The sequence below is a fragment of the Mustela lutreola genome, chromosome 1 (genome assembly GCF_030435805.1).
Source record: "Mustela lutreola isolate mMusLut2 chromosome 1, mMusLut2.pri, whole genome shotgun sequence".
NCBI lineage: Eukaryota > Metazoa > Chordata > Mammalia > Carnivora > Mustelidae > Mustela > Mustela lutreola.
Window position 1 is genome coordinate 223,432,032 of NC_081290.1, and position 72,089 is coordinate 223,504,120.

Genomic DNA, 72,089 nt, shown 5'->3' on the forward strand with positions numbered 1-72,089 from the left:
AGTGGAAGGTAGCCATTTAACCTACTGATCCACCCAGGTGCCCCAGCTGTTATGGATTGAATTGCATGCCTTTAAAAAAGATATATTAAAGTCCTAATGCCCAGAACGTCAAAATGTGATTTATCTGAAATAGAGTAGAAGTAATCAAGTTAAAATGATATTGTTAGTGTGGGCCCAATACAACATAACTGGTGTCTTACCAAGGGAAATTTGAACAGACAGGCATACAAACGGAGAACCCCACGTGAACATGAACATGAAGACAGAGACTGTGGTGATACATCTATAAGCCAGAGAATGCCAAAGATGCCAGCAACCCACCAGAGAGCAGGAGAGAGACCTGGAACAGATTCTTCCCCACAGCCCTTAGAAGGAACTAGTCCTGTTGACACTTTGAACTGTAAGACCATAAATTTTCATTGTTTAGGCCATTCAGTTTGTGATTTCTTTGTTATAGCAGTTCTAGGAATCAAATATATCTGCTATTATCACTATACTCAGAGATGTAACAGAAAATGTTTGTACGATGAGAAAATTGGAATTTTCATCAGAGAAACAAAAGCTATCAAAGAATCAGAGAGAACAACTGAAAAATACAGTATCTGAAACAAAATGAAATCACTGGATGGGATTAACAAAAAAAATGGAGGTGGCAAAAATTCAGTGAATTTGAAGCTGTAATAATAAAAAAAATCCAATTTGAGGAGCATAGCAAACTGTACTGAAAAAATGAATTAACAAAGCATTAGGAATAGTTAGGACATGTCCCAGCTTAAATATAAATAGGAGCTCTAGAAAGAGAGGAGAGAATGGGACAGAAACAATGTCTAAAGAAAGAACAGCTGATAACTCCCTATTTTTGATGAAAGGCATACAAGAAACTCAGTGAATCTGTCATGGTAAATAATTAAAAAAAAAAAAACCCTAGTCACATCATGTACAAACTGATGAAAATAAAATATAAGAATGTTTTGAAAACAGCCAGAAGAAAAGAATGACACAGTGCATACAGGGGAACAGTGAATCAGATGATGACTGACTGCTCATCAGAATCAATGAGTGCCACAAGATAGTGGAAAACTATCCATAAATGACTGAGAGAAAGAAAATAATAAAAGTCTTCCTAGAATATTTCATTGATAATATTCCTAAGAATGAAGCCAATAAATAAAATTTCAGATAAAAGAAAGCTAAGAGAAGTTACTGCACTAAAGGCACTAAAAGAGGTGTTAGAAGAATTTCTTCAGACTGAGGGAAAATTATGGTAGATGGAAACACATGTCTTTAGGAAGGGACCAAGGGAATCAGAAATGGTAAACAGGTAAATAAAGACTATTTTTAATTTCTTGATGTGTAATTGCATAAAAAGCTGACAACATTGTATTGATGATATATGAAATATTTAACAATAAATACAAAAGCTATAACATAAAAGATAAAGAGGTTGTAAATTGAACTATATGTTAGAAGTTTTCTACATTTGATATAAAATGATACAAAATTAAGTGGACTGTGAATAATTAGGGATGTATAATATAATCTCTATAGCAGCCATCATAAAATAATGCAAAGAAGTATAGATAAAGTCAATAGACATTAAAAAAAAATTAACTGCAAAATAAAGTAGCACTTGTGGTGAGCATAGCATAATATATAGAGAAATTGAATTACTATGTTGTATACCTGAAACTAATGTAACGTTGTGTGTTAGCTCTACCCAAATAAAAAAAAAAATTAAAATAATACAGCAAAGTAGTAATCATGGAACAACAACACAACAACAAAGAAAACAGTAAATAAATAGAAAACCATGTGTAAATCAAATCATATCAAAATATATTGAGTAATAACGGACTAAGCAGTCCAAAAAAAAAAAAATAGCAGAGATCATCAGTGAATAAAAAAGCAAAACCCAATTATATGCTATCCAAAAAAAATGCATTTTAAACACAAAGATATAATAGGTTAAAGTAAATAGAAGAGAAAGGATATACCTTGAAAACAGAAGTTTAAGAAGGCTGAAGTGGCTATGTTATCACATACAATAGACTCTTTTTTTTTTTTAAATTTTTTATTTTTTATAATCATATATTTTTTATATACATATATTTTTATCCCCAGGTCTGTGAATCACCAGGTTTACACACTTCACAGCACTCACCAAATCACATACCCTCCCCAATGTCCATAATCCCACCCCCTTCTCCCCAACCCCCTCCCCCCGGCAACCCTCAGTTTGTTTTGTGAGATTAAGAGTCACTTATGGTTTGTCTCCCTCCCAATCCCATCTTGTTTCATTTATTCTTCTACCCACTTAAGCCTCCATGTTGCATCACCACTTCCTCATATCAGGGAGATCATATGATAGTTGTCTTTCTCTGCTTGACTTATTTCGCTAAGCATGATACGCTCTAGTTCCATCCATGTTGTTGCAAATGGCAAGATTTCATTTCTTTTGATGGCTGCATAGTATTCCATTGTGTATATATACCACATCTTCTTGATCCATTCATCTGTTGATGGACATCTAGGTTCTTTCCATAGTTTGGCTATTGTGGACATTGCTGCTATAAACATTCGGGTGCATGTGCTCCTTTGGATCACTACATTTGTATCTTTAGGGTAAATACCCAATAGTGCAATTGCTGGGTCATAGGGCAGTTCTATTTTCAACATTTTGAGGAACCTCCATGCTGTTTTCCAGAGTGGCTGCACCAGCTTGCATTCCCACCAACAGTGTAGGAGGGTTCCCCTTTCTCCGCATCCTCGCCAGCATCTGTCATTTCCTGACTTGTTGATTTTAGCCATTCTGACTGGTGTGAGGTGATATCTCATTGTGGTTTTGATTTGTATTTCCCTGATGCCGAGTGATATGGAGCACTTTTTCATGTGTCTGTTCGCCATCTGGATGTCTTCTTTGCAGAAATGTCTGTTCATGTCTTCTGCCCATTTCTTGATTGGATTATTTGTTCTTTGGGTGTTGAGTTTGCTAAGTTCTTTATAGATTCTGGACACTAGTCCTTTATCTGATATGTCGTTTGCAAATATCTTCTCCCATTCTGTCAGTTGTCTTTTGATTTTGTTAACTGTTTCCTTTGCTGTGCAAAAGCTTTTGATCTTGATGAAATCCCAGTAGTTCATTTTTTCCCTTGCTTCCCTTGCCTTTTGCGTTGTTCCTAGGAAGATGTTGCTGCGGCAGAGGTCGAAGAGGTTGCTGCCCGTGTTCTCCTCAAGGATTTTGATGGACTCCTTTCGTACATTGAGGTCCTTCATCCATTTTGAGTCTATTTTTGTGTGTGGTGTAAGGAAATGGTCCAATTTCATTTTTCTGCATGTGGCTGTCCAATTTTCCCAGCACCATTTATTGAAAAGGCTGTCTTTTTTCCATTGGACATTCTTTCCTGCTTTGTCGAAGATTAGTTGACCATAGAGTTGAGGGTCTATTTCTGGGCTCTCTATTCTGTTCCATTGATCTATGTGTCTGTTTTTGTGCCAGTACCATGCTGTCTTGATGATGACAGCTTTGTAATAGAGCTTGAAGTCCGGAATTGTGATGCCACCAACGTTGGCTTTCTTTTTCAATATCCCTTTGGCTATTCGAGGTCTTTTCTGGTTCCATATAAATTTTAGAATTATTTGTTCCATTTCTTTGAAAAAGATGGATGGTACTTTGATAGGAATTGCATTAAATGTGTAGATTGCTTTAGGTAGCATAGACATTTTCACAATATTTATTCTTCCAATCCAGGAGCATGGAACATTTTTCCATTTCTTTGTGTCTTCCTCAATTTCTTTCATGAGTACTTTATAGTTTTCTGAGTATAGATTCTGTGTCTCTTTGGTTAGGTTTATTCCTAGGTATCTTATGGTTTTGGATGCAATTGTAAATGGGATTGACTCCTTAATATCTCTTTCTTCTGTCTTGCTGTTGGTGTAGAGAAATGCAACTGATTTCTGTGCATTGATTTTATATCCTGACACTTTACTGAATTCCTGTATAAGTTCTAGCAGTTTTGGAGTGGAGTCTTTTGGGTTTTCCACATATAGTATCATATCATCTGCGAAGAGTGATAATTTGACTTCTTCTTTGCCGATTTGGATGCCTTTAATTTCCTTTTGTTGTCTGATTGCTGAGGCTAGGACCTCTAGTACGATGTTGAATAGCAGTGGTGATAATGGACATCCCTGCCGTGTTCCTGACCTTAGCGGAAAAGCTTTCAGTTTTTCTCCATTGAGAATGATATTTGCGGTGGGTTTTTCATAGATGGCTTTGATGATATTGAGGTATGTGCCCTCTATCCCTACACTTTGAAGAGTTTTGATCAGGAAGGGATGTTGTACTTTGTCAAATGCTTTTTCAGCATCTATTGAGAGTATCATATGGTTCTTGTTCTTACTTTTATTGATGTGTTGTATCACATTGACTGATTTGCGGATGTTGAACCAAACTTGCAGCCCTGGAATAAATCCCACTTGGTCGTGGTGAATAATCTTTTTAATGTACTGTTGAATCCGATTGGCTAGTATTTTGTTGAGTATTTTCGCATCTGTGTTCATCAAGGATATCGGTCTATAGCTCTCTTTTTTGGTGGGATCCTTGTCTGGTTTTGGGATCAAGGTGATGCTGGCCTCATAAAATGAGTTTGGAAGTTTTCCTTCCATTTCTATTTTTTGGAACAGTTTCAGGAGAATAGGAATTAGTTCTTCTTTAAATGTTTGGTAGAATTCCCCCGGGAAGCCGTCTGGCCCTGGGCTTTTGTTTGTTTGGAGATTTTTAATGACTGTTTCAATCTCCTTACTGGTTATGGGTCTGTTCAGGCTTTCTATTTCTTCATGGTTCAGTTGTGGTAGTTTATATGTTTCTAGGAATGCATCCATTTCTTCCAGATTGTCAAATTTATTGCCGTAGAGTTGCTCATAGTATGTTCTTATAATAGTTTGTATTTCCTTGGTGTTAGTTGTGATCTCTCCTCTTTCATTCATGATTTTATTTATTTGGGTCCTTTCTCTTTTCTTTTTGATAAGTCGGGCCAGGGGTTTATCAATTTTATTAATTCTTTCAAAGAACCAGCTCCTAGTTTCATTGATTTGTTCTATTGTTTTTTTGGTTTCTATTTCATTGATTTCTGCTCTGATCTTTATGATTTCTCTTCTCCTGCTGGGCTTAGGGTTTCTTTCTTGTTCTTTCTCCAGCTCCTTTAGGTGTAGGGTTAGGTTGTGTACCTGAGACCTTTCTTGTTTCTTGAGAAAGGCTTGTACCGCTATATATTTTCCTCTCAGGACTGCCTTTGTTGTGTCCCACAGATTTTGAACCGTTGTATTTTCATTATCATTTGTTTCCATGATTTTTTTCAATTCTTCTTTAATTTCCCGGTTGACCCATTCATTCTTTAGAAGGATACTGTTTAGTCTCCATGTATTTGGGTTCTTTCCAAACTTCCTTTTGTGGTTGAGTTCTAGCTTTAGAGCATTGTGGTCTGAAAATATGCAGGGAATGATCCCAATCTTTTGATACCGGTTGAGTCCTGATTTAGGACCGAGGATGTGATCTATTCTGGAGAATGTTCCATGTGCACTAGAGAAGAATGTGTATTCTGTTGCTTTGGGATGAAATATTCTGAATATATCTGTGATGTCCATCTGGTCCAGTGTGTCGTTTAAGGCCTTTATTTCCTTGCTGATCTTTTGCTTGGATGACCTGTCCATTTCAGTGAGGGGAGTGTTAAAGTCCCCTACTATTATTGTATTGTTGTTGATGTGTTTCTTTGATTTTGTTATTAATTGGTTTATATAGTTGGCTGCTCCCACATTGGGGGCATAGATATTTAAAATTGTTAAATCTTCTTGTTGGACAGACCCTTTGAGTATGATATAGTGTCCTTCCTCATCTCTTATTACAGTCTTTGGCTTAAAATCTAATTGATCTGATATAAGGATTGCCACTCCTGCTTTCTTCTGATGTCCATTAGCATGGTAAATTCTTTTCCACCCCCTCACTTTAAATCTGGAGGTGTCTTCGGGCTTAAAATGTGTTTCTTGGAGGCAACATATAGATGGGTTTTGTTTTTTTATCCATTCTGATACCCTGTGTCTTTTGACAGGGGCATTTAGCCCATTCACATTCAGGGTAACTATTGAGAGATATGAATTTAGTGCCATTGTATTGCCTGTAAGGTGACTGTTACTGTATATGGTCTCTGTTCCTTTCTGATCTACCACTTGTAGGCTCTCTCTTTGCTTAGAGGACCCCTTTCAAGATTTCCTGTAGAGCTGGTTTGGTATTTGCAAATTCTTTCAGTTGTTGTTTGTCCTGGAAGCTTTTAATCTCTCCTTCTATTTTCAATGATAGCCTAGCTGGATATAGTATTCTTGGCTGCATGTTTTTCTCGTTTAGTGCTCTGAAAATATCATGCCAGCTCTTTCTGGCCTGCCAGGTCTCTGTGGATAAGTCAGCTGCCAATCTAATATTTTTACCATTGTATGTTACAGACTTCTTTTCCCGGGCTGCTTTCAGGATTTTCTCTTTGTCATTGAGACTTGTAAATTTTACTATTAGGTGACGGGGTGTGGGCCTATTCTTATTGATTTTGAGGGGCATTCTCTGAACCTCCTGAATTTTGATGCTCGTTCCCTTTGCCATATTGGGGAAATTCTCCCCAATAATTCTCTCCAGTATACCTTCTGCTCCCCTCTCACTTTCTTCTTCTTCTGGAATCCCAATTATTCTAATGTTGTTTCGTCTTATGGTGTCACTTATTTCTCGAATTCTCCCCTCATGGTCCAGTAGCTGTTTGTCCCTCTTTTGATCAGCTTCTTTATTCTCTGTCATTTGGTCTTCTATATCACTAATTCTTTCTTCTGCCTCATTTATCCTAGCAGTGAGAGCCTCCATTTTTGATTGCACCTCATTAATAGCTTTTTTGATTTCAACTTGGTTAGATTTTAGTTCTTTTATTTCTCCAGAAAGGGCTTTTATATCTCTCGAGAGGGTTTCTCTAATATCTTCCATGCCTTTTTCGAGCCCGGCTAGAACCTTGAGAATTGTCATTCTGAACTCTAGATCTGACATATTACCGATGTCTGTATTGATTAGGTCCCTAGCCTTCGGTACTGCCTCTTGTTCTTTTTTTTGTGGTGAATTTTTACGTCTTGTCATTTTGTCCAGATAAGAGTAAATGAAGGGGCAAGTAAAATACTAAAAGGGTGGCAACAACCCCAGGAAAATATGCTTTAGCCAAATTAGAAGAGATCCAAAATCGTGAGTGGGGAGAAAGGGGATAAAAAGAGGTTCAAAAAGGAAGAAAGAAAAAAGAAAAAAAAAAAAAAGAAAAGAAAAGAAAAGAATTTTTTTTTAAAAAAGAAAACACCTAAGAAAAATGTAAAAATATATATATATATATTAGATAAACTAGTAAAAAATCGTTAAAAAAGAAAAAGGTAACAGTTAAAAAAAAAAATTTTACCCGAAGGCGAGGAAAAAAAAAAAAATGAAAAAGAAAAAATTAAATTAACTGCAAGACTAAAAAAAATCACAGGAAAAAAGCCATGAGTTCCGTGCTTGGCTTTCTCCTCCTCTGGAATTCTGCTGCTCTCCTTGGTATTGAAACCGCACTCCTTGGTAGGTGAACTTGGTCTCGGCTGGATTTCTTGTTGATCTTCTGGGGGAGGGGCCTGTTGTAGTGATTCTCAAGTGTCTTTGCCCCAGGCGGAATTACACCGCCCTTACCCGGGGCCGGGGTGAGTAATCCGCTCGGGTTTGCTTTCAGGAGCTTTTGTTCCCTGAGCGCTTTCCGTAGAGTTCCGGAGGACGGGAATACAAATGGCGGCCTCCTGGTCTCCGGCCTGGAGGAGCCGAGAGCCCAGGGCCCCACTCCTCAGTGCGCCCTCAGAGAACAGCGCCCAGTTACTCCCGTCTGCCTGACCTCCGGCCGCGCTCCGAGCTCACCGAGCCTGCGACCGGTTCAAGGTAACACGGAGCTGCGAGCTTACTGTCGGCTCTGTCTCTGTAGCCGGCTTTCCCGTTCCAATACCCGCAAGCTCTGCGACACTCAGACACCCCCGATCCTTCTGTGACCCTGCGGGACCTGAGGCCACGCTGACCCCGCGTGGGCTTCGCCCCGGTTTAGCCTCTGGAGCGATGTCCCTCAGCGGAACAGACTTTTAAAAGTCCTGATTTTGTGCGCGGTTGCTCTGCCGCTTGCCGGGAGCCGGCCCCTCCCCCCGGGGTCTATCTTCCCGTCGCTTTGGATTCACTTCTCCGCCGGTCCTACCTTTCAGAAAGTGGTTGTTTTTCTGTTTCCAGAATTGCTGTTCTTCTTCTCTTCGATCTGCCGATGGATTTTCAGGTGTTTGCAATCTTTAGATAAGCTATCTAGCTGATCTCCGGCTAGCTGAAGCAGTCTCAGCTTGCTACTTCTCCGCCATCTTGACTCCTCCCCCTAGACTCTTGAAATAATATATCATACCAGAGGTCAAGGGAGATATTTCATAGTGGTAAGAGAGGAAATTCATCTTAGGAAGACATAACAATTGTGAAAGTGTGTATTCCTTACAACACAAAATAATCAGTGGTCCATACACCAAAATGGACCTTATGACAGGCCACAAAGAAGTACATTTAAAAATATTTAATATAACAATGACATAAAATACATTATCAATAAGAGCAAGATGGTTAGGAAAACTCTAGGTATTGGCAGAATAATGAATGTTTTTGTAAATCACAAATTCAAGAAGAAATCACAAGGGAAATAGAAAATAGAACTGAATGGTGAGAAAAATACAACTAGTCAGGCTTTAGATGGCATTTTAGGTCTTAAGGGCTTATATTTGAAATTTGGGAGAAATTTATAGTTTTATATGCTTATATAACATAGAAAAGGGTACATAATAAAAGACCTAAAGTTTTACCTTAAGAAGTTAGAAAAAAAGGACACAGTAAATTCAGAGTAACTAGCAAGAAGGAAATAATAAAAATATGAGCAGAGATAAATGAAACCTAATACGAACAATAGATAAAATGAACAAAGTTGAATCTTCTGCATTAGCCTTCCACTGTTTGAACTTAACAGTGCAGTCCCATGGGTGCTAGAATCTGGGAAGAGAAGTTTTCCAGGCTCCTGGAGTCTGCACAAGGAAGAGTTGAGGGCAGAACTGGTATGGAGTGCAAACAGGTAATGTATCTAGAGAACAGCCATTTTAGTCCCTAACTCTAGTCTGGTACAAACTCCCAGCAGCACAGGGAAAAAAAATAAAATAAAATTTCATCCTTTAGTGCAGTGTTAGGCATTAGAAACCAGTGACTATTTAATGAATGGTTAGGTAATAATAAATAGGATTGTTTCCCTCAGGTTCTCCCCTTGGATGTGTCATCCTGGGTGAAAGGAAGATAAATGATGTGGTCCTGGGAAGTGTGTGTGTGTGTGTGTGTGTGTGTATGTCTTTTAAACTGTGAATTTCAAACTTTGATCTTCTGTTTTCTTTTAATGTTCTTTGCTTTAACAGTGGTTTATGTAATTTAACAGAAGATGTGACATTTCTATTATTATCAAGAAATGTTAAGTGGAAAAGATATTCTGGGAAATAGACTCTCCATAGGTAATCAAAATTACATGAACCCAAGATGTCCAAGTCACTAATTATAAAAAAAGAATCTAATTTGGTTCACATATATTACTTTGTAATTGAAAAATAGACTGTAGTAAGTTTCAGACAGTAAAAACCTCCTTTTTTAGGTGATGTATCCATGGAATAGTCATTTGTAACAAATTTCATTATGACTTTTTCATTTTCTAGAAAGCCACTTACAACTAAATAATAGGTTTTCATTTTCATCAAGGAAATATTTCAATGTGATAGGACATGTGTTATGTTGCATAAGTTGGGGCCATTGAGGGAAAACAAAGTGACATGTGATTTCAGACTTAAAAATATTGGTAGGGTCACAAAATGAGATGTATATTCGTAACAAAATTTTACAAGTACAATATAGTTAATTGTAAGTGCATTGTTGTACAGCAGATCTCTAGAACTTACTCATCTTGTATAACTGAGATTTCATGTTCTTTTTTTTTTTAGCAACTCCCCGTTTCTTCTCTATCCCTATGACATTAGTCTTGGCAATAATTTAATTGGATGGATATGACTCTGAAAACACAAGCAGCAAAAGCAAGAATTTAGACAAGTGGGATTACTTCAAATTAAAAAAGCTTTGCACATCAAAGGAAACAACATAGTGAAAAGGCAGTCTATGGAATGGGAGAAATTTTTCATAAACTGCATATCAGATAAGGGGTTAAGTTCCAAAAGATAAAAGGAACTAGATTAAAACTCAAGAATGGGGGTGCCTGGGTGGCTCAGTGGGTTAAGCCTTTGCCTTTGGCTCAGGTCATGATCTCAGGGTCCTGGGATCGAGCCCCACATCGGGCTCTCTCCTCAGCGGGGAGCCTGCTTCCCTCCCTCTCTCTCTGCCTGCCTCTCTGCCTACTTGTGATCTCTCCTTTTTTGTCAAGTAAATAAAATCTTAAGAAAAAATAAACTAAAAAAAAAAAAACCCAAGAACAAATAAAACAAAAATACTAGTAACCTGATTAAAAAATAGGCTAAAGACTTGAATATAAAGTTATCCAAAGAAAGCATATAAATAGTAAATAAGATATATGGAAAGATGCTCAATCACTACTCATCAGAGAAATGCAAACCAAAACCTCATACCTGTCAAGAGGGCTATCACCCCAAAAAACCCGAAGTGTATAACAAAGTACAACTAGTGCTGGTGAGGATTTGGGGAAATTGGGACCCTTATATACTGTTAGGAAAGCAAAATAGCCCTGTCATGGTAGAAAACAGGAAGAGGTTTCCCAAAAATGTAAAAATAGAACTACCATATTATTTGGGCTTTTTTAAACTAAAATTTTTTTGAGATAATTATAGGTGCATATGCAGTTACATGAAATAATACAGAGAGTTTTATGTACATTTTACCCAATTTCTCCCAATGGTAACAATTGCAAAACTATACTATAATATCACAACCAGTAGTGGTTATCATTGTTAGTGATATAGTCAAAAAACTGAATATTTTTACTACTGTAAGGATTCTTCATGCAGGTTTATGGCTATACTTAACTTCTCTCCAGTCCTTCACACTTTCACATACTGGTAGCCACTGTTCATTATTTCTATAATTTTGTCTCTCTTAATAATTATAGAATAATGTGTAATCAACATGTAAACTCTTGGGATTGGGTTTTTCACTCAGCATAATTCTTCCAGGTTGTGGGTGTCAGTAGCTCATTTTATTTTATTGATGAATAGTATTCCATGGTGTGAGTATACTACTGTTTCTTTAACATTCACCTAGTTAAAGATATCTGAGTTTTTCCCAGTTTTGAGCAATTATGAGTAAAAATGCCATAAACATTTATGTACAGGTTCTGGTATGAAGATAATATTTTTCATATTGAAGGGTAGTTGATGAACAATGTTACATTAGTTTCAGCTATATAGCATAGTGATTTGACAATTCTATACCTTATGCTATGTTCTCCGTGAATGTAGCTACTGAAGATAATTCTTAATTTCTATGGAATAATGCCCGAGTGTAATTCCTGAGTTACATGGTAGTTACATAATTATTTTTTTTAAGATTTTATTTATTTTTTTGACAGAGATACAGTGAGAGAGAGCATGAGAGGGGAGAAGGTCAGAGAGAGAAGCAGACTCCCCATGGAGCTGGGAGCCTGATGTGGGACTCGATCCCAGGACTCTGGAATCATGACCTGAGCTGAAGGCAGTTGCTTAACCAACTGAGCCACCCAGGTGCCCCATAATTACGTTTTTAAGAAAATGTTCAACTCTTTTCTCGAGTGGCTGTACCATTTCATATTCTTGGAAGCAATGTCTTAGTGATCCAGTTTCTCTGCATCCTTACCAGTGTTTGCTATTGACATTATTTTTTCTTCTAGCTATTCTGATATTTACATAGGCATCTCACTGTGGTTTTAATTTGCATTTCCCTAATGGTTTATCATGTTGCATATTGTTCATGTGCCTTATTTACCATGTGTGTTCTCTTTGATGAAATGTCCATTTATTTGTCTGTCCATTTTCTAATCCTTTTAACTGTTGAGTTTTGAGTGTTTTTATATATCCTGTATCCTACTCCTTTTTAAAAATGGGTTTGCAAATATTTTCTCAGAGTCTGTAACTTGTTTTTTAAGTTAACACAATCTTTCTCAGAGAAAAAGTTTTTAATTTTGATTATGTACAATTTATCATTTCCTCTTATAGATTGTGCTTTTGGCATGAAATATAAGAATTCTTTGCCCAGTACTTAGCACTAGATTCTGAAGATATTCTCTTATTTTTTTCTAAAAGTCTTTCATTTTTACATTTTCCATTATGTTCATGATCCATTTTGAGTTAACTTTTGGATAAAGCTTGAGATTTACGCAAAGGCCTATATTTTATCTTTCCATAAGCAGAACTTTAGTTTCAGATTTTTGAGAACATGTGAATAAAGGAGAAGAAAGATAAGAGTGTAAGCTTACCTAGGAAGCACACCATCATGTAGAAAACATAGGACCTGGGTTTTTTTTTTTTAAGGTTTTATTTGTTTATTTGACAGACTGAGATCACAAGTAAGGAGAGAGGCAGGCAGAGATGGGGGCGGTGGGGAAGCAGGCTCCCCTGCTGAGCAGAGAGCCCAATGCAGGGCTTAATCCCAGGCCCCCAAGACCATGACCTGAGCTGAAGGCAAAGGCTTAACCCACTGAGCCACCCAGGCACCCCAGGACCTGGATTTTGAAGGGAATAATCTGTGTCTGATGACTTTAAGTTCAATGGTTAAAGTAAAATTCATGCTAAATTCCTTGCTTTGCTTTCTTTTCAGAGTAATTTTGAGAATAAAATAATTGATGAAAGAGATTTATAAAATTCAAAGTCAATGTTAATTCAAATTATTTTTTGATTGGGTGCAGCAGATCACAAGAAAGAAAACTGGAATAGGTTTGAGTATAGACTGTATTGAGGTTACAGTTTATGTTGCATACTTGCCCATCTCTCTGTATTGCAGAAGTCTATGTTTCTCATTCCACCTAATATCTGGCTCTGTTTATCTGAATACAAGTTAGTAAAATTTTGTTTTGAAAATTTTTTTATTCTTGATCTGGCTATTCAATAATTTCATTTTTATGCATCATAAAAGGAAAGCAAATCAATGGCCAAATGTTTGCTTCCCCAACACCTGGAAAAAAGAGACAAAGTATAATTCCTATTCTTTGGGTTCCTGTGATAGGGAAAATAATGCTTTCCCCAAAGATATCTGTGCCCCAATCTTTGAAAACTCTAAGGTATTATATTACATGGCAGCGGGTGGGGGAGGTGTTGAAGGTTGTTAATCAGTTGACCTTAAGGTAAATTGATTAGCCTGAAATGTTCAGGTGTGACCAATGTTCATAAAAACTATCTATGAAAAGCCCACAGTGAATATCATTCTTAGTGGGGAAAAACTGAGAGCTTCTCTCCTTAGGTCAGAAAAATGATAGAGATGCCCAGTTTCACCACTGTTGTGAGCATAGCACATCGTAGGTATTCAGCATAGTACTAGAAGTTGTAGCCTCAGCAATCTGACAACAAAAAGAAATAAAAGGCATTCAGATTGGCAAAGAAGTCAAATTCCCATTCTTCGCAAGTGACAATGATACTTTATGTGGAAAACCCAAAAGACTCCACCCCAAAATTGCTAGAACCCACACAGGAATTCAGCAATGTGGCAGGATAATGCACATTATTAATATTAATTAATATCAATGCACATTTATCTGTTGCATTTCTATACACTAACAATGAGACAGAAGAAAGAGAATTCAGGAGTCAATCTCATTTATAATTGCACCCAAAAGCATAAGATACCTCAGAATAAACCCAACCAAAGAGGTAAGGGATCTGTACTCTAGAAACTACGTAACTTTCATGAATATTGTTAAAATGTCCATGCTACCCAAAGCAATCTACACATGCAATGCAATCCTTATCAAAATATAATCAACATTTTTCATAGAGCTGGAGCAAACAATCCTAAAATTTGTACGGAACTAGAAAAGACCCCAAGTCCCCAAGGAAATGTTGAAAAACAAAAGCAAAGCTGGGGCATCACATTGCCTGATTTCAAGCTTTATTGCAAAGCTGTGATCACCAGAATAGCATGGTACTGGCACAAAAACAGACACATAGATCAATGGGAACCCAGATATGGACTCTCAACACTATGGTCAGCTAATCTTCAAAAAAGCAGGAAAAAATATCCAGTGGAAAAAAGACAGTCTCTTCAATAAATGGTGCTGGAAAAACTGGACAGCTACACGCAGAAGAATGAAATTCACTGATTCTCTTGCACCATATACAAAGATCAACTCAAAATGAATGAAAGACCTCAATGTGAGACAGGAATCCATCAAAATCCTAGGGAAGAACATAGGCAGTAACCTCTTCAACATTGGCCATAGCAGTTTCTTTCAAGACTTAGCTCCAAAGGCAAGCGAGATAAAAGCAAGTATCTTTTATTTATTTATTTTTTAAAGATTTTATTTATTTATTTGACAGACAAAGATCACAAGTAGGCAGAGAGACAGGCAGAGAGAGGGGAATGGGAAGCAGGCTCCCTGCTGAGCAGAGAGCCTGATTCAGGGCTTGATCCCAGGACCCTGGGATCACAACCCAAGCGGAAAGCAGAGGCTTTAACCCACTGAGCCACCCAGGCACCCCAGCAAGCATCTTTTAAAGTGATAGAGGGAACCAGAAGATAAAATTGGATTCTGAGAGAGACTTGAAGATGTTATATTGCTTGATGGGTGAAGGGAACACAAGCTAAGGAATGCAAGTAATGAAGATGCTTCTAAAAAAGACAATGAAATGGATTCTGTCCTTGGACCTTGAGAAGAAATTCAGCCTTCCTAACATCTTGATTTTAACCCGGTGAGACCCATTTTGAACGTCTTACCTCCAGAACTGTAAGGTAATAAATGTGTGTTGCTTTATGTAACTGTTTGTGATAGTTTTTAAAGATAACAATTGGAAAACAACTCAGTGCTGAATTATTTAACTAAATCAAATTGATGGGGTTTAAAAAATAATTATTTCTATGAACTCTCAGAGAACTTTATCTGTTCATGTTTCTCTCTACCTTTTGTTTCTTAATGATGGTCTCCAGCACCTGTAGAGTGCATAGCACATAGTAGGTACTTAAAAATATGCTGATAGAGTGTATGGATATATGAATGCCTTCACATCTTAACTAAATTCAATATATATTTATTGGATATCTATTATGTGCCAACCACTGCAATTTTGGGGAGTGCTAGGAGGGTTAGATAACTGAATAAGACACAGAGCATTCTAGTAATGGAGATGGGTACCAATAACTCTATAATGTGGAAATATGACAAGAACATTGAAAAAAAAAGTTGGGTGAACATAAAAGCTGATGATATTTTTTGTAGTCTAGAGGAGTTGTGCAAAGCTTTTAAGTAGAAGGAACATATTAAATGAATCCTAAAGGATAATTATATGGCTTTCATGAAGAATCAGGGGCTTGATGGGTAGAAGAAACAGCATTTGCAAAGGCACAAAGATGTGAAACTTTAAGGCATCTTCAGTTCAATGTGGGTATGTGAGCGAGAAAGATACTACAAAAGAGTTTTGTAAATAAGCTTGAATACCATTCTTCATAATTTCAATTTTATTCTGAAGACAGTATAGAGGGAGTAATTGCAACATGAAAAGTGATATCGACAGATCATCATTTTAGAACTGTAATACTGACCACTATGTGGAGAATGAATTGGATGGGGAATGAGAGGCAGTTAGGAAGCTGTCACAACAGTCAGGACTGAATATGATGAGGGGTGAACTAGAGCAGTTGCAAGATTATGATAGTTTTGCAAGTCCTTTTAGCAGTAAGTGTGAGGGTTGAATTGATGGGAGGAGGGTGGTAAGGGAAATGGAGATATCAAATATGTTTTGGATTGGGCTGGCTGGACAGATAATAGAATTGTGATCTGTGATACATATAGGAAAAAGAACAGTTTGAAGGATCAGTGAAAATTAATTTGGAGATACTGAGGTTGACAGCAAGTCATGCAGATAAAATATGGAATAGGAAGCTGGATGTTAGGAAAGATATTGAATCTAGGAATATTGATATGAAAACCTCAGATGTTATTGTATTATCTTCTGAGTCCATGTTGGTATATAGAAAGCGAATAGCCTTTGTAATTAGATAGACTTGAACTTAGATCCCACATTAATCACTCATTACTTGGATAAAAATAAGCAAGTCACACCCACTTTTTTTAATCTATGAAATAAGTACAACAATATTTAGTTCAAAGAATTTTTGAAATTAAAGTATGTAATGTGCATGAAACACCTAAAGCAAATTATATACTCAGAAATCTTCATTTATTCTTTTTCTAACTCCCCCATGTTTTTTATTTAATATTGAAGTTCTCAATAATGGGGTTAATATTTTATTAGCCTTTATATAAAACAGATTGCAGGTGCTCAGTAAATGCCAGTTGGATTTAATTATTTAAAATATTTTAAGTTGAATAAAACTATATTCATGAAAATATTTTAAAAAGGCAATTATAAAATTTAGAAGTTGAATGCTTAATCTTCTCCAATCCCACTTCTTGTAGTGGAAAATTGTCAATATTTTAGTGTAAAAGTTTATAGATTTTTAATCTCTCTATATAAATAGATATTAGGTACTTGGATTAGTAAAGTGGTACATTTTAACAGGTTGTCCATCAGTTTGCTTTTGTTAGTTAACAGTATCTGTATGGTAGAGTTCATGTCAGTGTATGCCCCATTCCTTTTCATGGTTGGATGTGTTTTACTGTATGAACATACTACCATTTTTTAACTCTTCCCTACTGATGGACATTTGCCTTATTTCTGATTTTTGGATATTGCTATGTTGCAAAGTGTAGTCTTAAACATCTTTCATTATACATCTGTGAAAATATTTTTGTAGAATATTTTGATACTTGTGCTTATATAAGAGTACTTATTTATGGGGTATGCATATAATTTATTTTACTAGAGACTGCTCACTCTTTAGGATGGTGATATAAATGCTCATTTCCCAACTGTGTAAAATAGTGCATAGTTTTCTCCTTTCTTGACAACAGCTTTATTTAAAAATTGGCCAACATGTGAAGGAAAAAACTTGTTCAAATGAAATTTTGACTTACATATTTAAATTACCAGTGAGATTGGGCCTACTTTTCTGTTTTTTGGCAGTTTGAATTTTTTTTTTCAATCTGAGTTTTTTCTCCCAATTCTTGGTTTGTAATTCACTAGTTTCTTGTTTTTGCTTTCTAAATGTGGTATAAGAGGAAGAGAGAGAACATTTGAGTGCTTCTTTAAAAGAATAGCTTACAACTGCGCTGTGTGTAAATGAGCAATCTACTTCATATGAAGACTCTGAAGATCACCATCAATAGTGACATGTGTGTGACAGTCATTGATCACTGGACAGAAAAAAAAAAAAACTTTTGAGTAAATAATATGTACTTGATTTCTGTGCCTTCTTCTTTAAAAAATATTAAGACAAAAGGGAGAGAAATATTACTGAGCAATTACTTAATGCTACACTTGTATACTTTATTACATCAATCTTCTCAGTAATCTTATTATTCATAACATTTTTCAGATGAATGGCCAGAGGTACAGGAGGTTAATTAAGCTTCTCAAATTCCCACAGTTTTAATGGCAGTTTAGAGCTTAAGTTCTAGCCATTGCCAAAGTCCATATTCTTTCTGTCATGATATAGTGCCTCCTCCTTAATTAGACAAATCCTAACGATTCTAAGCAACAAACTATATCTATCTACCTATCTATCTATAGTATTTTGGAAGGTGCTTAAAGGACAGTTTGATATTTATTAAAATAAAGGCAGCATTTGGCAGTGAGTGCTGCATAGAAGCAATGCTGTTGTAGCTTAAAAGAGGAAGAAAAGATTTCAGCAATTGTAGGAAGATCAGCTGGGCCCAAGAGAAAGGGCAGGAACTAGATGTATGAAAGGGAGGCAAGGCCCTCTAGAGGGGAGTATTGGTTTGGGCAAATATGAGGTGGATATTCTATTATGGTTCCAGGTATGGACAATGAGGCCTTGCTGCTAGTTTGGGCCAAAGAAAGTCATGGATGACAAGATCATTGTTTTGTGGTTTTTCCTTAGGCATTCAAAATATGTTGTGTGTTTAAGCATACAGTGCTAGCTTTTACCTAGTTCTTAGATGTTTCAAATTGGTAGTATTAAATATTACAAGTTTAGGGGGCATTACAAGTACAACAAATAACATTTCATGCAGTATCCAAAAGGACAAAGAAATGAAAAGATTTTTTCTACTGCTTTTAAAAGCCCTGTACCTGCCTAGAGGATAGAATTAAATATTTCACAGAAAAGCTGATAGAAAAAAAAAAATTACTCAAAAGTAAATTGAGGACAATAAAACCAAGGTTGCTTCCTGTAGTCATTAGAAGTTTGTATAGAGAAAAGACTATTTCATAGAGATAAGAAAATGACATTAGTGTTTTCTGATACAGAGTCATCAAAATCTATTTAGTTTTTATAGCTAGATAAGTTTCTAACCTTACAGGAGACTTCAAAGACAGATAAGTGGAGAGATAAAACACCCCAATGGAATTTAATTAAAACTGTAATGAACATTGGTTTTGGGTTATCTGGATGAATTTTCAGTCTCTTGCAGTTTGTGTAACATTGAGAGATTTCACTTTGGTCAAGTTCGTGCATTTGACTATGAGATACTTGCTGATGGGATGTCCAAGGAACAACATAAATATCTGGGTCTGTTTAGAAGTGATGAACTTTTATGTTCTTTGAGACCATAGTGGTGGAAAATGAGCTAGAGACAATGTTGACAGAGTTATAAAGGCTAAAAATCGTAAGATAGTAGTATTTTTATAATAGTACTATTATACACACTAATTTTGCACAACAATTAATTTTATTGAGTGTTTATTGTGTCAGGGATATTATATTCATTAATTTATTTATCCTTAATAATAATACTATGAAGTAGGTAGAAACTATTCTTAAGGGGCGCCTGGGTGGCTCAGTGGGTCAGGCCCCTGCCTTTGGCTCGAGTCATGATCCCAGGGTCTTGGAATTGAGCCCCGCATTGGGCTCTTTGTTCAGCAGGGAGCCTGCTTCCCCCTCTCTCTCTGCCTCCCTCTCTGCCTACTTGTGATCTCTCTCTGTGTCAGATGGATAAATAAAATCTTAAAAAAAAAGAAACTATTTTTTAACTCTATTTTAAAATGGAGAAACTGATGTTTAGAGTAGTCAGATGTAAGTAGCAGTGCTGGGATTCCATTCCAAGTTTGGATGACTTTGTAGTAGGAGATCTTAACCTCTCCACTATACTGGTCTTAAACTCTGTGCTAGACATCATTTAGTTCCATTTGGTAGATAGCAGTGGAGTAGAAGATAGAGAACTAGACATAGAGTCATAAGACCTACATTTAAATCCTAGTTTTGCTACTTACTAAGTTGTATAACCATCAGCTAAACTAGACCGCATGTCCAAGATGACTCAAGCTTATGTCTGGTGGTTGATACTGACTCTTAACTAGGAATTCAACTAGGGCTTATTCATATTTGACTTCAAAGAATTTATTTCTGAAGTGCCAATTCCTTTTGTTTGCTTGACAAACTTCTTTTTTTCCCCTTTAAGCCTATTTCTTAAGTCTTCTTTCCACAACCATCAGATTGACTTGATCTAACCATCCTTGTATTCTTTGAGTAAATTGTTCTTATCTCTGTTAGAATTCTCATTCTCTGATACTGCAGGTATTGAATTCAAAGTGAATCTATACCAATAGACTGCAATCCCAAGGGTTAAACCCAAAACTTTGCATTTTTTTTTTCTTCAGAGACTAGACATTCTCTCAACAATAGGTGTCTGTTAAATGCTGATGAAAGAATGCTATTAAGTCAACCTTCCACTTACGTATTATATGAACGGTCAAGAGCTTGTTTGTATAGCAGTTACCCTATTTAGCCAAGTAAAATCACTGAGGGAAGTTAGAGGGTGAGTCACAACACCACAAAATTCCCTGTTAAAACAGGATTGAATTTTATAAGTCTCTTTATATTTTACTTTTTCCATTAGAGATATACGGATGATAATACCATTTATTTGCTTACATAAACCTATGAAGGCTTAAGAATTATTTCAAATACGCATTATTTTCTTTATTGCACAGGAGCAACTCTATAAATCATGTAAGGCAACTCAGTAGAATTTGCTATATCTAATATTGAATAGGAGGCCTTCCAGGGAAAGTGGCAGAGTAGGAAGATGCTAGGCTCACCTTTTCCCATAGGTATGCGTAGATATGGCCTGCATCAGTGTAATATCAAATAGAAGTGATAAGAATTACTATCTCTAGCTAAGTATTTTAGAGGTTATAGTGTTTCTTTTTACCCTCCCAAATATTTACTTAAATGTACACCATTCATTCATCACAAAACATTTATTTTAATTTTTTAATGTTTCTAAAAAACATTTAATCTAAAAATTTTTTAATTTAAGTACTATAGTTTAGAGATTAAAACTGAATAACAGCAACTGTTTTAGAAAACTCATTTCACAGTGATTAGTAACCAAATAGATAAAGAGTATAAAAATAGGAGACAAAGGAGGTAGGTAGTATAAATGAAATAAATGAGACAGATATGACATGATTCTGTTTGACTGTTTAGGGTCATGTGCTAGAGAGCATGAGATAATTGAGGTGTGTTTTGAAAAATGAGGAGTAAACTACTAGTAAGAATGAGGCTGGTGAGGGGAAAGAGCCTCCCAAGCAAAGTAGACACTAAGGACAGACAGGGAGTCATAGACATTGCACCAGTCTTCTCGTGACAGCACTACTTTAACTTGGGAAGCCATAGAAGGCTTGGGAGAAGGAGATTGCCATGATCAAAAGGTGGTTTATGAAGGCAAACATGTATGTATTATGGAAAAATGAAGACAGGGAGGAGAAATCATGGGAAAGGGTCAGGAGGTTATTGCAGTCTGATGGTAATGGGGGATTTGAATGCAGGCAGGGACTGGGGGAATGGTGACATAGACTTGGATAATAGACAAAGCAAAGCATGGGATTTGCCATCAGATTGTAGAGTGAGATGAGAGGGAGTAGAAGAAAACGGACACTGTTAAACTACAGGTTTTGATGACTGAGCAAGTAGTCATACTATTAGCATAGATGCAACAGGAAGAACAGAGAGAAAGTAAAGTCCCCTTTTAGAAAATACATTTGGAATACACACTCATAGCCATGATTCGACTGCTGCCAGAGATGTTCCACAGCTTTGCTGAGAGGCCAAGGCTTCCTACCTCCTGCATCGAAGCAGGCAACATCTTTGGAAACTGGTCCGTGAATTTTAGGTAAGCCCAGATGTTATGCCAGTAGGAGCATATTGCAATAGGAATTCACATTTTATCTTTAATTGACACACAATGGCAGCAAATAACATAATTTGCATTCTGGTAGCGAAGCCAAGCCGGTACTGATTTGAGACAATAGTTTGGGATCTCTATCTGGACATGCAGAGTCTCTTTGCCCATACAAATGAACACAAATGCAGCAGGCAATCTTTAGTGACTAATAATACCTCCTTTCAGATTCTGAGCAGAGTTGGTTTGCTTGTTCATTGTTTGTTTCTTTTCTGATTTTGGCATGCTGTGTGGCGTTACTGACCCCTATTCTAGATGCAAGAGAATCAAAGCACAGTTAATCAAGTAGAAAATTTACATACAGATTCACAAAATAAATCTAAACCAACAAACAAAAACAGTGCCATATATATATATATATATATATATATATATATATATATATATATATATCAAGATTTGAAGAAAATGTTTTTCTCCTAGCCTGGAATAAACTGGCATTGTCCTTTCTTACGTTACTCTATTAAAAAACAGTCATAGCAACAATAACAGTGAAGCCAAACAAAACAAAACAAAAAACAATACTATAATGATGTTTCTCAGTAGTTTAATTTAATGAATATTTCTTACTTGTTGAGACTGATAATAGCCATTGCAGTTAAAATACATAAAAATCTGTCCTTATGCCACATTAGGAAAAGTCTGCTGCTTTTCCCAGTGGTTCCCATCTGGAATCTTTGGTAACTCTACCGGCAGATCAAGCCTATATTGCTCTTGAAATGGTCCTGATTAATGTGAAGTATTGTTTCAGTTGCTCTGCAGCCTCAGGCCATCCTTATGGTAGCATATAAAATTATCGTATTGCCCAGATTTTTGATAACCTGAATTTCAAGGGACAAGGTCGGAGTGACAAAGAAAGTTGTTTTTCCTAAACCACCTGATGAGTGCCTCTCCCTTGCCTCCTGCCCCATGTGGATTACCTCTGCCTTAGCTTCTCTGCCTAGCACTCCTCAGTGCCTTCTCCACATATGCATGTCTATGGCTATGGAAACCAGAGCTAAGCACAAGAAGCTGCCCCTTCTTCACCTCCGGAATCAGCCCTGACTTTCTCCCCACTGTCTACTTTCAACTTCCTCTCATGTGGCTTTGGGTTCTTAAAACTACTGTTTCCTTGCCTTTTTGGGATAATGACTTAAATTTAGTCACCCTTGGAAGTGATGACTGGCTCTTGATTCCAACATTGCTACTAGGGACAGTACCTTGACACAGATACCACCTGGCCAAGTTTACTAATCCTCATCCCCTGATTTTCAAAAAGAAGGAGTATCTCTAAAACGTCCCTTCCCCCAAAACCCAGAGTGTAGGATGCCTGCCTTCCTCTTGAGATCTCCCTCTTTCAGGACATTGGACGGTGCTTTCAAATCACATCTTTTCTCTCCCCAATCTGAGTTATGAACATTCAATATCCTATTAACAAGAGCATATTACCCATTTGGCTTCCTTCATCAGTTCTGATTTCATTTTATTTTTTTAAGTTTTAATTTTAATTCTAATAGAAGTATCATTTAATTTCAGGTATTCAATATAGTCTTCCATACATCACCCTGTGCTCATCACAACAGTGCACTCCTTAAACACCATCATCTGTTTAACCTACCCGCCCACCCCTTTCCCCTCTGGTAACCATCATTTGTTCTCTATAATTAAGAGTCTTTTTCTTAATTTCTCTCCTTCCTTTCCCCCTTTGCTCATTTGTTTTGTCTCTTAAGTTCCATATATGAGCAAAATCATATAGTATTTGTCTTCCTCTGACTACCTTATTTCACTTAGCATTATACTCCTGAGATCTACCCATGTCGTTGCAAATAGTAATATTTAATTCTTTTTTATGGCTGAATAATATTCTACTATATATGTTTATATTTTATTTATTCATTCATCAATCTTTGGACACTTGTTCTGCTTCCATATCTTGGATATTGTAAATAATGCTGCTGTAAACATAGAGGTGCATGTATTACTTGGAATTAATGTGTTTGTATTCTTTGAGTAAATACCCAGTAGTGTAATTGCTGAATCTTGTGGTAATTCTATTTTTACATTTTTGAGGAACCTCCATCTTGCTTTCCAGAGTGGCTGTACCAATTTGCATTCCCAACAGTGGAAGAGGGTTCCTTTATTTCCACATTCTCACCAACACTTGTTTCTTGTGTTGTTGATTTTAGCCATTCCAGCAATTGTGAAATGGTATCTCATTGTAGTTTTTTTTTTTTAAGATTTTATTTATTTATTTGACAGACAGAAATCACAAGTAGGCAGAGAGGCAGACAGAGGGAGAGAGAGCAGGAAGCAGGCTCCCTGCCGAGCAGAGATCCCAATGTGGGGCTTGATCCCAGGACCCTGGGATCATGACCTGAGCTGAAGGCAGAGGCTTTAACCTGCTGAGCCACGCAGGCACCCCTCTCATTGTAGTTTTGATTTGCATTTCCCTGATGATGAGTGATATTGAGCATGTTTTCATGTGTCTGTTGGCCATCTGTGTTTTCTTGGGAGAAATGTCTGCTCATGTCTTCCGTCCATTTTTAATTCGATTATTTGTGGGGTTTTTAAGCTATTATGTTGTATAAGTTCTTTATATATTTGGGTACTAACCTTTTATCAAATAGGTCATTTGCAAATCTTTTCTCATTCTGAAGGTTGACTTTTAGTTTTGTTGATTTTTCCTCTCCTGTGCAGAAATGCTTTATTTTTATGTAGTCCCAATAGCTTATTTTTTAAAAGATTTTTATTTTTAAGTTATCTCTATGCCCAGCATGGGGCTCGAACTTACAACCCAGAGATCAAGAGTCACATACTCTGCCAACTGAGCCAGCCAGGTACTTCCCTCCCTAATAGTTTATTTTTACTTTTGTTTCCCTTTCCTCAGGAGACAAATTTAGAAAGAAGTTACTCTGGCCAGTGTCAAAGAGGTTACTGCATGTATTCTCCTCTAGGATTTTGATGGTTTCCTATCTCACATTTAGGTCTTTAATCCATTTTGAATTTATTTTTGTGTATGCTGTATTAAAGTGGCCCAGTTTCATTCTTTTGCATGTTGCTGTCTGGTTTTCCCAACACCATTTGTGGAAGAGACTGGCTTTTATCCGTTGGATATTCTTTCCTGCTTTGTCAAAGATTAATTGACCTGGTAGTTGTTAAGTATATTTCTGGGTTTTCTGTTCTGTTCTATTGATCTATGTGTCTCTTTTGGTGCCAGTACCATATTGTTTTGATCACTGTAAATTTGAAGTCTGGAATTTGATACCTCCAGCTTTGCTTTTTTTTTTTTTTCAAGATTTCTTTGGTTATCTGGGGGAGTTTGTGGTTCCATACAAGTTTTAGATTATTTGTTCTAGCTCTGTGAAAAATACTGGAGGTATTTTGATAGGGATTGCATTAAATGTATATTTGTTTTGGGTAGTATAGACATTTTAGTAATGTGTTTTAATCCATAAGCATGGAATGTTTTTCCATTTCTTTGTGTCATCTTCAATATTTTTCATCAGTGTTTTATAGTTTTCAGAATAAAGGCCTTTTACGTCTTTGGTTAGGTTTGCTCCTGGGTATCTTATTATTTTTGGTGCAGTTGTAAGGGGTATTGTTTTCTTAATTTCTCTACCTGCTGCTTCATTATTGGTGTATAGAAATGCAACAGATTTCTGTACATTGATTTTACATCCTGCTACATCACTGAATTTATTAGCCCTAGCAGTTTTTTAGTAGCTTTTCCGGTTTTCTATGTAGAATGTCATGTCATCTGTAAAATAGTAAAAGTTTTACTTCTTCCTTACTTATTTATATGCCCTTTATTTCTTTTTATTGCCCGATTTCTGTGATTAGGGTTTCTAGTACTATGTTGAATGAAAGTGGTGAGAATGGACATCCTTGTGCTGTATCTGAGAGGAAAAGCTCTCAGTTTTTCCCTATTGAAGATGATATTAGCTGTGGGTCTTTCATAGATTGCCTTTATTATGTTGAGATATGTTTCCTCTAACCCTATTTTGTTGAAGGTTTTTTTTTTTTTTAATTTTATTTATTTATTTTGACAGAGAGAGGTCACAAGTGGGCAGAGAGGCAGGCAGAGAAAGAAGGGGAAGAAGGCTCCCTGCTGAGCAGAGAGTCTGATGTGGGGCCTGATCCCAGGATCCTGAGACCATGACCTGAGCTGAAGGCAGAGGCTTAACCCACTGAGCCACCCAGGCGCCCCGAGTCCTTTCTCTTTTTTTATTGATAAGTCTGGCTAGAGGTTTATCAATTTTGTTCATCATTTCAAAGAACCAGCTTCTGGTTTCATTGATCTGTTCTATTGTTTTTAGTTTTTATATCATTTGTTTCTGTTTTGCGCTTTATTCTTTCTTTCTTTCTTTTCTTTTTTTTTTTTTTTTTTTTGTTCTCTGATGGTGTTTGGTTTGTTATTCTTGTTCTAACTCCTTTAGATGCAGTGCAAGGTTTGGTTACTTATTAATTATGTGTGTATTGTGCAAACTAAGATAGGAAAGAGAGTTCCACAGAAATCAAGGTTGATTGGTGAATTTTCTATTTGTACTTACTGGTTTAATAACTATGTGAACCATTCTCAGAGGAGTGGGAAAAATCACCATTTTAAATATTTTAAATATTCAATATACAAAGCCATTTGCTATACCCAGAGAGACAGGATTGATGGACAGGACATGGGGAATTACTGTTTCATAAATGAATCACAGAAGAATAGACTTCCATTGAACAATCACACTTTTCCTGCTGATTCCTGATAGGAACTGGCAGGTTTGTTTTGCCACAACTATGAAAAGATGAGGGATTTGTTAGGTGGTCATTGAAATTGTCATTCAAAATCTAATACAAATGGATGACCTGATGAAAAAGCAAAAGGAAAGAGGATAAGGTTAAATGGAATCTTAAAACTCTAGGTTATATATTAAGTGGAAATTTATTATAATTAAATGATTATATATTGGGCCTAGGTTTAATTAATAGTTACATAAGCTTTAAAAACAAATCTTGGTCTCTTGTATACTTTTTCTGTCAGGGAGCTCATCATCACATATGTAGGCAGAGTTGCTGATGAATAACTCTGATTAAATTACAGTTTTTATTTTGTTGAAATATCATTTCGCTTTCTCTACTTTCTTTTTTAGGTCTCTTAATAAGACATTAATTAATTCATTCATTTCATTCATTCATTCATCCACATGTACATTTTTTCTCTTTGAAAAAAGTATTTGTTGAGTGCCTATTTTATGCAAAGCCCCATCCTAAGCCCTAAGGATGTAATAAACAAAATACTACTGGTTTATGTGGTAGTAGAACTTTGAATATATAGGATGAAATCAACAGTAATTAGAAAATAACATAAAACATATAAAGTTTCAAACTGCAATAAGTGCTATGATGTAAAACTACGTTTTTGTTTTTTTTTTAAGATGATATAGGAGACTAAACTGACCAGTGCTGATGGTAGTAGCAGTCATAGAGGTGATGGTGGTGGACAAGACACCTCATGAGGAAGTGATGTTTAAATTGAGATCTGAAGAATCACTCATTGTTAATGAAGCAAATTGAGAGCTAGAATAATGAAGAACCTTTCTAGACAGGGAATGATCTGTGAGAAGAGCTTGAATTGGGCGAGACAAGTGCTAAGACTTAGGTATTCACCCACCTCTAAGACAGCATGCTGCTATTCTCTTTTAATCTTCTTAGTCTGTGCCTCTTTATATCCTTCAGCTATTTCTGACATGACATGAATTCCAGAACTCTCACCTCTCTTTCTGCTCCCCTTTGACCATGCTCCCACCTGTCTCTGTGTCTTGTATATCTTTCTAACAACACAGCAACATGGAAGTCATGTGAGTAGGTCAGGAAAAGACCAATGCCTCTGAGTCTCAAACTGAAGTTGGAAGAAGTTATTACTGAAGTCCTACCAAAAACATTAGCCAGCATTTATTGGGGTAACCCTAGGAACTCTACTGGGCTGGCAAAGCAGGTACTATCTTCTAAACTTGCCTGCTTACCCTTTTCATATCAGTAACACCTTAAAAGGTGATAAAGTAGCAAAGCTGGTGGATTTAAAATCAGTCTTCAACTGATTTTTTTCTGATTTTCTGATTTTCTTTGGTCAACATAACTAGCATTTTGATGTAGGACAAAAGAGAACAAAAGAGCTCTTTTATCTATTTCCACAAGCTCCACATTACAACAATGTCTTTTTTGTGTTTTATCTCTTTTCTTTCAACCTAAAGTTCCTTGGGACCTGTTTCTCTTCATAAATAGTTCTCATGCTGGAGTGGAAAATGTTACTATTGGCAATGGATTATCCAAAGTGGACAAAGTGCCAAGTGGCTTCCAAAGAACCCCAGAGGCTTCAGCCTAAAGGATAAAAGGCAATATATGAGAGGGAGAGAGTTGATCCTGTAAATAAATTTGACTGGCATTAAGCATTTAATGTCATGGCTGGCTCCATGAGGGCAGTACATTAAATGCATAATGGCATAGTATCCATTTGGGCTTTACTGTAAATCTGACAAGCCCCAACCAGGCTGCATGGCATTAAATTGTAAGTGACAAGTTCTGATAGAGCTGTCAGCTTGAGAAGGTTTACTTTAAAGCAAACAAAAAGGGCTGCAGATTCTTTTATTAATAAGGTAATGTTCAGTTGGAGAAAAGAGGGGGGGGGCAGTGTGATACTGTCATAGGCCCAGGGCTTTGGAATTAAACCTGGGTTTGAATTACTGGCCCTGTTGCTTATGCTGTGTAATCCTTGAGTAAATTACTTCACCTCTCTGAGTCTCCATTCACTAATGAGTATAATGGGAATGTGTATTTCAGACTTGCCTTAGGTAAGACTCCCCAAGAAACAAACTTGGGATAGAGATATACATACATGTAATTTATTAGGAATTAGTCTTGGGAAAAGTAGCTTCAGTGGAGTAAGGGAAGTATGACTGGCTAAGAGAGAAGTCAGATATTCTTCTTACCTTCCTTTAACCACTTGCAGTAAGAGCCATTTTATAATTCTATTTTAACACTTTTATTAATCTCAAAAGAAGTTATTAAACTTATCTATAACCTAGATTTCCTGGAAATAGAATCTAAGATGGAATTTTTATTTCAAGTGGGATATTGGGGAGTGGTCTCAGGTATATCATCTGTAAAGGACTAAGGGAAGCAGCATTGGTCAGAGCAAGAGATTGATCTACAATGTAGTTCAAAAGAGGCTCAGATGATACCATGGAATGATGTGACACTAGGATATGGCATTTCAAAGTTGTCTCATATTGAAACGGGGCTCTGGGTCTTTGTTCACCTTCATCAACAGGTCACTTAATGTAGACTGCCTTTGAGAATATAATTTTGGGCAAGAGAGCTCCATTGGGACAAGTGCAAGTTTCAGGGAGGGACTCATTTCCCTGGAGCTATAAGCAGACAAGATGCCTGGCAGGTGGTGGTATATCTCTTGGTTCTGAAGAGTCTACCACTTGAAACCCACTTGTTTCCAATAATAATTCTAGGAATAATAATAATAATTATAGGAATAATAATAACAACAACAACAGTTCACACCATCTACAAACTATTTTTTCTACATTCTACATTGGTCATTTCCTGGGGTACTCATACTCCTTACTGGAGGAAAATTAGTGGAATAAAGTCTAGCCCCTCTTGCTGCAAATGCTCTGTAGGCTGCAAATAATATTCATCATTTTCCTCCATTACTATCATTTTATCATTCTAGATTTCCCTACCCTTGAGTTAGTATTTGTGCTAGTAGCATCTCCCGGACCATCATTGTCATGCCTGAGGAATTTTTAGTTCTCATGTATCCTATCTTATTCAGATCATGACTGCTTCATTTATTGATATGCTATCAAAATTGGACAGAATAGGAAATTTCCTTGGTCACGTGGCCATTATTATTTTTTCCTTCACTGTTTCATAGCCATTTTACCTCCTTCTAATATAAATATTAATTTCCCTGGAAGGGATGGTAATTTCTATTCCTTGATATTTTTTTTTTTTTTTTTTTTTTTTTTTTTTTTTTTTTTTTTTTTTAGCACAAGGAATCCAAAGTGACTGTGTGGTAGGTGTACATAAACTTTAATGACAAGTATTTACCTCTTGAAACCAAGACTTATTGATGCCTAGAAACTACAATTGCAAGGACAATTAGTATAATTCATGAGTAACTTATTGGGAGTGGTAGTAAATAGAACCAATTCTGATTCTACCCTTTGGTTCATAGACTTATGTATTCTACATACTAGTAATATGGTGCTGTATAATAAGTTGATTTAGGGAATACTCTGCATCCTAAAAGATGGAGTCCCATTATTTCAAAGCTGTAAACTCAGATTTGCCTTGAAAAGCCTGTTAGCTTTCTTTGTAAGGCTTACAGCTTCAGGGTGTATGACATATGATAGAATCAGTGGATCCATTGAAACTTAATAGAGACCACTACTATGCTTCTTGATGTATCCCTTACTATGATGTGATGTTACACAGAGTTTTATTGTTGGTGAGCCCTTGAATAGAAATGCTAGCTGAGACACTTTAGGCAGAAAAGGCAAACTCATATTTGTAATATGGTTTGATTCCAGTTACAGTGAGTTTTTGCCTACTGTAATTTGTAAGGATATATAGACCAATATATAGTCCACACTTGATCTTAGCCAAAAGGCCGAGAAGCGATCAATATATAGTCCAATATAGTCCATATATTATTAAGTAGCTGGTGGGTCTCCACCAGCTGTGTTTGTGGGCCCATGAATTGCCTTTATCCCTGATACTATATCTACTTTAACCTTCACTCCATCAGTCTTTAAAGACTGGCTGATGTCAACAGGCCATTGTCATTCTATTACCTTGGATAAGACATAAAAAAGGTTTAGTGAATTTGATGATTTATTGATAGAAAAATATTCTGAAGAATAAAGAAAAAGATACTGATAAAATTATTATTTTCAATACCAAGTAGTGTATCAGACAACATTAAAGTTACAAAAGAAGAGACAAAGAGTGGGGCATAAAAATACTTGAAGAAATGATCATTTAAAAAATTACCAAATTTTGTAAGAAAAATATAGAAAAGCAAGAAGCATAGAAAAATATAAGCAGGATAAATTAAAATAAATCCCACCTAAGTACATCATAGTCAAACTGCTAAAAACCAAAAATAAAAAGAAATTATTTAAAGCTGACAGAGAGAAATATTGTGTTACCTTGACAGAGAGAAATATTGTGTTACCTATGCGAAACAGTGGTTGAAATGATACTGACTTCCCCTCAGAACAATGGGAGCCAGAAGAAAACGGATGGCATTTTTAAGTGCTAAAAATTATGAGAATTATAAACAATTTTGTATTCACGGAAAATACCTTTCACATAGGAGAATGACATAAAAAATTTTCAGATAAAAATAATTGAAAGACTGTTAGCAGATTTTCACTGCAAGAAATGCTAAAGAGAGTTTCAGGATGAAAGGTAATGGTACCATATGGAATCTTGTCTTTATTAGAAGTAACAAAGAACTATGTAGGTAAATAAAAATGATACATTTTTCTTAATTTAAAAACATATCCTGTTTAAATAAAAAATTGTGAGTTTATAAGTTATATAGATATATAGATATCATTTATGTATATATATGTGTGTGTGTGTGTGTGTATAAAAATGTGTGTGTGTGTGCATGTATTCACAGCAGCACATATGGTGGAGTAAATGTAACTAAAGTTATTACCTTCTGTGTGAGGTGGAACTACATTAAGTAGATTGTGACTAGTTAGTGATGCATGTAACTAGAAAGCCAACATGGGAACTAAAATGAAAATCTGAAAATTCTGTATTAACATAAAAGAGACCCAGAAATGAGGACTATATGAAACAGGACAAAAAGAAAACAAATAGATCATATCAATAATTATCTTAAATGTAAACAAAGGAAATTGGGTTGCCTGTGGTCAAGTCTGGTATATTTTTGTATGTTCCATGGCTTAAGAATGGATTTTAAAATTTTAAATGGTCAAAAATATAAAAAATATATATTTTTTAGTAAAAGAAAATTATACAAAGTTTAAACATTAAAATTTCTTTGTTTATAACTAAAGTTGTATTGGAATACAGCTGTGTCCATTTTCTAGGACCAGTTTCATGTTAAAATGGCAGAATTGAGTAATTATGACAGAGAAATTATATGGTATATAGAACATAAAATATCTAGCTGTTTACAGAAAAAGTTGGCTGATCCCTGGATCGAACAGTCAAATTAAAGAGGAGAGATTAACAGATTGGATTAAAAGAAAAAACCCAACCATGTACTGTCAGCAAAAGATACACATTTAATAAAAAGAAACAGGCTGATTAAAAGAATGGAAAAATAAGTATTATACAAAAATAACTATAAGTAAGCTGGAGTAGCTGTAATCAAGTTAAACACAATAGACTTCAAGATAAAGAGTATTTAAATAATAAGAGGAACAATAACAACAACAAATAATGAACAAATAACAATGAATATTTTTTTAGTGGAAATGCCAGGAAGAAAATGAGTACTTTTAAAAAGTGAGGAATTTGAGAGGCAGAGTGAGAGGTTTGGGTGGTAGGGAAGACAAAAATGAAACAAGATGGGATCAGAAGGGAGACAAACCATAAGAGACTCTTAATCTCATAAAACAAACTGAGGGTTGTGGGTGGGGGAAGGGGGGGTGTGGAGAGAGTGGCTGGGTTATGGACATTGGGGAGGGTATGTGATACGGTGAGTGCTGTGAAGTGTGTAAGCCTGATGATCCATAGACCTATACCGCTGGGGCAAATAATACATTATATATTAATAAAAATGATTAATAAAAAATTTTAAAAAGTGATATTTCATAACATTAGAAATAATGCAGAGGACAATAGAGGAAGGGAGGGAAAACTGAATGGGAAGAAATAAAAGAGGGAGATAAACCATATGAGATTCTTGACTCTGGGAAAGAAACTGAGAATTGTAGAAAGGAAGATGGGTGGGGGGGATGGGTTGATTCAGTGATGGACATTAAGGAGGGCATGCGATGTGCTGAGCACTGGGTATTATATGCAACTAAAAAATTGTTGAACATTATATCAAACACCAATGATGTACTATACATCAGCTACTTGAATTCAAATTATAAATAAATAAATAAATAAATTTAAAAAAATGATGTTCCATAATAATAAGTGGAGTATTCAACCAGAAAGTCCTATCATAATAAATATATATGCACATAATAGTTTTTAAATACCTGAAGCAAAAATTTACAGAATTAAAAGGTAGAAATAGATAAATCTGCACTAACAGTTATTCTACAAGCAATTGACAGAGCATGCATAACTGACAGAGCAACTATCAAATACACATTGATGACAGAGAAAATCTAACCCCATCAAAAATTGACCTAATTGCCATTTATACATTATACATTATTATGTTTAAAGAAAGCAGAACATATGTTCTTTTCCAGTTCACGCAAAACCTTCACAAAAATAGACCATATAAAGGACCATAAAATAGATTTAATAAATGTAAAATTATTGAGTGCACATAAATGTTTCCTGAACACAAATGAATTAAGGTAGAAATCAATAACAATTTGATATATTAAAACAGTGATATGTAAACCATCTAAATGGTTAAGATAAACAACATATTCATAAATAACATAGACTAAATTTAAAAATCACAAGGGAAAATAAAGGATACTTTGACGTAGATAATAAGGGAATGTAAAAAATTCTGGATCTTGGTCTAATTTGTGTTAAGAGGAGAATTTAAATGTTTATATTAGAAATAAGAAGTGCTTAAACAAGCCATGATATAATTTCCTCCTAAGAAAATGGAAAAACATTAGCCCAAAGTAAACAGAAAGAAATATGATAACAATAAGAACAGAAATCAAGGAAATAAAAGGACAAACATAAAGAAAAGTAATAAATTTAGTTCTTTGAAAAATTTTAAAATCAATAAAAACCCTCAAGAGTGACCAGAAATGAAAGAGAAACATCATAAACTGGCAATATCATTGATGGAGGAAAGAGATATGAGAGATCCTACCAACTTTAAAAAATCAAAACCTCAGTGAAACATTTATATTTCTTGAAAAATACAGTTGATTAGATTTTATATAAAAGTGCAAAATATGAATTAAAGAAATTATTATTAAATACCCATAACATAAAGAGGATTCCTGGTGCATAGATCTTCACTGGATAATTCTATCCAACAAACAAAGAAGGGAAAATATGAATATTACACGTATTCTTTCAGAATTAAAGTAGAAAAGAAAACTTCTCAGCTTGTTTATAAGGCCAAGATGATGCTGATCCTGAAACTGGAAAATACATTAAAAGAAAAGGTATTACATAGAGAAATATTTCTTATGAGTATAGATGTGAAAACTCAAAATATTAACAATTTGCATTAAATAACCTCTAATGGCTAAGAGAAACTTGTCTTGGGAATGCAAGTCTGATTTATCATTTGGAAATTAATCAGTGAAACATACTGTATTAACTAAAAAATGGAGGAAAGGGTGCCTGAGTAGTTCGGTTGTTAATCATCTGCCTTTGGCTCAGGTTAGGTCCTGATTGGTTCTGGTATCAAGCCCTGCATCTGTCTCCCTGCTCAGTGGGAAACCTGCTTCTCCCTCTCCTATTCCCCCTATTGTATTCCCTCCCTCTCTGTCTCTCTCTCTGTGTGGTTGTGTCAAATAAATAAATAAAAACTTAAAAAAATAAAAATTTAGGGGCACCTGTGTGGCTCAGTGTGTTAAGCCTTTGCCTTCAGCTCAGGTCATATCTCAGGGTCCTGGGATCAAGTCCCACATCAAGCTCTCTGCTGAGCAGGGGAGCTTGTTTCCCCCTCCTTGCCCCCACCCCCCACCGCCTGCCTTTCTGCCTACTTGTGATCTCTCTCTGTCAAATAAATAAATAAAATTTTTAAAAAAAGTTTAAAAAGGAGGAAAAATATGATTATCTCAAAAGATGCATGCAGTAGATATTTAACACAATTCAATACCCATCAAAATGAAACTTTACATAATCAGGGAAAGCCAAAACCTTTCTCAATCTGGTAAGTAACTACAAGCAAAATAAAACAAAAACTTTTTTATATTTGGTGAGATTTTTTTTTCTTTTTCCAAGAGATCTTGTCAAGGCAAGAATGCCTGGTTTTACCATTCCTATTCAACACTGTATTGTGCTGGAAGGTGTAACCATTACAATAAGGCAAGATTAAAAAGTTATAAATATAGAAAAGGAAAATCCTTTTATCTGTATCTCTATTTACAAGTGACATAATTTTTGTGTAGAAAATCTCAAAGGAATCCAAAAACCTACCAGTACTAAAACTTAAACAAGTTTTCAAAATAAAAAGTTAATATTAAAAAAAAATTTCTTCCTATGTACTTATAAAACAAATTGGAAAATAAAAATTAAAAAACCCATTTGACATACGATTAAACATTTTAAAAAATGGACTGGAATTTATGTTGTTAATTGATTTTAAATGAAAGAGTTAAAGCTATTCAACTGGGAAAAATAGCAACAATTGATGTAGAAACAACTTAGTAGCCATATGGGAAAAGAAAACCTTACCTTACATGAAATAAAAATTCATTCAAGACTAAAACATAGAAACTAAAACTCTCAGAAGAAAACATGTACTTATCTTTGAGACCTAAGATTAAAGAATAATAATTATTACAATGATGAATTAGATTTTATCAAATAAAAAAGCTTCTGCTTATTTAATTTACTATTAAGAAAATGTATAGAAAAACCACATATAGGATAATTGAAAAACATGTATCTCACAGAATACTTTGAGATAATATAACAAACTCCTATGATAAAATAATAAAAACACAATTCAATTATTTTTGTCTACTTTTTTTTTTTTTTAAGAGAAAGAGAGAGGGGAAACAGAGGGTTATTTTGGCAGAGAGGATCTTATAACCCTAAGATCATGATCTAAGCCTAAGTCAAGACTTGGATGCCCAAATAACTGAGCCACCCAGGCACCCCAATCAATTCAGTTATTTTAAAAAAAGGTCTAAAAAGAAAAAGGTCTGAAGATCTCACATTTCACAAAAGATGATCTGCAAACACCAATAATCTCATTTAAAAAGTGCTCAATATCTTTAATTATCCAGGAAATACAAACAGAAACCACAAAGAAATATCTGGATATACTCACCAAAATGTCTAAAGTTAAAAAGACTTGGAATATAAAAGTTGTTGAAGAGCAATGAAAACTTTCTTCTCAGTTCTAGGGATGTAAAATTGTATAATCAGTTGAGATACATGTTTGGCAGTTTAAAAAAAAATAAACATCTATTTGTTGACCTAGCAATTCTATTTCTAGGTGTTAAACAAGAGAAAGAAGAAAGAAAAACAGCTTCAAACGATTTTTACAAGAATATTCATAGCAATTTTATTAATAACCCCAAACTGGAAACATGGCTATCAAAAGGAAAATTGAAAAAACATTGCAGTCTATTCACATTATGGAATAGTACATAGAAATTTTTAAAATCTCATAGGCATTAGGTTGAAGAAATCATATCACACACAGAAGAGAACATATTCTGTGTTTTCATTTACATAAAACAAGAAAGAATAAGATATGGTGGAAAATAAATTTAAAAAGTTGTATCTGCAGTAATAATGAAAACTTTTCCTTGCTTCATCACTTGTATTTATATAAAATTGATAAAAAAGAAGGCTGTAGAACATAAAGCACTGGCAGTTTGTTGAAGCCATAGTAAGTTGGAACTTGTCTTACTTGATACCTGCATGGTATTTCTGTTTATAGTAGTGTTTTGGTTAATATCACAGAAGTATTAATAAATTCTCAGTTGTTTCCACTAGAGGTGGTTGGAATGACTTTGATAACCTAGAGCCACGTGGCTTTTAGGAGTGGTCAGATACTAAGAATTAGACTGAACAGAGAACGCTGAATGTTCAAATGTACTCATTAAATTTGATTACTTTCACTAAATTGCACAGCCTACTATGTAGGATAGGTATCTTTGATTATATCTTCCTCACTGTTAATGTTATACTCGGATAAATTAAGTGAATTAAATTATGTGTTTTAAGTGGATTTAGAACTCTTTCACTTGGGAGAAATATTATACACCTAGTGTATAACAGGACTAGGGGAGGAAGAAAAGAACTATTATTTGTGAATCCTATTGTGTGCTAGGATCTCAGGTATGTTCTCAAATTACTGTGTCCTATATATTTCCTACAACTACTTTGCAAAATGGAAAGTTTCATATATATTTTAATTTAGACAAAAAGCCTTTGAACTTTTTATAATAACCTCAAGAATGTTTTATTCAAACTCACTTCTATCTATATCTAAAATCTTATCTCTCCTTCTCATGGTTGCACTTACTCCATAGTTTATTTTCTTCAGGTGGTATTTATAAACTATGTATTTTTTTCTTTTCCTTACCATGATACCATAGCACAGGTGCAGTGCTTAGCTCACCATATTTGCAAATAGGCCTAATCCCATAAATTGTTTGAGTAGGCATGAAGTACAAGACACAGATAGACGATAATATTTTCCTTGGTTATTCTCTGGTTTAAGAATGTATTTTTACTTTGATGAATTGTGATTCCCTTCTTTCTCTTATTTGACTCCAGTCTATTTATTGAATAGTTTTTGTTTTGTTTTGTTTTGTTTTTGTTTTAAGTGCTTGCCCTGTGAGCGACATTATTCTAGGCCTTGGGAATTTAGTAATGAAAAAAAACAGAAACAAAAACAAGACTCATGCTCTCATGTTGCTTGCATTCTATTGAAGGGAAGCAGAAAATAAGTAAATAAACAAATGAACAAGATTATAACTTCTGGTAAGTTTTAGGGAAAATATTATAGGTGGCATCACAATATAGTTGGGAATGGGGGCATCTTCCTTAGAGTGGGTAAATAGGCCTTTATGAGGAGGTGGAACTTGAATTGAGCTGCCTAGTAAGTGTGACTGGTGGTGCAGAGATCTAAGAAAAACATTTCAGAATCTGGGAAGAGCACATACAAAAATCTTATGGTAGAACTGAATGTGTTGAAGAATCTTTTGAAGGCCAGTGTGGCTGGAGCTCATTGAAATGGGGTAAAATGGTAAAAGGTGAGTTTGGGAATATAAGAAACATACAGATCATTGCATGGAAGCATGGGAGTGTTTTAAGTGTGTGGGTAACATCATCTGATTCACTGTTGAAACACATGACTAGGGAGAACAGGAGATTATTGGCATAATTCAAGTAGAATATAATGATGACTCTAGGTAATGTAGCAATCCTCCAAAAAAAGGGGGAGTCTAACATACTTTAGGAGGCCAGTGCCTAATCCATTAGGCTACTGGGGCTGATGAGTCTAACACATGTGACACATTGAAAGGTAATGCTGACAAGCACTTGATGATAACTGGAACAAAGATGAGAGTATCTTCTCAGTCACGGACCAGAATCATTTAATAAGGTTTCATTTGGTGGCTCAAGGACAAGTCTGCACTTGATGTTTCCAGTTTGTATTTGTATTCTAGAAATGAAAATGACACAGTCCCTGCCCTAAAGTGGATTGCTGGACTTTAGTCTTACTGAATTTCATGCATGAGCCTGGAAATCTCAATTTCAACTACTATGAGAACCACTGCTGTGCTAAATATGCACCTCTATTCTCAATGTAGAAGTGGGGAGGAAAAATAAAAATGGAAGTACCTGTCCAAATTCTCCTCCAAATTCTCCTCTCCTAAGAGATAAACCTTGAAGAGAGAGTAGTTAGATTGAAGACTGAGCACTTAGATCAAGACTGAATACTTAGAGACAGTACTTAGATTAAAGCCTAGGTATGTGGAATGAAAGGAGCTCTATGTAAAGTAATTGAGGAAGTGTTACCCATGTGGAGAGGCAGATATTGGGGGAGAGCAGCTTGGTTACACTTGAAAAGAAAAGAACCTGTGTCGTGTTTATAGAGCAAGAAGAAGAAGAAGAAGAAGAAGAACAACAACAACAACAACAAAGAGAGAGAGAAAGAGGGAATGTTAAGAATGGAAGAAATTATAGACTGAATTTCTGAATGGGTTGTGTAGTCCAAGAAACAATGTAGTACTTGAGAATATAAATGTTGCTACTATTATTGGTGACCAAAATTTGCTAAGCATGAGGATGCATAGGTTTAACTGGTGGTTTAAGTAGTCATAACAAATTGGATGGCTTCTTGGTATATTTGTATCTTGGATAAGGTTGTTTGTAAGTCATAATGAAATACTTATCCAAAAAAGGAAAGTTCAAGGTCTGGATAGTTCTCAGTACCTTCTGCAGTTCCAAGAAAATCAGAGAAGTTGGGCTGGATACTGCTTATGTTTTATTTCAGTGAAAGTTCCAAAGGGGTGTAATACTTGAGAGAGAACATAAGTAATTTATTTATTGGATTGTTCATTGGATTGCTCTAGGGGACAAGTTAGAACTAGGACACTAACAGAGCCCCAATAAAAACAAACAACCAACACAACAAAATTGAGAGGGACAGTTTTGTTTTGGGTAATGATAGTGTATCTTGTATCAGATTAATCTGAATGTGACCCAAAACTATAATCTCTGGAGTAATATCTATTCTAAAAAAAATACTATTCACAGGCATTGGAGAGCAACTTAAAGCAGGCTGTTAAGGCTGTTATGGTTGTAATATTCATGTGGAAATGAAAAGAAAAAGAAAAGAAAAAGAAACAACTTTGCCCAAACAAAAACTAAAATAGCTAAATGAAATACAACAAAGCTAAAGAACTTAAATTATCTAACTTTAAGACATGGCATAAAGCTACATTAAACAAGACAGCATTATACTGATAAAAAATAGATATATTAATAAAGTGGATTTGAGTTTACAGAGCATGTTCCTACATAAGTTGTTCAATTGATTTTTGACAAAAAGACCAAAGCAATTGAACAAGGGACAGAAAACTCTTCCCAACAGATGGTGCAGGAACTATTGGATATCTATATGAGGCAAAAATGAACTTCATTCTCTCCCGCCTACAATACACAAATTGAAGTCTAACAGATAAAGTCATGGAAGTTACATGCCATTTATACCTCAATAAAGTGGGGGAAGGAGAAGAGAAGAAGACACAGAGGAGATGTCCACAAAGTGGTGAAATAGGAGTTTTCAGCCCTCATGTACACCCATATGGTTTTTGAAAATCACTCACAGATGGGAGTACCTTTGTGAGAGCCTGGGAATTCAGAGGAGAGATTGTAGTATCCTGTTGGAACAAAAAATCCAAGAATAGACACATTGAAGGAGGTAACAAGAACAATTTCACGTTATCGGCACCACCAACCCTCCACAAGCCTATTTAGAACTGTGCCAGAAGAGAATTCTCAGTCTGAAATTTCTCTCACAGGGAAAGTGAGAGCTTGGTGAGCCCCCCGCTTCCTCAATTAGCTCAGGAGGTCCCCTTCCATCTCACACCAGCCAAATCACTGAGATAATTGGCATATCTGAATAATCTGGAGCAACTAGGACCAAGGAAAATGCACAGGGCTCGGAATAACCAAGTCATAGAACCCAAATAAGGGATGTATTTTCTACTAAACACTGTGTAGACTCAACCAAGAGTCTTACCCATTCCTCTACAAATTTTCCAGTGAGCTCATATGTGTCCCCAGCATACCACTTACTCCTCCTGGGAGTCAGTGTCCTGTATGAACCTCCATAGATGGCCATACCTCTGCAGATCATGCACAAGCACACACACAGAATCAACTTGACTTTGATGGGCTGCATACTGTTCTAGGGGAAATAAACAGTAGACTCTAAGCTTCTGGCCTGGATTTGTTAGATTGAGAGAAGGCATACAAACTCAATACTTTCTCAACAGGAGACAATGGGAGGAATGGAGCATGTGCATCCATAGAAAAGTTCTGTGCGACTCCCAGAATTCTTAGGTGGCCTGAGTAGTAAGGCTTTTTCTCTCTTGAGCTAGTCTTTTGGAAAAGGTAACTCCTTCATATGCAAAGAGAGCATCACAAGGCTTCAAGGAACATGAAAAATTAGGGAAGCATGACTCACACAACAATTTCCCAGTAGCTGAACAGAAAGAACTTGGAATCTATGAATTGCTTGATAAAAATCCAAGATAAAATTTTTTTTAGTTGCTCAGTGAACTACAAGAGAATACAGATGGAACCTTGAAACCAGGGAGATAGCACCTGAACAAAACAAGAAGTACAACAAAGATATAGAAGTCATAAAAGATAACCCAAAATAAAAAGTATAAAATCATAAAAGAAAATCATAAAAGCATTAGAAGTGGAGAATAGAATGAACAAAATAAAAAATTAACAGAGAGCTTCAACTCAAAGATAGGTCATTTGGAAATATAAATTCAGAGGAGAGAAAAGAAAAAAAGAAAAGAAAAAGAGTGAAGAAAGCCTATGTGATTTATAGGAAACCAAAGGAAATAATATATATATTATGGGAGTTCTTAGAAGGAGAAGAGACAGAAAGAGGCAGAAATTTCATTGAAAGAAATAATGGCTGGGCAGACTTCTAGGGAGATAGCAAAGTAGAAGGATTCTGAGCTCACCTGTCCCACAGATACAACTAGATAACACCCACATCACTGTAAATAAAACAGAAAATGACCCATAGACCAGCAGAACAGATTCTTCATCGCTAAGTGTAGATAAGAGTCCACATTGAAGAGGGTAAGAAAGGCAGAGATGGCTAAGAGCTAAATGGACCTCTAGGATTTCCTCAAAAGAGAGGAATGGGGCAGCCATAGAGAGGTGAGAGAAACAGACCCTCATACAAGACACCAGAGGCACAGGGAACCCATATGGGGAAAGCAAATTCCCATAACATTTGACTTAGAAAACTGGAGGGGTCTAATCTCATGAGTTCTTAAAATTAGTGGTGCTTAACATCTGGGTATTTAAAAATCATCAGTCTTGGTTATTGGAGCAGGAAACTGAGTCACCTCCCTTAAGGAGATAGCATAATAAACAGTCCCACTGAGATAAAGAACAGAAACATCAATTTGAAAAATACCTGAGGTATAGGAAGGGAGATTTGTTTACTAAGCTCAGAGTGTGTGCTGAGGGTGGGGGGAAGGATTTACTGGAAGACTTCAAGAATAAAAAAGCTGGCAGCACCATACTCACGCTCCCACCAGTCTAGATACACAGATACCTGCAGGAACCAGTGCCAGTGTAAATAGTCTCCACCTAGTTTTCTAACAGTATGCCCCACCCCCAAGTACTTCTGCAGAATTGCCCCTTCAAACCCTTATGTAGGAGTTTTCTAAAGTGGCTTGAGGTCCATTCCCATAGCAGATTTGTGCAAACATTGCCAACACCTTGTGCATTTTTGAAGACCTGACCCCTCCAATATGGCCTTGGCTGGAGCTCATCCCAAGAGGTGCCATAAGCCCGGCAGTGTGCAGGAGCCCTGACAAGGGCTAGCATCTCTTCAAAGTGACTTGTGCAATGGGGAGAGGGGAGGATAATGACACATACCAATCTAACATGGCCCAAACAGTGGGTAGAGGGCTGACATTGGGTCTGACTACAGGTCCCACCCACCAGTGAAATCCTCTCAGGAAGAAAGAGGGAAAGCACTTTGCACTTCAGTGCTACTGCATCTCGGGCAAATGCGTGGTATGACTCAACATAAGCCCAAGGTAGACACAGACTGGAACACTGACAACACAAGAACCAAACCCTATCCACAGTGGGCAAAGAGAGCCACTGTGGACAACTGGACTGAAGGAAAAAACAAGCTCAGCCATAACAGCAGTACACACATAATGCACATAGGAGACATACCTGAAGTACTAAATTCTAATGAATGGGGCTATTGCACTATCGAGTACTATAGTACCTCTTCATACAGCCACTATTTGCAAGAGCAGGAGATATAGCTCCTAACACACAGAAACAGAAATAGAGAAATAGATAAAATGAGGAGCCAGAAGAATATGTCCCAAGGGAAGTCTACCTCAAGAAGGAAGAAAAATCGCGAATAATAATCTAACATTAACTCTGAAGGAGATAGAAAAAGAACAAAGTGTAAAACCAGTAGAAGGAAGGAAATAATAAAGGTTAGAACAGAAATAAATAAAATAGAAACTAAAAAAACCCCACAACAAACAAACAAACAAAAAACAACAAAGCAAAATGAAACAAAGAACAGGTCAATGAAACTGGGAGCTAGTTCTTTGAAATGATCAACAAAATTGATAAACCTTTAGCCAGACTCATCAAAAAAAAAAAAAAAAAAAAGAATTAAGAGAGGAGTCAAACAAAAATCAGAAAGAAGAGAAATAACAAATGAAACCACAGAAATACAAAGGATGATGAAAAATTATGTTCCAACAAATTGGATAGCCTAGAAGAAATGGATAAATTCCTAGAAACTCGTCACTTCTAAAAATTGAATCATGAAGCAATGGAAAATATAGACTGATTACCAACAATGCAATGGAATCAGTAATCAAAAAACTCCCAACCAACAAAACTTCATAGGTGAATTCTACCAAACATTTCAGAAGAGTTAATATCATTCTTCTCAAACTATTCAAAAAAAAATAGAAGAGGAAGGAAATCTTCCACATTTATTCTTTGAGGCCAGCATTACCCTATATCAAAATCAGATAAAAACACCACAAAAAAGAGAACCACAGGCCAATATCTCTGATGAACATAGATATAAAAATCCTTAACAAAATACTAGCAAGCTGAGTTCAGCAATACATTAAAAATAATTATTCACCACAACCAATTGGAATTTATTCCAGGGATGCAAGGATGGCTCAATACTCACAATCAATATTATATCACATCAATAAGAGAAAGAATAAAAACCATATGATAATTTCAATAGATGGAGAAAAAACATTTCACAAAGTACAATATCCACTCAAGATAGAACTCAACAAAATAGATATAAAGGGAACATACCTTAACATAATAAAGGCCATAAATGAAAAGCCCACAGCTAACTACTATGGTCAGTGGTGGAAAACTGACAGTTTTCCCCATAAGATTAAGGATAAGGCAAGGATGTCCAACTCTCACCACTTTTATTTAAGATAGTATGGTAAGCTCTAGCCGCAACAAGCAGACAACAAAAAGAAATAAAAGACATCCAAATAAAAGTTAAACTTTCACTATTTGGAGACAATCTGTACTATATATAGAAAATGTGAAATACTCCACCAAAGAACTACTGGAATTGATAGATGAGTTCAGTAAGTTTGCAGGATACAAAATCAAAGTATAGAAATCCATTGCATTTCTATACACTAACAATGAAATATCAGAAAAAGAAATTAAGAAAACTGTCCCATTTACAATTGTGCCAAAAATAGCAAGATACCTGGAAATAAATTTAATGAAGAAAGAGAAAGACCTGTCCTCTGAAAACTATAAAGCATCAAAGATGACAGAAATCAATGCAAAGATTCAATGCTCATAGATTGGAAAAATACATACTGTTAAAAGAGGTATACTACCCAGAACAATTACGGATTCAATGCAATCCCTATCAAAATACCAAACACTGGTTTTACACAGAATTTAGAACACATAATCCTAAAATTTGTATAGAACCACAAAAGATCTCAAATTGCTAAAGCAATCTTTAAAAAGAACAAAACTGTACACCTCACAATCCCAGATTTCAAGTTATACTATAAAACTGTAGTAATCAATACTATAAAATTCTAGTAATCAAAAGATAAGGTACTGGCACAAAAATAGACACATAGATCAGTGGAACAGAATAGAGAACCAGAAAAAAAAAAAAAAACATAACCCACAATTATATAGTCAATTAATCTTCCACAAGGGAGGGAGGAATGTGCAATGGGAAGATGATAGTTTCTTTAATACATGGTGTTGGGAAACTGAACAGCTGCATGAAAAAGAATGAACCTAGTCTACTTTCTTACACCATACCAAAAATAAACTCAAAATGGCTTAAGGACTTAAACTTGAAACCTGAAGCCATAATAATCCTTGAGGAGAGCTTAGGCAGTAGTTTCTCTGACATTGGCTTTAGCAACATTTTTCTAGATATGTCTCCTAAGGCAAGGAAATAAAAGCAAAAAGAAACTATTGGGACTCCGTCAAAATAAAAAGTTTCTTCACAGAAAAGGAAATAATCAAAACTCAAAGGCAACCTATGGAAATGGGAAAATATATTTACAAATAACATATCCAGTAAAAGGTTAGTATCCCAAGTGTATAAAAAACTTACCTAACTCAACACACACACTAAAATAATAATCCAATTAAAAAATGGGCAGATGACATGAACAGGCATTTCTCCAAAGAAGACATATAGATGCCAACAGAGACATGACAGGAAGTTCAACATTACTCATCAGGGAAATGTGAATCAAAGTGGAGAAAATGAACCCTCATGCACTGATGGTGGGAATGCAAACTGGTGCAGCCACTGTGAAAGATTGTAAGGAGGTTTTTAAAAAAAAAAAATAGTATTACCATATGATCCAGCAATGCCACTACTGGGTACTTACTTAAAAAAATATGAAAACATGGAATGGGTGAAGATATTTGCAAATGACAGTACAGACAAAAGGTTGATATCTAGGATCTATAAAGAATTCCTCAAACTCAACACACACAAAACAGATAATCATATCAAAAAATGGGCAGAAGATATGAACAGACACTTCTCCAATGAAGACATATAAATGGCTATCAGACACATGAAAAATTCTTCATCATCACTAGCGCTCAGGGAGATTCAAATTAAAACCACATTGAGATATCACCTTACACCAGTTAGAATGGCCAAAATTAGCAAGACAGGAAACAACATGTGTTGGAGGGGATGTGGAGAAAGGGGAACCCTCTTCCACTGTTGGTGCAAATGCAAGTTGGTGCAGCCTCTTTGGAGAACAGTGTGGGGATTCCTCAAGAAATTAAAAATAGAACTTCCCTGTGACCCTGCCATTGCACTCCTGGGTATTTGCCCCAAAGATACAGATGTCGTGAAAAGAAGGGCCATCTGTGCCCCAATGTTTATAGCAGCAATGGCCACAGTCGCCAATCTGTGGAAAGAACCAAGATGCCCTTCAGTGGATGAATGGATAAGGAAGATGTGGTCCATATACACCATGGAGTGTTATGCCTCCATCAGAAAGGATGAATACCAACTTTTGTAGTAACATGGACAGGACTGGAAGAGATTATGCTGAGTGAAATCAGTCAAGCAGAGAGAGTCAATTATCATATAGTTTCACTTATTTGTGGAGCATAACAAATAACATGGAGGACAAGGGGAGTTAGAGAGAAGAAGGGAGTTGGGGGAAATTGGAAGGGGAGGTGAACCATGAGAGACTATGGACTCTGAAAAACAATCTGAGGGGTTTGAAATGGCGGAGGGGTGGGAGGTTGGGGGAACAAGGTGGTGGGTATTAGAGAGGGCACGGATTGCATGGAGCACTGGGTGTGGTGCAAAAACAAGGAATACTGTTATGCTGAAAATAAAGTAAAAAAATAAAAATAAATAAAAATTAAAAAAAATATGAAAACATGAATTTTTAAAGGCCTATGCATCACTATGTTTATTCTAGCATTATTTCTAATAGGCAAATTATCAAAGAAGCCCAAGTGTTCATCAATAGATGAGTAGTATATATTTACAATGGGATATTATTAACCCATAAAAAAGAATGGAATCTTGCCATTTGCAACAAATGGGTGGATCCGAAGAGTATAATACTAAGTAAAATAAGTCAGTCAGAGAAAGACAAATACCATACAATTTCAGTCAAATGAGAATTTAAGAAAGAAAACAAATGAACAAGAAAAAAAGAGACAAACCAAATGCAGGCTCTTGAATACAGACAACAAATTTGTGGTTACCATTGAGGAGGTAAGTGAGGGAATGGGTGAAATAGGTGAAGCACCTTAAGAGTACATTTTTTATGATGAGCACTATGTAATGTATAGAATTGTTGAGTCACTATTAAGTGTACCCAAAACTAATATAACACTGTGTCAACTTTACTGGAATTTTAAAAAATAACTGCAATTTCAGAAAAGAATAGAAATAATGGCTGAAAATTTCTCAAATCATGGAAGGGATATGAATATCTAGGTTCATGATGCTCAGAGTTCCCTAGAAAGATTGAACCTAGATTACACTGAGACACATTATATCAAATTGTCACAAGTCCAAAACAAAGAGAAGATTTTAAAAACAGAGCAAAGTAACTTGCTACATAATGGCTATTAGTGGGTTTCTCAGCAGAAATCTTAGAGACAAATACCACATGATTTCACTCATATATGGAATTTAAGAAACAAAAACAAATGAACATAGGGGAATGGAAGAAAAATTAAAACAAGATGAAAATTGAGGAGGCAAGCCGCAAAAGACACTGAACTCTAGGAAACAAACTGAATGTTGCTTGAGGGTTGGAGAGGTGTGTGGTGGGAAGGGATAATTGGGTGATGGGCTTTAAGGAAGGCACTTAAAATAATGAGCACTAGGTGTTATATGCAACTAACAAAGCACTAAATTCTACCTCTGAAACTAAAAAAAAAAAAAAAAGAAAGAAAGAAAGAAAGAAAGAAAGAAAGAAAGAAAAGAAAGCAACAAAAAAACAGAGAAATCTTATAGTCCAGGAGAAAGTGAGATGGTAAATTCAAAGTGCTGAGAAAAAAAAAGACAAAAAACCAGCAACAATAAACTGATGATGAAAAATACAATACATGACAAAGCTGTCCTTCAGAAATAAATGAGAGAGAAAGATTGTCTAGAAAACCAAAAGATGAGGTAGTTCATCAGCACTAGATCTGCCTTACAAGAAATACTAAAGAGAGTACTTTAGGTTCAAATAAAAGAACACTATCAAGTCACATGAAAACATGAAAATGTAAAACTCACTGGTAAAGAAAGAATATGTCAATATTCTGCTTACAGTAATACTGTAATGGTTGTGTATAAATTATTTTTAACTATAGCCTCAAAGTTTAAGGCAGAAGTATTATAAATAACTGTAGTTATTATAATTTTTGATGGACATAAAATATAAAAGATGCAAATTTTGGCATTAACAACATAAAATATAGGAGGTAATAGTGTATTTTAAAAAATTAACATATAATGTATTATTTGTTTCAGGGGTACAGGTCTGTGATTCATCAGTCTTAAACAATTCACAATTCACAGCACTCATCATAGCACATAACCTTCCCCAATGTCCATCACCCAGCAACCCCATCCCTTTTACCCCCTTCCCCTCCAGCACCCCTAAATTTGTTTCCTGAGATTAAGATTGTCTTATGGGGGCACCTGGGTGGCTCAGTGGGTTAAAGCCCCTGCCTGCAGCTCAGGTCATGATCTCAGGGTCCTGGGATTGAGCCCCACATCAGGCTCTCTGCTCAGTGGGGAGCATGCTTCCTCCTCTTTCTGCCTGCCTTTCTGCCTACTTGTGAGCTCTGTCAAATTAATAAATAAAATCTTAAAAAAAAAAAGATTGTCTTGTGGTTTGTCTCCTTTTCTGGTTTCATCTTGTTGCACTTTTCTCTGCCTTTCTCTATGATCCTCTGCCTTGTTTCTTAAATTCCACTTATCAGTGGCATCATATGATAATTGTCTTCCTCTGATTGACTTATTTTGCTTAGAATAATACTCTCTAGTTCTGTCCACATCATTGCAAATGGCAAGATTTCATTTTTTTGATGTCTGCACAATATTCCATTGTGTATATATACCACATCTTCTTTATCCATTCATCTGTCAGTGGACATCTGGACTCTTTTCATAGTTTAGCTATTGTGGAAATTGCTGCTATAAACATTGGGGAACAGGTGCCCATTCTGATCACTGCATTTGTATGTTTGGAGTAAATACCCAGTAAAATACTCGTTTGTAGGATAGCCCTATTTTCAACTTTTTGAGGAACCTCCATACTGTTTTCCAGAGTAGCTGCACCAGCTTGCAAAAAGGTTTCCCCTTTCTGCACAACCTCACCAACATCTGTCATTTCCTGACTTGTTAGTATCTCATTGTGGTTTTGATTTGTATTTTACCAATGACAAGTGATGTGGAGCATTTTTTTTCATGTGTCTGTTGACTGTTTGGATGTCTTCTTTGGACAAATGTCTGTTCATGTCTTCTGCCCATTTCTTGATTGGATTATTCGTTCTGTGGGTGTTGAGTTTCATAAGTTCTTTATAGATTTTTGGACACTAGCCCTTTACCTGATATGTCATTTGCAAATATCTTTTGCTATTTGGTAGGTTGTCTTTTGGTTTTGTCAACTATTTCCTTCATTGGCAAAAGCTTTTTATCTTGATGAAATCCCAATAGTTCATTTTTTAAAAAGATTATTTATTTATTAGTCAGAGAGAGAGCAAGTGCACAGGCAGACAGAATGGCAGTCAGAGGCAGAGGGAGAAGCAGGCTCCCTTGCTGAGCAAGGAGCCCAATGTGGGGCTCGATCCTAGGATGCTGGAATCATGACCCGAGCCGAAGGCAGCTGCTTAACCAACTGAGCCACCCACACATCCCTCAATAGTTTATTTTTGTCTTTGTTTCCCTTTCCTCTAGAGACGTATCTAGTAAGACGTTGCTATGGTCAAGGTTAAAAGGTTGCTGCCTGTGTTCTACTCTAGGATTTTGATGGATTCTGACATTTAGGTCTTTCATCTACTTTGAATCTATATTCATGTATGGCATAAGAAAATGGTACAGTTTCATTCTTTAACATGTGGCTGTCCAATTTTCCCAACACCATTTGTTGAAGAGACTATCTTTTTTCTATTGGATATTCTTTCCTGCTTTGTTGAAGATTAGTTGACCATAGAGTTTAGGGTCCACTTCTGGGATCTCTGTGTATTCTTTGAAGAGTTTTTGTATGCAAATGAAGTAATTATCAGTTTAAAATAGACTATTATAAGATGTTGTTTTATGTAAGCCTCGTGGTAACCACAGAGAACAAATCTCTAATAACTACCCAAAAGATAAAGACAAAGGAATTAAAACATACCAATGGGGGAAAAATCCAATCAAAAAGGGAAACAAAGGAAAAAAGGAAGAAATAAACTACAGAACAGTTAGGGGGAAAACTTTTAATAACAAGCATATGTTTTTACCTATCAATAATCACTTCAAATTTAAATAGATTAAATTCTCCAATAAAGACAATTGAGTGGCTAAAATGGGTTAAAAACAAAACAAAACAACCAAGGATATGCTACCTACATGAGACTCATTTAGCTTTAAGGATCCTAGCACTGGAATTGAAGGGATAGGAAAAGATATTACCATGTAAATGGTAACCAAAAGAGAATAGGGGTGTCTATATTCATAGCAGAAAAAAATAGACTTTAGGTAAAAAAAAAAAAAAAAAAAGCCTACCCAAGAAATAAGAAGGTTATTATATAATCAAAGTGGGGTCAATTTATTAAGAGGATCTAACATTTGTAAATACATATAACCAACATCCTAGTACCTCTATGTATAAAACAGTTATTGACAGAACTGAAGGGTGAGATAGATAGCAGTACTTTAATACCCCACTTTCTGTAATGGATATATCATCCAGACAGAAAATCAACAAGGAAGTAGTGGACTTTGATAATGCTATGGATGAAATGGATATAACAGATATACACAAAACATTTAACACCAGCAGAGTACACATTCTTCTCAAGCACTCATGGAACACCCTTTAGTATACATCATATATTTACTGCAAACAGTTGTCTTCTCTCACCACAAAGATGTGAAACTAGAAACCAGTAACAGAAAGAAAATGGGAAATTCTCCTTTATGTGAACATTAAATAGTACACTTCTGAACAACCAGTGGTTCCAAGGAAAAATAAAAATGTAAATAAAAAGAAATACTATGAGACAAATGAAAATGGAAATACAACATACCATATCTTAAGGATACAGCAAAAGCACTTCTATAAGGGAAGTATATACTGATAAATGTCTAGAATTGAAAAAAAAGAAAGATCTCAAGTAAACAACTTAACTTTATACTTTAAGTAACTAGAAAAAGAACAAAATATACTCAAAATTAGTAGAAGAAAAGAAATAAATGAAACAGAGACTAGGAAAGCAGTAGTAATTATCAATAAAACTGAGAGCTGGTGTTCTGAAAAGAAAAAGAAAATTGACATCCCTTTAGTTAGACATACTAAGAAAAAATAGAGAAGAATCAAATAAAATTATAAATAAAAGAGGAGTCATTACAGCCAATGTCACAGAAATAAAAAGGATTATAAATGACTATTATAAGCCATTGTATGTCCCTGCAGGATAAGATATGTATCTAGGATAACCTAGAAGAGATAGACAAATTCCTAGAAAGTTACAGTCTACCAAGACTGAATCACGAAGAAACTGAAATTCTGAACAGACCAATGGCAAATAAGGAGAACGAAGGAGTAATTTTAAAAATCTCCCCAAAAGAAGATATCAGAATCAGATGTCTTTACTGATGAATTCCACCAAATATTTTAAAAAGGATTATTTTCAATCCTTCTCAAAGTCTTCCAAAATGTTGGAAATGAGGAAACACCTCCAAACTCATTTTACGAGACCAGCATACCCTGATATCAAGCCCAGAGAAAGGAACATAAGAAAAAAAAAATGATAAGCCAATAACCTGGATGTATATAAATGCAAAAATCTTCAACAAAATACTAGCAAACCAAACTCAATAGCACCTTAAAAAGCTCAAACACTATCATCAAGTGGGCATTATCCCTGAGACACAAGGGATAGGCATTCAACATAGGCAAGTCAGCTAATGCAATATCCCACATTAACAGAATGAAGATAAATTTCCATGTCATCACAATAGATGAAGAAAAAGTATCTGACAAAGTGCACAGTCCTTTCATAAAAATTTGTTTTTAAAATAAATTAGTTACAGAAAGAATATACCTCAAAGTAATAATGGCCAGATGACAAGCCCACCCACAGCAACATACTCAGTGGTGAAAGGCTAGAAGCTCATTTTCTAATATCAGGAGCAAGCAAGGATGCCTATTCTCATTATTCCTATTTAACATAGTACTGGAAGTCATAGCCAGAAAAATTAGACAATAAAAAGAAATAAAAGATATCTAAGTCATTAAGCAAGAAGTAAAATAATCTGTTTGCACATGTCATAATACTGTATACTGAAAACACTGAAGGCTCTACCAAAAAAATATTAGAATAAACAAATTGAAAAAATAAAAATAAAAAAAAATTCAGGAAAGTTACAGAATACAAAATCAACATGCAGAAATCAGTGATGTTTCTATACACTAACAATGAATTATCCAAAAAATAAATTAATAAAATAATTCTACTTATAATAGCATCAAACTAGTGAAATACTTAAGAATAAGTTTAAACAAGGAGTTGAAAGATCTGTGCACTGAAAACCATAAAATACTGATGAAAGATATTGAAGAAGATACAGTAAAATGGAAGTATATCTCTTATTTACTGAATGGAAGAATTAATATTGTTAAAATGTTCAGACTACTGAAAATGACCTACAGATTCAAACAATACCTTCAAAAATTCAAATGAAATTTTCTTAGAAATAGAAAAAAAAATAAAATTCATAGAGAACTGCAAAAGATAACAAATAGGCAAATTAATTTTGAGAAAGAAGAACAAAGTAGGAGACATAGTAATATCTGACTTCAAAATATGCTACAGAACTACTTTAATGGATAAACGGTATGGTACTGTCATAAAAACAGATATATAAACCAATGAAATTGAATAGAAAGCCTAGAAATATAGTCAACTGATTTTCAACAAGATAGATAAATGTATGTATATATATTTACATATATTTAATGAAATATTATTCAGCCATAAAAAGGAAGGAAATCATGCCACTGTGATAGTACAATGAACTTGAAAGTTGAACTTCCCTGAGGAACTTGGAAGACATCCTTAAGTGAAATAATCCAAACACAGAAAGACAAATATATGGAATCTAAAAAAGTTGAACTAGAAGTGAAGAGTAGAATGATGAGTACAAGAAAGTGAGTGGGAGAAATGAGGAAATATTGATCAAAAGTTACAAAGTTTCAGTTGTGCAGAATGAGTAGGTTCTGCAGACCTAATACCTAGAATAATGACTATAATAATACCACAGGGTATGCTTAAAATTTGCTGACAGTAGATCATAATTATTCTTACCAAAAGATTAAAAAAAAAAAACCACAGAAACCACATGAGGTGATTAATTACCTGATGGTGATGTTAATTACCTGGATGGTGGGAGTCATTTCACAATACATATGTAAGTCAAAACATCACATTGTTCATTGTAAATATATGAATTTTTATATTTCAATTACAACTTAATAAAGCTCAGGAAGAATAAAAGTTCAGATCCAAGAATATCAGGCTTTTTGGGGAAGGAAAATAACTGTAAACTGGAGGTAGTAAAGATTTTTTAAAGATTAAAGGAATTCCAATCACCATAAAAGAAAAAATTTAGGTCTTATGTTCAAAATATATAAGGAATTCCTGTAACTCAGTAATAAAAAGACAAATAGTCCAATTAAAAAATGAGCATATAACTTGGACAACTACCTTATAAATTACAACAGAAGTTATATCAATTGTCAATAATCCTCTTAGATATTAGGGTAATGAAAATTAATTACCCTAGTCATTAGGGTAATGCAAATTGCAAATTCAATTTATGCAAAATGCAAATTAAAGTCGCCATGTGATGTTCCTTTACCTACTTGAGTGGTTAAAATTAAAAATAAAGAATTCAGAACACAACACCTGTCAATGTTAATGTAGTTGAGGCTGTGGAGCAATTGGAACTTTCAAAAATCGCTCATGGGCATGTAAAATGGAACAATCACTTTAGAGAATCCTTCGGCTTTCCTAAATTTTTAAAAATTTTTATGAGGCCAAACATACATAATGCTCCCAAGATTTTCAGAGTCAGGTATACTGGTCTTATGAGTGTGCTTATGATTTATGAAAATGATGGATATTCACTTCTTTGATTAGGTTACTTCATATATGGTTTAGGAGACTAGAGTGAGATTCATCTATTGGCTTCAACAATTTTAGCTGCAACTTTGTGAGTTGATGACATGGCTAAGACACATGGGCATCCTATAGTAAACTCTGGTCGACAGCCAGCAAGAAAATGGGAACGTTAGTCTTAAAACTGCAAGGAATTAAATTCTCCTAATGACATGGATGAGCTTAAAAGGACTCTCAAGGTTCAGATGTGAATACAGCCTGAGCTAACATCTTGATTTCAGTCTTGCTGAACCTAAGCAGAAACTTCAGTTGTGCTATGAAAACTTCAGTCCTAGAGAAATAGTAAGATGACAACTGTGTATCATTTTAACTGCAGTATTTGTGGGAATGTGTTAACCACCCATAGAAAACTAATGCATACTAGAGTTTTCATCTTTATCTTCTTTGTCTCTGACAATGTGATATTCAAATAGTAAAACCTTGTTTGGATATCTGTAGAAGGAGTGAGTGAAGTGACCCATCATGTTGTGATTAATCCCTGTCCTCACAGAGTCAAAATAGCAGATTTACAAATCCTTGTTCCAAGGACTGTATATCTTGTAAATGTATTTAATTTGATTCACATCCCAAGCAAGACTTTGTAATTAATTTTTCTGGGTTCTCCTACCAAAATATTGAATTATGAATTATGTTTTCCTGTTCCTTGTTAACTCATATTCTTCTCTAGCATTGAAATTCATTCACTTATTACTAGAATAGAGATCTAATTTCTCAGATCTTTTTCTTCTTTTTCTCTCTTCTTAATGGTGCATTAAAAAAATGTAGGGCAAATTTAGAAAAATTTCAAAGATAAGATTCATTAAAATGACTAAGCGTTCTATTCATGAAAATTGGGATGGGGTAAATTGATTTTAGGTGAGGATCTAAAATATCCTACTCAAATATACATATTAAATTAATATACTTTCAAATTACTCCTCAGAGTTATTCAGCTTCTACTTCTCTATCCAGGGCTCGGTGGATAACTGAATACCAATTTCCAACAGGAACAAAAGGTCATCAATGAAAACCTTTGAGAAAAGTGCAATTATCGCTACTTCCCCACTTTCAACCAAGACTTTTGCTCAGGCTCATCATTAAACAATACTTCATGTTGAGCTATATTTCAGATACGTCAATGTGACTCTGTTCATTTGCCATCTAATTTGGATCAGGGTTTTGGCTGAATTTTTGAGGTGTTGCATGATTCAGTCAATGGTTTATTTGGAAATGGTGCTGGAATGGAAGCCACGAATCTGGACTCTTGTTTTGACCCTCTCATTTTTCTACACATTTTTTTTCTTTGATAGGATTAATTACAATGTAATTTATTGTTTGTGTTTATTTAATATCTAAGAAAACAGTTTCATGAGGTTCATGGATGTAACGTTTGTTTACTGGTATGTTTCTAAGAGATAGTGTTTTGCTGTTTATAGAATGGACATAATCTAATTGTTGAAATTAAATAGCTTTTGATATAAAGCATTTCAGGCACCAAATTAGGTGTTATTTTGTTATTTGATATATTTATAACAATACTCTATATGATTAGGAACAAATATCCCATTCAAAGATTTAGTAGAATCATTCCTTGATCATGTAGTCTTTAAATAAAATTCAAAACCAGATCTTTGGTCTCAGCTTGCCAAGTCAAGGATGGGAATGTAGGTATTAACTTTGTTAGAGAATCTAGTGGTGGGTCTAAGTGACATTCTTTTCCTCTTTTCAGCAAGGTCAGATGAGAATATGGAAAGTAGAATTTTATGATGGTCTCACAAGATTTCTGGTAGTTGATGTGCACACACTTTCTCCTAGTATTTCAACTAAACACTAATGTAGATAATTCTGTGAAGGAATTTTGTAGAAATTACTGTTTCCAAAAAGTTTACTTTAAAATAGGGAGATTTTTCAGGTGGGCCTGTCTTAATCTCGTGAACTCTGAAATCAGAGTCTACTTTTTATGCATGCAAAAATGGAAGTCCAAGAGATGTGCACCAGCTGGCCTATAAGAAACCAAACATTTCTGTTGCAAACACCATATGGGAGCCTTATGACAGGATGCTGCGGGAAGCCTCTAGGAGCTCAGTGAACCAGCCAGCTCTAAGAATGTAGACAGTGACCTTAGTCCTATTGCTGCAAGGAAATCAGTTCTGCCAACAACCAGGGAACGTCAAGAGACAACCCTAAGCCCATATGAGAACTTTAGTACTGGCCAATTCCTTGATTTCAGCCTAGTGAGACTATGAACAAAGTCGTAGTTTTGGGCCTGGATTACTGATACACAGAAATGTGAAATAATAAATGGTATTGTTATAAGCCAGTAAATCTATGGTAATTTGTCATGCAATAATAGAAAAACAATAAATAGGGAATGCTTTCAACTTATTGAGAATTGTACTGGAAGTTGTAAGAACTGATTTGTTTTCATGTCATGTTAGAAGAATGGAAAATGAATGGTGCCAATGACAAATGATACAAATTTGCATCTTTATATAGAACCATCTTAGATAGTATTAAACAAATATTAGGTGCTCAATAGTTTTGTGAAATAAATGAAAAAAAATGTAAAGGATGAAACCACTTTGAATTACATTCTAAAATAACAGGAACAATAATCATCTTTATATTTTATTAAAAAGAATATTCCATTTCATCACATCATATGCATTATTAACATGAGTTAACACTATCAGCATGATTTATAAAGATGTTAGCCTTGATCATTTGGTTAATATATAGCTTATTAGTTTTCTCTGCTGTAAAGTTACTGGGTTTTTCCTTGCTTTTCATATTGTACTTTTCTGGAAGAAAAGCACTATGAACAACTTAAACTTAAGAGGTGAAAAATTATACTGTACCTACTTGAGGGAAAGTATCATCATAAATTATTTATCTCTTGTTTTATATCTAAAAAAACCATAGCTCTAATATAATCATAAGAACACCCCCTTTCCAATCAATTGAAGGACCTTCTTTCTATTAAGTACCTAATCAGTGCTTTTCAAGGCTGTCAAGGTCATAAAAAAAAAAGTTCAAAAAATGGAGCCATGGAAATTGAATTTAATGTGGTATCATGGATCACTAGAGCAGGAAAGGGATGTTAGGTAAAAAGTAAAGAAATTTGCATAAAGCATTGATTTTAGTTTAAAAATATCAATATTGTTTCATTACTTCTGATAAAAGTTCTGTATTAATAAAATATACTAATTAAGGAAATGTATAACATAAATGGGAATCTGTGTACTATCTTTGCAATTTTTCTGTTGATATAAAACTATTCTAAAACAAAAGCTGATTATACTCAGGAGAATAATAAGACAAGCCACAGTCTGGGAGAAAATATTTGCAAAAGACCTATGTGCAATAAAGTCTTGTTACACAAAATTTAGAAAGAATTCATAAAAGTCAACAATAATAATAATACCAACCACTTGAAAAATGGTCCAATAATGTCTTAATACACACCTCTTCAATGAATATATATATGCAAGATGGCAAAAACATTTGAAAAGAAACCATATTATATGTCATCAGGGAAATGCAAATTAAAACATCAGTGAGATACCACCATATGTATTTATTAGAATGGCCAAAATTCAAGGCACCAACAACACCAAATATTGGTAAAGATATGGACCATCAAGAGCTCTCATTAATTGATGGTAGAAATGCAAAATGGTACAGCTACTTTGGAATACAGTTTGGGAATTTCACACAAAACTGTATGTACTCTTACCATACTATCCAGCAATTATACCTCTTGGTATTTGTCCACATGACTTGACAATTTATTTCCACACAAAAACTTGGATATACAATTGCCAAAATTTGGAAGCAATCAAAATATCCTTGAATAGGTGAACAGATAAAAACAAAAACAAAACAAAACGTGGTACATCCCAACAATGGAATATTATTCAGCACTAAAAGGAAATGAGCAATTGAGCTGTGAGAAGACATGTTTTAAACTTAAAACATGTTTAAGATGGCAAAACATTTGAAAAGAAACCATATTATATGTCATCAGGGAAATGCAAATTAAAACATCAGTGAGATACCACCATATGTATTTATTAGAATGGCCAAAATTCAAGGCACCAACACCACCAAATATTGGTAAAGATAGGGACCATCAAGAGCTCTCATTAATTGATGGTAGAAATGCAAAATGGTACAGTAATGGTGCCTATTACTGAGTGAAGCCAATCTGAAAAGACTACATACTAATAAACCCAACTATATTACATCCTAGAAAAGGCAAACCTATGGAGAGAGTAAAAAATTCAGTGGTAACCCAAGCCCAGATGGAAGGGAGGGATGAATAGGTAGCATGCATAAGATTTTTAGGGCAGTAGATCTACTCTGCATGGTACTACAATGATGGATAGATGTCATTAAATATTTCCCCAAATCCATAGAATGTACAACACCAAGAGTAAACAATTATGTAAACTCTGGACTTTTAATGATAATGAATGTGTCAGCATAGGATTGATTGGAAAAAAATACCTTTTTCCATGCAGGATATTGATAGTGTAGGTGGTTGTGCATGTGTATAGACAGGAATTATATGGGAACTCTCTATTTTTTCCAGTCAGTTTTTGCTGTGAGCCTAAAACTGCATTCCAAGATAAAGTCTATGAAAAACAAAACTGAAGTGTATTTAACTAAAATTCGCAAGAGAAAACCAGGAGTATGGTTTAAACCTATAAAAGAGTGAGAGAGTGTTGGGTCCCTGATTGTGATTCTAATAATGCCAATTACAGAGGTAGGGGAAGGAAGGGAGATTTCAAGAGGATGGGTGAGGAGATGAGTGGTAGGGAGGGGAGGGAAGGTAAGGAGAAAGAAGGGTTGAGTAAAAATTGAGATGAGATCGGGAAGTGAAGAGCAGGGCTAACATTGGGAAAATTATATAATTTCTTTTAGCTTCAGATTCCCCTTCTGTAAAATTGGAATAAAGCTATATTCCATAGAGTTATTGAAAATTGTGGTAATTATAGCAATGCATCTTAGTGCTTAGTGCTTAGTGCTTAGTCCATGAAAATGGATTAATAAATGATATGATACATTTCAAAAAACATTGCAAAGACTTATCGTGAGGAGAAGATTGTAATATTTCACAAAACTATTCACATAGTAGATATTTCTTAATTTTGGAATTAGGCTTAAACAGATGAAATAGGTATAGAATAGTTGTTAGGATTAGAATTAATATCGAATATATACCATATGGGCCTAGATTTTTTTTTTTTTAAATAACGTAAGTTGGGACAAGTAGCCAGAGGACATGACTGAGTTTGGCTCAAAGAACAAATACATTTATTTCACATAATGATGAAAGCAGAGTACTTGGAGGGAGATCATGTCAGGAATCTGAGTCTTACTTTTCTGTTTCTTTTATGTTTGCATATTGAGCTACATAACAAGTTGATTTCAGCAGTTCTGATCATTAAATTCGGACTCATTTTCCAGAGAAACAAAGACTATCTCTTCCTGGATCTCAGTTCCAGGAAAAAGAAAACTTTCCCAGCAATCACACAGCACATTTGGAGTTCCCACCCATTCCTTCACAAATACTGCAAGGGCAAAAGTTTGACCATAATTGGCAAAGACTGATTCTCTGAGGTCCCCGAGCTGTGAGGACTCATGGTCTCTACCATCTCTTCGACCACATGTTTGGGGGAAAAACACACATAAAAAGATGAACTTACAGTGTGATAAATACAAATGCATAAAGTAATAGGGCAGTGGACAACACCCTTCCAAGCTTGGTATTCTAAACATACTTAAAGGCAGAGCAGACACATACTATCTAGTTTATTTGGAGAAACTGCATTAATTTTTCTGAAAAAGGTAGTCATTTGCTAAAGAATTATGAGACAGAATGTGGTAAGAAATGAGAGGCTTTTAGTAAGTCCTTGCCTCAAAGTTAATTTACTCCAGTGGAAAAAAAAATACTGGTGAAGTATGCTAGAAAAGATTTGTCATCAGAAGTGGCTCATAATTTAAATGACTGTACTTACCTTTAGTTATTTTCCCCTTAATAAGCCTGAGTACTCTCCATATAAAACAGAGAAGCTTATAATAACTACTACTCAGCACTGCTGGAATAAAGTAAAACATAATGCACACGAAGATACTTTTAAATATGAATGAGAGAATCATTGCTGAAAATTAGGCTGTTTTCTTTTCCTATTTTGCTTTTATTGAATCAGCACTGTATTCCTCAGAATAATTATGTCTGTACATTTTATCCTGAAACATTTGTGTGAATAAAAGGCATAAATTGTCGTATCTAGTTAAAGGCATAATAGGCTTTCTGATTGCATTGTTCCAGCACTTTTCATTTCAAATTACTACTATTTTGTTTTCATTCATCTTATCTAATAATAATTAAATATAGCCTTAAATTATCTTGAATAGACAGATTGTTGGGCATTCTAAGTTGATAAATGTCTCATAAATGAATGCAACTTGTTTTTACTTTCTTTTAGTGCAATTTATGTGTGAAGAAGATTTATCAGCATTTACAGGATGAAACAAATTGACTAATTTCAGTAGGCTAATCTAGTGAGTAATAATGGAAAGAACACATTTTAATTAATATTTTCGTTTTTGTTAAGAAGGACAATTTGAATGTGATTAGTATCACCAGAGCTTTCTTTGATTTTTCCTGGATACTTTTTTAAAAATTTTAGTCTTAGAATTTATAACCAGTTGTTTAATAGATTCAGTGTTTTGGGAAACTGAATATATAATAATTATATGCCTTTTTCTAGTACTAATTCTAAAGCCATGTCAGATTCTACAGCCATGGTTGTACATGTCTCCATTACTCTCTTTTTTACTACTATTCTGTGCCATCAAGGTCCTCGGCAAACCTAGGAACTAACACCACAAGAAGAATGACCTTGCAAGTGTAGAATTTGATAAACTGTGGAAGTAAGCAGAGGTGTGAGCCATAATGACGTGTTTCTCTGGATAAAATGTGTGAGCCATAATGACGTGTTTCTTTGGATAAAATGATTCTTTTCAAAAGCCCTTTCACACCTTCTTCTCTATTTTAAGTACCTAAGATAAGCAACCCCATGTATTCTGCCCTAAAGAGCTTACATGGAATTCCCTCTTGAATCATTATGATTTGACAATCAGTTTTCTGATACTATGTCATATTTCTTGTCACATTTCTTCTATGTTACTTACACTGGGAGGTACATGTCCTACAAGTCTTGTGACTTTGTTTTGCTTTCTGACTTCCACTTTTATTAAATTGGTCTTTCATTGGAATTTAAGCTTCTACTTTGCACCAACTCTTACCCTAACAGTAGGGCATAGAGATAAATGTTATTGGCCATTTGTGTTCAAGGACCACCTACTGGATTAGTGGTGACTGAAATGGAATAGAAAACTAAAGTATTGTGTTATATATTCAGAGGCAAAGATAATATTATTTCTACCATCTATAGAAATAATAGTCACACATTACTAGATATTTCCCTTCATTTGCTGCATAGAAGACCATGCTGGAGCCCAGTTCTTCTAGTTACACTAGAGGGACAATTGCATGGGCATGGATGGAAGTAGAAAAAGAAAAGAAACAAGCAGATTTGGATCATAAACAGATAACTAGGGCTTAAGGGGTAGAGGGAGAGTTGGGAAGTATTTTAAGGGTCCTTGTTTGCTTCACTTTCAAAAGAGAGAACAATGTAAAAAGTAATCTTGGTAGTCAACCTTGCCAACCATCCTAATTATTCTCTTATTATTCAGTTTTCTGAACTTTACTTTTTTTCTTGGCCTTAATAAATTTCTAAATTTATTGTTAGGTGGTTTCCATATCTTGGATATTGTGAACAGTACTTCAGTAAACATAGGAGTGCTAATATTTCTTTGAGATCCTCCTGATTTCAGTTTTTTGTTTTTTGTTTTTGGCAAATACCTAGTAGTGTCCATCAACAGGTGAATGAATTAAAAAATAAGGCAACATGGATAAACCTTGAGAAGATTATGCTGAAAAAAATCAGCCATTTGCAGAAAGGCCAGTACTGCATGGTTCATCTTATATGGAGCATTTAAAATAGTCAGATTCATAGAATCAAGAGGGTGGAATGGTGATGACTGGGGGCTGAGAGAGGAGGAAAATCAATGGGCATAAAGTTTCAATTAAACACGATGAATAGGCATTGAAAATGTACTATACAACAATGTACTATAGTAAAAAATAATGTATTGGAGAAGTGTCTGTTCATATCTTCTGCCCATTATTTGATATGATTGTCTGTTCTGTGTGTGTTGAGTTTGAGGAGTTCATTATAGATCCTGGATATCAACCTTTTGTCTGTACTGTCATTTGCAAATATCTTCTCCCATTCTGTGGGTTGCCTCTTTGTTTTTTTGACTGTTTCCTTTGCTGTGCAGAAGCTTTTGATTTTGATGAAGTCCCAAAAGTTCATCTTCACTTTTGTTTCCTTTGCCTTTGGAGACATATCTTGAAAGAAGTTGCTGTGGCTGATATTGAAGAGATTACTGCCTATGTTCTCCTCTAGGATTCTGATAGATTCCTGTCTCACGTTGAGGACTTTTATCCATTTTGAGTTTATCTTTGTGTACAGTGTAAGAGAATGGGCAATTTTCATTCTTCTACATATAGCTGCCCAGTTTTCCCAGCACCATTTATTGAAGAGACTGTATTTTTTCCACTGTACATTTTTTCCTGCTTTGTTGAAGATTATTTGCCCATAGAGTTGAGGGTCCATATCTGGGCTCTCTACTCTGTTCCACTGGTCTATGTGTCTGTTTTTATGCCAATACCATGCTGTCTTGGTGATCACAGCTTTGTAATAAAACTTGAAATCAAGTAATGTGATGCCCCCAGTTTTATTTTTGTTTTTCAACATTTCCTTAGGGATTTGGGGTCTCTTCTGATTCCATACAAATTTTTGGATTATTTGCTCCAGCTCTTTGAAGAATACCGGTGGAATTTTGATCGGAATGGCATTAAAAGTATAGATTGCTCTAGGCACTATAGACATTTTAACAATGTTTATTCTTCCATCCAAGACCATGGAATGGTCTTCCATCTTTTTGTGTCTTCTTCAATTTCTTTCATGAGTGTTCTGTAGCTCATCGAGTACAGATCCTTTACCTCTTTGGTTAGGTTTATTCCCAGATATCTTATGGTTCTTGGTGCTATAGTAAATAGAATCGATTCTCTAATATCCCTTTCTGTATTTTCATTGTTAGTGTATAAGAAAGCCACTGATGTCTGTACATTGACTTTGTATCCTGCCATGTTGCTGAATTGCTGCATGAGTTCTAGTAGTTTGGGGGTGGAGTCTTTTGGGTTTTCCATATAAAGAATCATGTCATCTGTGAAGAGAGAGAGTTTGACTTCTTCACTGCCAATTTGGATACCTTTTATTTCTCTTTGTTGTCTGATTGCTGTTGCTACAACTTCTAATACTATGTTGAACAAGAGTGGTGAGAGTGGGCATCCTTGTTGTGTTGCTGATCTCAACAGGAAGGCTGCAGACTTTTTCCCTTCTCCAATGAAGACATACAAATGGCTATCAGACACATGAAAAATTGTTCATCATCTAGCCATCAGGGAGATTCAAATTAAAACCACATTGAGATATCACCTTACAGCAGTTAGAATGGCCAAAATTAACAAGACAGGAAACCACATGTGTTGGAGGGGATGTGGAGAAAGGGGAACCTTCTTAGACTGTTGGTGGGAATGCAAGTTGGTGCAGCCTCTTTGGAGAACAGTGTGGAGATTCCTCAAGAAATTAAAAATAGAACTTCCCTGTGACCCTGCCATTGCACTCCTGGGTATTTGCCCCAAAGATACAGATGTCGTGAAAAGAAGTGCCATCTGTACCTCAATGTTTATAGCAGCAATGCCCACGGTGGCCAAACTGTGGAAAGAACCAAGATGCCCTTCAATGGATGAATGGATAAGGAAGATGTGGTCCATATACACTATGGAGTATTATGCCTCCATCAGAAAGGATGAATACCAACTTTTGTAGCAACATGGATGGGACTGGAAGAGATTATGCTGAGTCTAATCAGTCAAGCAGGGAGAGTCAATTATCATATGTGTGTGCATATAGTTTCACTTATTTGTGGAACATAACAAATACCATGGAAGACATGGGGAGTTGGGAGAATGGATTTGGGGAAATTGGAAGGGGAGGTGAACCATGAGAGACTATGGACTCTAAAAAACAATCTGAAGGGTTTGAAGTGGCGGGGTGGTGGGAGGTTGGGTTACCAGGTGGTGGGTATTATAAAAGGCACGGATTGCATGGAGCACTGGGTGTGGTGAAAAAATAATGAATACTGTTATGCTGAAAATAAATAAAAAAAATTAAAAAAAATAATGTATCATAGACTTAAAATTTTAAGAGGGTACATCTCATGGTAACTGTTACCACAGTAAAATTAAATAAATAAATGAAAAAAATAATTATTGCTATGTTGTAAGTGGATGTCCTCCTACATTCTTTGAGATGTGAAGTGCTTTGACACTGATTTTGGCTTCTGATTTCACTTTGAATGAAGCATTAGGATGAAAGTAAGCTTATATAGGCTTTATCAACGGATTTGTCATGGAAAAGTGAGTGCAGTCATGAAAGGTGTCCCAGAGACTTTTAGAGGTTTAAAAAGAGGAAGGTTAGACATGTACTGTAAAGGAAACAGGAAACGTAAAGTCTCAGGGATATGATTAAGGATGAAGCACTCAGTAACCACAACTAATTTTATAAGGCCAAAGCATGAAATTCAAGAATTCGAGGTAATGGAGTGGAGTTGGGGTGTGTGTGTGCATGTGTACACATCTAGGAGGAAAGGTGGGTATTTAATTTTTTGCTATATACTATGGCATGTTTCTAATCTTTGACTATTATAATCAATGGTGCATTATGTAACTTCATATGTATATTCTGTTAATGAGCATGCATATCTTTAGACTAAACTTTTAAAGAGGTACTTGGCAATGAAAGAAAAAATTCAAATGTTATATTGAAAGTTATGGTCAATTTGACCTACATGGAATTCATTCCATTTTTATAACTCAGAACAAGTGAGATGTTGACTGCTTTGTCCCTTAGCCTTGCTAATGATATGTTAATATACTTCTGAATTTTTGTTAATTTGATCATGAAAAATACTATCTCTGTTTCATGTACTTTATCATGAAAAAAGTTTAACACTTTTCATGTATTTAACGATCATTATGTTTACTATTGTAGTGATTCAGTATCTCTATATACTATGATCTGCTCACCACTAGTGTAGCTACCATCTGTCACTATTCACTATACTATCTTTGACTTTGGTTATTTTTTTTCTGTCTATGTAATTAAAAAGAAAATCTGGTAGTTTAACTAAAACCAGGTAGTTGTAGTATTAATAATTTAATATTAAAATCTTCATAGGTTCTTCACTCAGAGACTTATCTAGAAAGAACTCCACCATTACAAAGATCCACAATATACAAAGATATACAGTCATTTGCCCAGGTTTTCTTCTAATTCTTGGGTAGGTTTATTTTTTAAAAAAATATTTAAACTGACATATTTTAAGTAAATCCTGCTATTTATATTAAAAATATCATTGTCGGGCAGAAGACATGAACAGACATTTCTGCAAAGAAGACATCCAGATGGCCAACAGACACATGAAAAAGTGCTCCATATCACTTGGCATCAGGGAAATACAAATCAAAACCACAATGAGATATCCCCTCACACCAGTCAGAATGACTAAAATTAACAAGTCAGGAAATGATAGATGCTGGCGAGGATGCAGAGAAAGGAGAATCCTCCTACACTGTTGGTGGGAATGCAAGCTGGTGCAACCACTCTGGAAAACAGCATGGAGGCTCCTGAAAATGTTGAAAATAGAACTGCTCTATGACCCAGCAATTGCACTACTGGGTATTTACCCTAAAGATACAAACGTAGTGATCCGAAGGGGCATGTGCACCTGAATGTTTATAGCAGCAATGTCTACAATAGCCAAACTATGGAAAGAACCTAGATGTCCATCAACAGATGAATGGATAAAGAAGATGTGGTGTATATATACACCACATCTTCTTTATCCATTCATCTGTATATATATATACATATATATATATGTATAAAGAAGATGAAGAGGAGGATGACAGCCAGGGGAAGCTGGCCCCGTATGACCCACATGGCCTCATGGGTGTCAGCCAGGGGAAGCTGGCCCCCGTATGACCCACATGGCCTCATGGGTGTCGTCACGCCTGGCTCCAGCCCATGGAGCGTGCACCCCAGCCCCCGCTGCACTGGCCCTGGCCCTTGGGCCTCTTGGGAGCCCGTGGCCGCTGAGGGTGAGGGTGGCAGCGGCGGGGACCCCAGTGATGGGGATAGCACGGGGGAGGAGGGCGCCTTTCCTCCTGGCCGCGGTGAGCTGGACCTGGGGCAGATTGAGAGCAACTGACCCCAGGTGGGCAGGCGGAGGTCTGGGCTGGCAACGGACAGGAGCTGGGCTACGCAGAACTTTGAACAATAGGTTTAATTTTTATCTAGTCTTTCCTAAAGAAGTATTTTGGATTTTTATGGCTATTACAGTTCCGGAGAAAGCTAAAAAAACAAAACAAAAAAATACACCACATCTTCTTTATCCATTCATCTGTGTATGTGTATATATATATATATATATATATATATATATATATATATATACACAATGGAATACTATGCAGACATCAAAAGAAATGAAATCTTGCCATTTGCAACAACGTGGATGGAACTAGAGGTTATCATGTTTAGCGAAATAAGTCAATCAGAGAAAGACAACTATCATATGATCTCCCTGATATGAGGAAGTGGAGATGTAATGTGGGGGGCTTGGGGGGGGGAAGGAAAAGAATAAATGAAACAAGATGGGATCAGGAGGGAGACAACCGTAAGTGACTCTTAATCTCACAAAACAAACTGAGGGTTGCTGGGGGAGGGGGTTGGAAGAGGGGGATGGTGTTATGGACATTGGGGAGGGTATGTGCTATGGTGAATGCTGTGAAGTGTATTAACTTGGCGATTCACAGACCTGTACCCCTGGGGATAAAATACATTACATGTTTATTTTTTTAAAAAAGGCTCTAAAGATTATCTGGGATGGATAAATGAAAAAAAAAATGTTTGTTTAGATTGATGATGGTAAACTACCACTTCATTTATGTATCCTTCAGGAGGTAAGCACAAAGTAAGCACATCTGGGTCTCAAAAAATCTTGGCAGTCTTCTTAAGTACATGACAAATGATATGTACACTCCTGACTTATGAAATTATTGAGTACCCATGTAGAATAATTTCTGATAATCAATTAAAACTATAAATATATATGTCAGATACAGGCAGCTTCAATTTTTTAAAATATTTTATTTATTTGAGAGAGAGAGAGACAGAGTGAAAGAGAGCATGAGAGGGGAGGACAGAGGGAGAATCAGACTCCCCATCGAGCTGGGAGCCCAATGTGGGACTCAATCCTGGGACTCCGAGATCATGACCTGAGCTGACAGCAGTCACTTGACCAACTGAGCCACCCAACTTCAGTTTTTGAACTGAATTTTTTTTTTTAATCTTGGAGAAGGCAGTTATCATTTTGTGTTTTAGTTTGCGTACCTATAAAATTAATGGTGATGGGAGGGATTAAATCACTATCTATCTCCTAACATTTTTATTATTCTTCCAACCTCATATTTTGGAAGATTACCACAGGATTGAATTTATTAAGTAGTAATTATTTAAATTTAAAACTCAACCATAGCATGAATTTTTATGTATTATCCCTCTAAATTGACCTAAATTTACCTTGATGTTTTTCTACCTTATAAACCTCACCTACATTATATATATGGCTTTTATGATTTTTTTAAAATTTGATATTAGCTTCCAGAATACAGACAATAACTAAAAGATCACTACAAATAAGGGAATACAAAGCTGAAAACCAATGGGGGGCAGAATGTAAGAATCTTGTATCTTTACCATGAGTAATAATTTGCAGAATGCAAAAATTTTGAAGAGAACTATGAATATTTTTTTAAAAAATTATTTATTTATTTGACAGAGAGAACACAGTGAGAGAGGGAACACAAGCAGGGGGAGTGGAAGAGGGAGAAGCTGGCTTCCTGTTGAGCAGGGAGCCCAACTCAGGGCTCCATCCCAGGACCCTGGGATCATGACCTGAGACAAAGGCAAATGCTTAATGACTGATCCACACAGGCACTTTGAGAATTTTGAATCTTTATGTCACTTATTATTGTCCCCATTTTCATTATATAAAAGCAAGATAAATATTTTAGTACACAGATATTTAGATAGACTTAAATACAGCCTTTAGCATTGTAGATCTTAGTAATGAATGCAAAACACAGTTTATAATTCAGGAAAATGATTTTGCTGATATTACATTTTCCAAACTAAAATTTGTACAATTGTCCAGCCCAATGTAGTTTGTGCTTAATGATTTAGAAACATGTTTAAGCAAGTAGGCAAGAGGAAATTAGTCATTTGGCTGGATTTCAGTATAGTAAGAAAAAGAATAACAAGGCCAAAGTCTATAAGATTTAACTTTTGTTTAACTGGAATATGTTGAAAACTTTGTCATTAAGTCAATTACTTCATGTAGGGAGATGCAATTTCCTGCTCTGTTACTAGGTTCCCTGCTACATTTTTTATCTAATCTACTGTGGATTGAACTTAAACAACTTGCTGACTAATCAGACACAGAGATTAAAAAATACCTCTTGAGTTTTTGTCAGTGATGTTTTTCAGTGGAGACATGAAAAGTATTTTGTACTCCAAAAGAAGACACAGAGTACAAAAGAGGCTTTCAGGAAAATGTAATATATAGAAAAAACTCAGAACCAGAAAGAAGATATGAGTTCCAGTAACATGTTTGGCTCACACAAGTTGTATGAATTTGGGACTTTATTATTCTTTTTGAACCTCATGTGCTTCAGATATAAAATGGATAAGACATTAAAGGGTATACTCCCTTAATAGACTTCACTTAATTAACTCATTTTGTTAAGGATCTGTCTCATATCCTCTATAAAACATACTAATTGATGACCAAACTCTCTGAACATTTGATACTGATAGACTACTCTCTAGCATGTCTGTATATTTTTTGTTACAAAAATAATCCCCCCACCCCAAAAAACCAATTTTTTGTGGTTATAGTTAGTATTTAATAATTAATTATTAAATTATATTTAAATAACTTGATAAAATATGAACATGTAGTAGTTTTGATTGCTTTGGAAAGGCTATAAAATATGAAGCACAGTGGCGTGCCTGGGTGGCTCAGTGGATTAAGCATCTGCTTTTGCCTCAAGTCATGATCTCAGGGTCCTGGGATCGAGCCCCACATCGGGCTCCCTGCTTGATGGGGAGTCTGCTTCTCCCTCTCTCTCTGCCTTTCTGCTTGTGATCTCTGTCTGTCCAATAAATAAAATCTTAAAAAGAAAGATATGAAACATGGAGATTATACAACTTTGGGAAAGACAATGGTGAATGGTTAGAAGTATAAATATGTAGGATTTGACACTCAGCTTCACAAACATTTGAAATTATCATTCCATTTCAAAATAACAAAAGCTATACATTAACAAAGATCAATTATGGGTATGATCTGTAAAACAATATTCACTAGACTCCAACAGCTCAGAAAAAATATGACATTTGTCTTATATAAATATATTTTAAATGGTTTAAGTGAAAATGAAATATTAAACTGAATTCTGATAATGGTAGTGGTGTAAGTGATCACCAAATTTTGTTACAGGTAATAGAATAAAAAAATGATTTAAAGGCACTGGGACATCACAAAGCAGGTGGAACCAGACAAATTTACTTTTGAAAAACTTATGCAACAGTTAAGAACTATGGGTTAGTAACTTTCTTTTCTTTTCTTCTCTTCCCTTTCTTTTCCTTTCCTCCATTTCTTCTTTCCTTCCTCTTTTCCTTTCATTTCTTTCCCTTTCTTTTCCATTTCTTTCCATTGCATTCCATTACATTCCATTCCATTCCTTTCCATTCCATTCCTTAACATTCTTTTCCTTTCCTTCCTTTCTCCCTTTCTTTCTCTCTCTCTCTCTCTCTTTGATGAGGATATTGCCCAGTGCCTGGTTGTCTACTATAGTATGCAAATGGGACAGAACACTAGGGGTCCTTTGTAAAACAGAGATCAGAGACAACTCTGATCATGAAAGAGCTATGAAAGTTGAAACTTTTGAGTTAGCTACATTCTGAAATGACTATGAGGGGTTACAGATGCATTCACAGACAAACTTCAAGGTATTACAAGTACATTTATATAATTAAAGGAATATATGTTCAGAGAACTAAAGAAAATAGTTTTAATGAGTGAACAGATAGGAAATCTCAACAAAAACTAGAAATTATTAAAAAAGGAAATCTTAGACCTAAAATATCCCACTAAAATAGAAAAAGAAGAAAGTTCAGATGGTTCAAAAAAAACTTTGAAGATTGGAGAATTGAAGATTGGAGATTGAAGATTGAAGATTGGAGAATTAGTGAATGTTAAATAAGCCTTCTAAAGTTAGGAGTTACTCTTCAATAGGTGAATGGATTAAAAAGATACATACAATGGAATATTACTCAGCCACCAGAAAGGATGAATACCTGTCTTTTGCATCAACATGGATGGGACTGGAGGAGATTGTGCTGAGTCAAATAAATTGGGCAGAGAAAGTCAATTATTATATGGTTTTACTTACATGTCGAAAATAAGGAATAACATGGAGGACGTTAGAAGAAAGGAGGAGAAATCAAAGGGGGCGACAAACCATGAGAGATTATAGACTATGAGAACCAAAAAGGATTTTAGAGGGGAGGGGGGAGGGGGATAGGTTAGTCCAGTGATGGGTATTAAAGAGGGCACATATTGCCTGAAACACTGGGTGTTATACGCAAACAATGAATCTTGGAATACTACATCAAAAACTAATGACATACTCTACAGTGAGTAACATAATATATTAAAAACATATGACGAAAAGAAGGAAAGCAAACTGAAGAAGAATGAACAGAGTTTCAGAGATCTGTGACAATAGATAGTGGCCCAATTTGTAACTATCTATACATATACATATGTCTGATAAAGTTCTTATATCTAGATTACATGAGAAGTACAACTGAAAAATAAGACCAAAAAAAGCATAGGCAGAAGATCTAGACAGACATTTTACAAAAGAAGTTATACAAAGGACCAGGAAGTATATTAGAATCTGTTCAACATTTTAAGCACCAGGAAAAAACAAATTAAAGCAGCAAATGAGTTATCACTACACAACCATCAGAATTGCTAATTTAAAAAGAAGATTATATCTAGAATGTACAGCAACTGAAATGTTCATTCATTACTGATAGTAATATAAAATAATATGACTATTTTAGAAAAGTTTGGCAGTTTTTAAAAATTTAAATATACTCCTAACATGCTCCATATGTCTTCATATTCTCTTTGGAATAGAGGCTACTACCAGGCATGTTTCCCTCATGGCAGATCACACTTGTGCAGAATTGGTGCATTGAAACCTCCACACACATTTTATTGGCCAAGGCAAGTCATGTGATTAAACATTGCTAGGTTAAGAAAATACATTCTGTACTTTGAGTAGTACTCCAAAGTCACATGACAAATGTAGATACTCTAATTGAGGGGCAGTGGGAAATGATGTTAGATATGATATATTGTATTATGACATTAGCAACTATTAACATCAGTATTTAGTGAAGAAATAGGATGAGAGATGGCAGAGTTTTGATTAATGAAAATGAGAGAGGAAGAAAGACTAGGATCATGCCTGAAAAGAGGCTGGGAATGCTTATCCAAGGACAACATTCTTTTCTTTTCTTTTCTCTTCTTTTCTTTTTAAAGGTTTTAATTATTTATTTGAGAGCAAGAGAGAGCATGTGCACACAAGTTGTGGGGGAGGGGGCAGAGGGAAAGGGAGAAGCAGGGGAGCCTGGTATGGGACTACATCCTAGGACCCTGAGACTATGAGCTGAGCCAAAGGCAGACCCTTAACTGACTGAGCCACCCAAGTGCCCTTTGGTTAAGTATTTTCTAAGAGAAATGTTTCCCAACCAAATTTTTAACAATCTCAATGTCTAGACATAAAGGGACTTTGTGATAGTGTTGGAACTAAAGTTCAAGTCCTTTTTTCCTTTTTCCCTGGAATAATCACTAACATTTATATTTATCTTACAGTTTATGAAATTTTTTTAGTACATTATTTGATTTTCTCTTTGGGAATGCTGAAAGGTAGCATTTATTACTGAAACCGTTCTGTAGATGAGTAAAGTAGTGCACCAGAGAAATGAAGTGATTTTGTCTGAATTCACTTAGCCATTAAAAGACGAAGGCTAGGGGCGCCTGGGTGGCTCAGTGGGTTAAGCCTCCACCTTTGGC